The sequence below is a fragment of the Bidens hawaiensis genome, unplaced genomic scaffold (assembly GCF_021521415.1).
Source record: "Bidens hawaiensis isolate Kalapana, Puna unplaced genomic scaffold, B.hawaiensis_p1.1 tig00004003_1, whole genome shotgun sequence".
In the NCBI taxonomy this organism is placed as follows: Eukaryota; Viridiplantae; Streptophyta; class Magnoliopsida; order Asterales; family Asteraceae; genus Bidens; species Bidens hawaiensis.
In genome coordinates this window covers 1258231-1330319 of record NW_027491234.1, presented here as the reverse complement: position 1 = coordinate 1330319, position 72089 = coordinate 1258231, and the positions used below count along the sequence as shown (strand labels likewise).

The 72089-nt window shown below is 37.2% G+C and overlaps 2 protein-coding genes and 2 pseudogenes across 2 annotated transcripts; 2 read left to right on the top strand and 2 right to left on the bottom strand.

The window, feature by feature from the left end:
- The first annotated feature begins 28707 nt into the window (after positions 1 to 28707).
- On the top strand, positions 28708 to 30279 carry LOC143624937 (uncharacterized). The gene has a single exon (XM_077095428.1). The coding sequence runs from the start codon at positions 28708 to 28710 to the stop codon at positions 30277 to 30279; it is 1572 nt and encodes a 523-aa protein (XP_076951543.1).
- A 4534-nt stretch (positions 30280 to 34813) lies between these two features.
- Positions 34814 to 38603, bottom strand: LOC143624936 (flotillin-like protein 4; annotated as a pseudogene).
- A 1359-nt stretch (positions 38604 to 39962) lies between these two features.
- On the bottom strand, positions 39963 to 43084 carry LOC143624977 (flotillin-like protein 4; annotated as a pseudogene).
- A 5860-nt stretch (positions 43085 to 48944) lies between these two features.
- Positions 48945 to 54773, top strand: LOC143624935 (uncharacterized). The gene is made up of 6 exons (XM_077095427.1): positions 48945 to 49049; positions 49095 to 49178; positions 52248 to 52525; positions 52632 to 52729; positions 52826 to 53474; positions 54140 to 54773. The coding sequence occupies exons 1-6, from the start codon at positions 48945 to 48947 to the stop codon at positions 54771 to 54773; spliced, it is 1848 nt and encodes a 615-aa protein (XP_076951542.1).
- The last annotated feature ends 17316 nt before the right edge of the window (positions 54774 to 72089 follow it).

Below are 72089 nucleotides of genomic sequence, written 5' to 3'. Positions count from 1 at the left end.
CATTCTGAATGAAGGTAACCTAGTATATTATCCTAAATTTCAGGCTACTAATAATGAGGCTGAATATGAAGCCTTAATAGCTTGTTTGCAATTAGCTAAGGATAATGAAGGTCAGGTATCTTCAAGTTTATGTTGATTCTTTGTTACTAGCTAACCATTTTAATGGCTCTTATGCAGTGAATGCAGAAAACTTAGCAAAATATTTAGAAATAGTTAAGAAATTAGCTATGTGTTTCGAAACATTTGATATATTACAGGTACCAAGGGAAGAGAACACTGAAGCAGATGCCTTAGCAAATTTAGCATCAGCTCTCAAGATACCAGACGATATCAATATACCCAACGTTCATATCTTGACTCCAGCAACAAAGGAGAACCATGAAGTCATGGATGAAGACAATCCAATATCCTGGACCCGTCCCATAATACGGTATCTTCAGGATAACATGATCCTTGAAGGAGAAAATCCTAGAGCATTCCGAATGAAGGTAACCCAGTATATTATCCTAAATGATGTGTTGTATACAAAATCACTTGCAGGTCCATACTTGAGATGTTTGGAAAATCAAGAAGCACAAGAAGTTCTCAAGGATATACATGAAGGTGATTGTGGAAACCACACTAGGGGTAGAGCCTTAGTATCCAAGATATTGAGGATAGGTTACTTCTGGCCAACAATGAAAAAGGATACAATGAACTTCTCTAAAAAATGTGATTCTTGTCATAGACACAGCAACATCTTACATCAACCAGCTGAACCATTATATCCTATCATATCCCCGTGGCCGTTTATGAATTGGGGGATGGATATTGTGGGAAAGCTGCCCAAGGCTTTTGGCGGAAAAGTCTTTATGCTTGCCATGACAGATTACTTCTCCAAGTGGATCGAAGCAGAGGCATTTATCCAAGTTACAGAAAAGGATGTGATCTCATTCATCAAGCGTAATATCCTGACAAGATTTGGTATCCCGACAGAGATTGTTTGTGACAATGGATCACAGTTCATCGGTAGTAGAACAACCAGCTTTTGTGAAAGTTGGGGAATCAAGGACTTCGACTCCAGTATATCCTCAAGCTAATGGTTAAGCAGAATCTAGTAACAAGATCATCATCAACAATTTAAAGAAGAAATTGGGATCCAAGAAGGGAAAATGGGCTGAAGAACTACCATTTGTTCTTTGGGCTGATAGGACCACTTCAAAAAATGCAACAGGACAAACACCTTTCTCTTTGGTGTTTGGGGCCGAAGCTGTTATCCCTACAGAAATGGTGATCCCCACAGCAAGAGCCAGCATCCAAGATACTAAGTCCAACAACCAAAGCCTTACTGAAGACTTGGATACCATTGATGAACTTAGAGATCTCGCCAGGATCAAAATTGCAGCATACCAACTAAGAATAGCCAAGTCCTACAACAAGAATATCAGAATTCGAAGATTCCAAGTAGGAGATATGGTGTTAAGAAAAGAATTTCAGAATACCACTAACCCAGCAGATGGAAAGCTAGCTCCAAAGTGGGAAGGTCCTTACTTGATTGATTCAAAAGCAAGAAAAGGGGTCTACAGGTTAATCACTATGAAAGGTGATCCAATACCAAGAGCTTGAAATGCTATCCACCTTAAGGCATATTTTTGTTAGTCTCCTTAACTGGTATGTTCGTATCCTCAGGATAAACGTATGTCCCCTCATCTATTTTTACATATTTCTGTTATTATCTCTAAATCAAGTTTACTGACTTAAGCATCGGAGGGGTGTTTGCCAAGCAAACACCCACCCCTCAAGTAAGAGTTTAGTGTTTTGCAGTTATCCCAAGAATATGTTATCTTGACAACCGCTAGAGGCTGATCACCTCCCACACGAACATGATATCCCTGATATCTCTTAAGGTTTAAAGGTTTTCACTTTTCTAACGCCGCCTGGAGCGCACGATGATTCGGATATAGTTCGAGGCAGGCGGACCAGACCAGCTGATAATCCGTTTGTTGTTGGCTATGTACCGGATCCTCAAGATAAGTGGCAGACGTGTCACACATACGGTTTATAACAGTTTCATGTTATCTAAGGTTTATAACATTTTCATGTTATCTAAAGTCTCGGCATTTTCATGCCCTCACGTTTGGGACTTTCCCCAGTTTTATCTTAGGTTTAGACATTTTCATGACTCTCAAATAAAGGCCTTGTCGCTAGTAAAAAGGCTTTATCGCCAGTAATAAGGTTTTATCGCCCGAAATATCTAACTTTGTTTTGACAGATCGAAGATCGGCCAGATCGCTAAGTGTAAAAATATCACTAAGTTGTGCTTAACTTAGCAAATTCCAAAGGCATGATACGGAAAAGGGTTAACAGCTGGGGACATCATATGTAAGCTTATTAAGTTTATAAATGTTCTCTGCAAAGGTACTCTTTACACTTAGTCTTTTTTACATGTTTTGTCTTTCAAGACATAATCTTTTGGTTTAGTTTACACCTTGTCTTTTTACATATTTTTGTCTTTCAAAATGTAATCTTTTGGTTCAATTGTGACAATTCACATTTACACAAGATTTAAGGATACATTGTCCTTAAAGATGTTTTGTCATAATACGTAATAAAGATCCAAAACATATTTTTATAATCTTTAAAGTATTTTATTCGGAAGTAGGATGAATTCAAGAAATGTGTCTAGGATACACTATCCTCAAGATAATTAATATTTCATAGATATATCCTAACCAAAACATACTCAGACAAGTTATTCAAAATGACAAAAAGAACACAATGTTAAAATCAAAAGGTTATGGTGTTACTAACATTGAGTGCAGATGGATAAAAGGACAATGCAAGGGCTTCATCTTCAACAAGTGGAAGATCCTTCCACCCAAGCATTACTAGATGTTCAAGAAGTCAAGATAACATGGGTTTCATCTTGAAAAGTCATGATCCCTCCACCTATATATCCTATTATCCTAAAGCATCCTTGTTAAAAGACAGAAAAGTAAATTGTTCAACAAGCCATTACAAACCAACATCAAAACCAAAAACAAACAGACTTAAAAAACTGGGCTCAGACCTTGTCTTTTCCACCTTCATTTCCCAGTTGTGCTTCATCACCAATCGCATTCACCGCATCCTTGATCGCCACCTCCACAGCCTGCTCCGCTACCTTCTCCGCTCCGTTTGGGCCCGCTTCCTCCATGCTCTCTCCAGTCAACTCCACCAGCACCTTCTTCCAAGAAGTTACGTCCCAAAAGAGAGTCTCCAACCCAGCAGCCTTAGCCTCCTAAGCCTGGACTTGATGACAGAAAGCTTGAGTTTGTAACTCATGGTGATTGAAGATGAAGAGAAAAGAGAGAAAGAAATTTACCTAGATAATGATCGGGTGAAGAATTCGAGATTTAAAAAATCAACAGCTGTAAACTACCTTTTACAGCCGTTAATTTTGGGGACAATTGTTAGGGCTCGGATTTTCAGTATCCTAAGCAAAGGATATGTTCAGGATAACTTCAGGATACAGTATCCTCCCAAGCAATAGGTATCTTTAATATATCGTTATACTAACAGTTCAACCGCCTTTCTTTGGTGTTTACCAGGTCATACAACTTCACATGATCTCCTAAAGATTTGGACCACTAAGCAACTGTTATACATGGGACTTTTTGGTATCCTGAAATGCGGTATATTCAGGATAACTTCAGGATGCAGTATCCTCCAAACGACAAGAAACGGTCAACAATTAATAAAGCATTAAAGATTGTAGACGTTGGAGGGAGTTACAACTCGTTTATAACAATGATATGCAAGCCATAACCGCTCAAAGATCATAATTAGGACAATTAATGCTCTTTATTGTTAGTTATTATCTAGTGATCCTTCTTGTAACTATAAATAGGAGCTATTTAGATCATCTAGGACACACAACTTACACTCTAGCTATAGCATTACTCTGTAAACACGATCTAGAGAAGAAAGATCCAAACATTTGTAACCTTTTTTGATTATTAATAAACTGGTAGTGATAGTTTTCACCGCCCGGGGTTTTTTTCTTGTTATCCTCAGGATAACCCCTCGTAACGAATCCTTGTGTCATTGCATTTACGTTCATTTCTATCAAGCACCTAAATCTCACTTACTAATTTGGTTACGAAATTACACTTGTTGATTTTTACCCAAAACATATATATATATATATACATATATGTATATATATATATATAGGGGAGGGTTCAAATGAAAACCCTTTAGTTTTGTAAAAAGTATGAAAACCAATTTTAACCAATCACAAATTTTAGAATTTAGTTTTATTTATTTACTCTAAAAAAAGGCATTTTGGTCTATTAATTTCCAAATATCTTTAGTATTAATTTCAATTTGGCCAATTCTCATTTTAACTGCAACTATTACTAATTCCTTGATTTTTTTCACAATTATCGTCTGCCGCACTCATCACCTACCAAAAAGTGTTCGATCCTTCACAAAATTTAGAATTATGATTTATGTTTTTAATTATCATTCAATATTTGGGCAGGCTTCAAAAGTCAATAAATACCAATTATAAGTTTGCTTTGTATCTTTCCCACTATTCTTAATTCATCCTAACAATGTACATTGTATTTGTAGTTTTTTTTAATTTCAATTTCGTTTTGTTAACCTTTATATTCAAAAACTCTTTTCTTTGGCGAACTTGCACCGTGAAGAACAAAAATATGTTGAAGAAAAGCTAGAAGTCAAGGTAAAGTATTTCAAACTATATTTATGGAATTCAAATCTTAATTGCTACGAGTTCTGTGATATGGACGATAAAATTCAATTATAATTATTAAAAATTTTGTTCATTTTTGGTTGAGACGCTTGGCAAATGTTTTTGGGTATTTACAAGAACACAAAGAACATGAATAACTACGATGAACACGAAATCAAAGAATCAAAGACTGCATGACCATGAATAACGTGATGTACATATATGTAATTTTATTTAATTTTTGTTGTTATATATATGTAATATTTCTAATTTGTTTGTTTTACTTCTGTTTTTTTTTTTTGGTTTTTTATTTTATTTTTAAGCATGGTTCTTTCATATATACACATGCAAATTAACCATTTACATATGTGTGTAATAAAGTAATAAGATTAGTTTTACTTTATTTTTATCTTTATTATTTATCTTATTTTACAATATACACATATGCATCACATCAAAATACATATATGTATCTTAGTCTACTGCGAAGATTATTTGTCTTCGTTTCTTAGAGATTAATTTGATGTGTAATTTGTGTTGTAACAAGATTATGTATAATAATTTTGTTTTTTTTATGTTGTGAAAATATATATTTTACTATAATTTGAGTTGAAATTATTTCATTACGTGTACGTGTCTTACCATATAATTTGAGTTGAAGTTATTCCATTACATATATGTATTAATATCTTTCTTTCATCTTTTTTGTTTGTTTTGAGGTTACATATATGTATTTTAATATAAAGATAGGGATACATATATGTAGCTTGATGATATAACTATAATATTTTTATATTGTTAAAATATGTTTTTCATATGGATGATACAGTAAACAATTTGATTATATGGTATATACATACAACTGATTCGATGAGGAGCAGGTATTAAATGGATTATTAGAATTGTAGAGATATTTAAGGGTTTTGGTCAACTATTGGTCTCGGTTATTTATATACTTATAAAAGTGGGAAGATTGTGCTTCTAAATGTTGTTACTTCTGCTTATGTTGTTGTACATTGTTTGTTGAGTCTTTGTTGTGAGCCACGTGTATTTAACCCCTGCATGTGTCCTCCACTTATTTGGTTTTATATTCTAATTCTTTAGTTTTGTATTCAATTCCACTTATTTGGTTCTATATTCTAATTCTTTAGTTTTGTATTCAATTGCTTCAAATCTAGCCGGTGGAACATGTAACTTGCCTGGGTAAAGAGCCTGCACGGGATCGTTCTCAACACATCTGAAACAACCACGACACATTTTCTTGCCTCCGCCTGACGAGCCGTATCAGGTGAAAACATAAAGGTATCTTAAATTTTCTAAAAAATTCTTCGAAGTAACTTTATTATTGTTTGTTGTTGGACCTAATGCATGTTGTTGTGGACATTTCTTTTTGCCTGTGAACAATTTCTATAGTTGTTTGTAGTGGTTGTATGCTTTTGTTTTTGGTTTTTAGTTGCTGCATACCAAGTGTATGATAAAATGTCTGTTGTCATTTTGCATGTTCATTGCTTATTTGTTGCATGTCAGATGTTCGGTGAATTGTTTTTGTTATATAGGGATTGAATTGTTTTTGTTATATAGGGATAACAACGATTCGGGTTTGGGACGGATTTAGACAATCCCAAACTCATACCTGATTACCCAAAAATGTTTCCTATTGGGAATTAACAACAACATTCTGTATTATTTAATTCATAAACAGTTGATTCATTTTAATATAAATATACATTAGACATTATAGTTTAATAATCATGTGTTCAGATCAAAATTAAGTTGATAAGTAGCATATGTTTGGTAGTCATATTATGGGTTCATATGGCAGGGGCGTCAAACGAAATGACTTAAAAGTGTTTACATTAAATAAACTCATCCATATAGTCATTAACCTTTAAAAACATGATCCCAAACTCATACTCGATTACCCAAAAATGTCCCGTTCTCCCGGTTTACTATCGGGAATTGACAATAGCATTCTGTATTATATAATTCAGAAATGGTTGGTTCATTTTAATATGAATATACATTAGACATTATAGTTTAATAATCATGTGTTCAAATCAAAATTAAGTTGATAAGTAGCATATGTTTGGTACTCATATCATGGGTTCATATGGCAGGGGCGTCAAACGAAATGACTTAAAAGTGTTTACATTAAATAAACTCATCCATATAGTCATTAACCTTTCAAAACATGATCCCAAGCTCATACCATGCAGCTACTAACATACAAAGTACAGTAATATTATCTAACATATATATATATATATTTTACTTTACATACTCATTCATACAGAAATGGTACCCATACATATACGCGATATAAAAGGACAGAAGCCAGGAATCATCACTGTTCGCGTGCTAAAACATTGGATATCAAAAGGAAAATGTTCAAAGCTATGCTACCTATTTTTTGACCACAATGTAAGTAACAAACAACATCAATAACCTAACTGCTTAATTCATTAATTCATGTAATACACAGGTCGTATTCATATTTGTTATGCTGCTGCAGGGTGATGCAATAGACGCAGTCGCAGACTTAGGTATCAAGACACACTTTGAATCATTGATTAAGGTCCAATCATGCTACAAGATAACCAACTATGTCACAATCCGGTCTAGAAGGTCAATGTCAGTTACCTCACACAACGCTTCAATACAACTTGGGCTCAAGGCTGAATTCGAACTCATATCTGATGACACCATCCCGAAGTGCTACTACTGGATTTCGTAAACCATGAGGTACTACAACAACGTCTTGGATCATGGGAGACACTCACAGGTAACATATACGTCAGAAAAGTAAACTGAAAAAGAGCCAGCCCATAACTAACACTGTTAACAAAAAATTCCAGATTACATCGGACGCGTCATCACTAACAAACTGGCAGACATGAACATAAGGAACACTAGGGCAACTGTGAGAAAGATTAAAATACAAGACACTAGGTAAACATCAACACTCTCTCAAACCATTCATGTTACATTAATTATTTTAAAAAATATACACCACCATAAATTTAGCCATTATATTTTAAACTTTCATTACCTTTTTTTCTATGTTTTTTTAAGTTTATTATACATAAAAAAACTTTCTGGAAAAAAAAAATTCAAGTTCATAATTTATATAACTACAATATTGGGAGGACTGGTGCTTCATCTGATGGTACTTCACATTTCATATAACTTTCCACGTGCTTGCCTACATCTTATCCTCGAGTTATTTCTCCTCTCTCTCTCTCTCTCTCTCTCTCTGATGGAAACCTATTTGCACCACCATCATCAACTTACGTTAACCTCCGCCACCACCCGAAGCCACAACTATCATCTGTTATGAGCACCGTGGTGGTGACTGTTTATGGCGGACGGTGGCAATGTTGATTCTTTACTTCCTCGCTTGTCTTCAATTCATCCCGTCACTGTTACCATCTGTTAACATTTATATTTCACTGCATTTTGCTCTTTCTAATTCTAGATATGCGAAGTGTTGCTTTATTATGACTTAAAATACAATAAGTTTATAATCAAGAAACATATAGAGGAGTGAGCCTATCGAATTAAGAATTTGAATTGAAGATATTGTATATATGCATTTGCTTTAGCATAAATAATTCAAAAATGATGATACGAGGTCTAACTACACAAAAATAGTATCATATTGAGGATACTATTTAAACAGGGTGATCTTTACTTAGATACGTGTGTAATTTACAAAGCTAAGTCAAAATTCAGTTTAAAGTAAGTTACTTATTAACTCACAGTATTTCTAATTATTTGTTTGGTTTCTCAAGTATGGTTGTAACAGTTAGTTAAAACTTTTTTTTTACTTGGAAGTTGGGCATCGACTCCTTTCATAGCTCTTTCCGCCCGTTACGGAACAAATAGTAAAGTGAGGAAGGTCAAGCAAAATCATGCTTTAAATAATTGTAAGTTAATTGGTTAATTTAGTTAATTTTGTTAGCTCCCTTTTTGTGTATTTAGTCTTTTGTATTGGTTCGTTTTTGTATTTGGGCCGTTTGGCATCTTTTGTATTTATGTGGGCATTAGATGTTATTTTGTATGTGCAAAGCCCAAGGGAAATGGCCCAAGGGAAATGTAATCAAGCCCTTCACTACCAAGGTTGCTGGAAAGGTATTGAAGATAACTGAAGCAGATATAAGACGGGTATTGAAGATCACAGACGAACCGACTTATACTTATGAAAAGGGTGTCATGACGAAGTTGGAGGACTTTGTGACAAGATGAAGAAAGTGATGATGAAGAGGATGATGATGATGATAATAATGATGGTGGAGACGGTGGAGATGGTGGAGACGCTGGAGCTAGTGCAGCAGGAGGTAGAGGTGGAGGTAACACTCAATCACCACCACACACTCAGGAACATATTCAAGACCCTGCTGCACATGACTCCGCCAGCAAAGTCAAGGAACATGATTCGCGAATTAATGATATGTATAAAGAATTGTTTCCTAAAGATGTTCTTGCAGGTAGCGTTACAGGAATGATGGACGAGTTTATTGAAGCTGGGAAGAGCTTGGCAGACTTCTTTGCAGCAACGGAGGAGGCAGTAGACACCACTGATGACAATATCAATTACTCGCCGAATCCAGACACTCCACCAGCTCAAGCTTCAGAAGCTCCTTCCGCTGATCCCATATCTAATCCAGCCGCCGACTTGACACACCAACCACCAAAAAAGAAGAGAAAGACGCACATTGTGTCAAGTCGTGCGTGTGCCCACTTTCTCAACTACCCTTATCATGACGATTCGCTAATTGTTTATGCGAAGTATGATAAGAGGAACAGTGTTTGGGCCATCAGAAGATACAACGGAGACCTTATTTATCTCGACCACCACCAGCTGAAGACATTACCAGAGCTTGATCTCAACTACTTCAGAAAGGCTGTAGGTCGTGGTGAGTACGAGAGTACTTTAGAAGGTTGGGTCAAGACATATCTACATCATCAATCAAAGGTGAACTACAAGGATTTTGAAGTGAATAAGGGTCGCCAGTACAAGAACCCAAGAGAGATAGACCCAACTAACGGAGAGCCCCGAACTATGTGGAGATACAAGGCGCCAAAAGACTGTCACGAGATATATCATGGCGAGCCCTATCTTCCCAACACTCTCCGAGATTTCATTGGTTGGGAGTTTGATAATACAACCGGTGAGGCCGTCATTTACTGCCATGACATGCACGAGATAAGAGTGTTTGATGAGCATGAGCTAATGGGATTTCACATTGAAGATGTAACGAAGCTCTACAACTCACCGCTTGGGACTGTCGAGGATTTGGGTCGTCAGAATATAAATCGGATAGTTGAAGCCTTCAACAAGTTCGTCCGAAGACTTGTTGAACTTCCACTATCCGAGGACGAATGGTTGGTCTACGACACCGACGGGTTCCAATACTAAAGACTAGAGGGAGATTGTTAGGTCCCTTTTTGTGTATTTAGTCTTTTGTATTGGTTTGTTTTTGTATTTGGGCCGTTTGGCATCTTTTGTATTTATGTGGGTATTAGATGTTATTTTGTATGTGCAAAGCCCAAGGGAAATAACATGTAATCAAGCCCATTGGGCATTTGGAAATAAAGACATCTCTCATGCATGCTCCTCTATAAATAGGAGCATGCCATGAGAAGAACAACCTTTTGTCAAAAATTTTCTAACACACATATATCTTTCTCTCACTTTCTCTCTTTCGTCTCTCTCTCTCTCTAAAACCCGAACATAACCTCAAGATCCGAAACCTCTTAGGTTGCTTAGTGTGATTTCCGCCAGCACTAAGTTAGGTTGATCCAAGAATGTTGTTAGATCCACCCACCACGGGACCTACAAATTTAGTAAGGTTAGATTACTATATCATTGGAGGGTCCAAAATGACTATGAGTGCAATGATTATGTTCGTTAGGTGAACTGAGATGAAGAGATAAAGGTTGATATGTCGTATGTTTCTTTTCTTTGATTTTTCGTTATTAACTAATTGAACCTTAAGAATATCACAAAAGTCATAAGAATCATGCTAAGAGCATACACCTAATGTCAGCCTGACTTAAGTCATAATACGGCTGAAAATGAAGTGGTGTGACAGTTATTGGACAATCTGATCCCATGTTGAGATCTTTCCAATTAATTGACATAACTTTTTGAACTGGACTTTGATCTCTTGTTCACCTCAAACCCAAGCTTGAGCAAACGGAATGATTTCATTAACTTGTGATCTTAATTGTTGCAAAGTTTGAGTGTGATCTTTGTCTTAACTTCTAGGCAAATGATATTGACTTCACCAATGTTATCTGTGTTTGTTCTAAGTATTTTCGAGTATGATCTAGGAATTAGACTGTACTTCAAGCTTGCTTTTGAAGTGTTTTGTTATCTTTGATCTACGAGCACGAAGATAGACTGTTATGTTACTAAGTATCTTCGAGCATGATTGCATAAGTACAATTTCAGGTTTACGAGCACGAGTACTATATGATAGGAAACATAGTGTTTTGAGCAAGGTCTGTGCTAGGTGTCTTAGTGAGCATGTGGAGAAGATTGTGTTAGAATTTCGAGATAGGGAAAGATGATTCTATTGCTAAGAAATTTTCGAGCACACTTGGGTAGCAGATATCTGTGCTCGAGTGCGGGATTAGGAAAGATTTTAAGGCTTTCGAGCACACTGTACTTCGAGCACACAGGAATGTATCTCGAGCATAGGAAATTGACATGATATATTTCTAAGTATACTCGAGCAAGCATTCTACCATGTACTTGTGTACAGGGGGGCCCAGCCTTTATTTTGGTTGTATACTCGAGCAAGGGTGGTACATGTAAACTAGAAATTAAATGACAACTGTTGTGTGCTAGACGACAAACCAAGGTACTGTACCACCAAATCGTTAGGTATAAAAAGGAGACTTAGAAAGCTTTTCACACATCTTTCTCTAATTAACCCTAGACGAAAACCCTCTTGCTCGTGCTATCTTCCCCTTGCTCGTCGTTCTATTGCTTGTTAATTTCTCTTCGATTATAGCCATTATCTCTGTTTCGATTTCGGTAAGACATCGCACGTCGATAATCGTCGCACCGATTTTGAAATTAGGGTTTCCAATTGACCAAATTGACTAACTGTTTACTTGTTTTGCAGGTACGCATATTACTAAGGAACAGAACTGATGGCTTTCAAATTCGAAAAACGGCATAATATGTGTGCTCGATTGGAGATAGACGATGACAACCTTGAGTTGGATCCAATGATGAACTTTCTGAGAAACTCCAATCTGAGGGTGGCGTTAACTACCGACCCCACAATATACAGAAATCATATTTTAGATTTTTGGGGTCTGCCACATATGTCAATGACGTTAATGGGGAAAGAATTGAGGCGTCCATTCTAAATCATGACATTGAGATAACCGAAGCCTCAATCAGAGATGCACTGGACCTTCACGACAATTTTGAGGATCAGCCGTCCTACTCAGCCCCAAGGCTACTAAGAGTTTTTCAAGAGACTATGGGCTATCAGGGAGGCGTTAAGGAAGGACAGTTCCAAAAGGGAAGTTTTCCATTAATCTACAGAGTTTTGATTCATCACGTAATCCAGTCCTTATCTCCTCGGAGAGGGACTTGGACTTTGTTGAGCAGAGAGCTTGGGACTCTCACAGTCGCCATTCTTTACCAGCAACCTTTTAATATTTCAAGACTTATTTTTCAAGGGATGATCTCCAATGTAGAGAAGAATGTTACTCAACGTTTTCTGATGTATCCAAGGTTTCTTCAAATCTTAATAAACAGATCCTTACCAGAAATTCAAAGAACAGGGCAGATTTTGAAGTTGCAGGACTCAAACATATGCAAACGTATGAAGGATGCTCAGAGTAACTTCATTGAGAATGATGACTGGGATGTACTCCAATGGTTACTTGTTCCTGCACTGGGTCCCATTGATGTACCAAGGACCCCTGGTAACAGTGATGAGGAGGTTGATAATGGTGATGATAATGATAATGATGATGAGGATGGTGCCGATGGAGGAGATGCAATGGTTATTGACAGTGCTGTTGATGCATCGGTTGTAATTGGAGAGACTGTGTATGAACTTGAACAAGAAGTTCATGAGCCAACTGATAATGATGAGATTCATTCTTCACTTGTCACAACTGAGCCAACTAAACAAGACATACCTATACATCAACAATCTGAACCTGCTACTCTCCCAACTCAAGTCCCAGAACCATACATCGTTCCATCCCCTGAAACTGAAGATACTGAACCATTCTCTGAACCAGCTCCAAAACCTACTGCTGAAATCCCACCATCAAGTCCAAATCTTTATAATTTTGTGTGTGAAAATGCCAAACTGGAGTTTGAGAACATCATGCTGAGAGAGAAGAAAGTCATTTTTGCTGCAAAGAACTCGGCTCTGGAAGCTGCACTGCAGGAGGCGTTATTGAAAATTCAAACTCTTGAGGGGCAGTATGAGGTTGAGAAGACCTCAGATGCACCAAAACATGGGGAGAATATTAGTGTTGAAAAGGAAGTTGGACTTGAAGAGGAAGCTAGACCATCTGATGCTTTAAACATGCTAAACCAAGCATATGATGATGGAGAATCAGAAGGTGAGGGGGAGAAAACTGGAGAAGATGAATCTGAAAAAGAAAATTTGAAGAGGAAAGAAAAGGGAAAAGGGATTGCCCACACAGATGATGACTTACATCATTTACCCAAGCATGCAGTTCAGTTTGATGATCTATTGTTTAAGGTAGATTTTATTGATAAAGACATGGCTGAAGCTAAATCTGTGAAAACTGCAATCAATTTAATGAATGAAGAGTTGGAGGCCCTTGAAAGGGAAGAAAGAGTGGAAGAAGAGGAGGAAATCCCTCAAGAAGTAATAGAAGCTCTGATTGATATGAAAGAAAAGGATGAGGCAGAAGAGAGATTAAGAGAGGCTAATGATGCTATTCGAGCTACATTGTAGGCTCTAAAAGAAAGACAAAATGATGATACACAAGAGCCCACATCAGTCGAACAAGATGTAGTTGAGCCTGAAGTGGCTGAAGAGCCTGCAAAGAATGAACAAGAAAAAGATGCAGAGCCTTTGATCACTGAGCCTGAAGAGGATGAAGTAATTGAAGATGAACTGGGATTGGGACCAGTTATTCATGAAGAAGATGAAACCATTGAAGTCTCAGCAAGCATTATGGTTAAGTTGATTATAATGAAGGATCTTACACTGATTCTGAATAATCCAGAGAGACATCATCCAGAGATTGTGATGGCAGCAAGAAAGGCTCAACTAGAATTTATAAATTTGAGCAAAGGAGAATCAAGACCTAAAGAACATGTTGAACCAAGTGAACCCATCATTCAAGAGGTCACTGAAGAAACTAAAGAGACTCAAAGAAATGAAGACGTTATTGAAGAATCTGAGTCTGTGGATGAGGAGATAATTATTGAAGAACCAGAAACAGAAGTGGAGCAGCCCGATACATCCATTCCAACTCAATCAAGTTTAAAAAGAAAAGACACAACTGAGATTGAGACACCAAAATCCAAAAGACAAAAATTGGTGTATAAGATGAGGAGAGACAAACTAGAAGAAAGAAGAAGAGCTCGATCCAAACAAAATGATGAACCAATGATTGAGGCTCTTCATAATCTTGAAGAAGTGGTGGACTTGGATGGTGAGAGTGAAGATGAGGAAGAAGTGAAGGAAGCTGAAAAGATAAATGAAAATGTTGAATATTTGATCAGTTTGGGCTATGATCATCTGCATGTTCAAAGACTATCAAAAGAGGATGTGGCAAGAGAAGCTGAGGGGTGGAGAATTAGGAAAGGAAAAAGAGAAGTATTGATAAAGGCTAGTCATAAGCCTGCTTTCCTGAACTTACAGCCATTTGACAAGATTGATGGTTTGTACAAAAGGGCTCTCATGGAGAATCTGTCTGACTATGTGAGAAGGGTGTCTGAAAGGAAGAAAGAGAAAGAAAAAGAATTAAAAGAATCAGACAGTAGCAAGAAAAGAACTGAAAAGAACCAAAAGGATGAAGAAGCATATGAATCCTTAAAGTCAAAACATAAGGACATTAAATTCCTTCAGTTGTATGGCTACAGCTACAACTTCCTGATAAATCTCTCTCCTGAAGAGCTGAAAAGAAGAATTCAACAAATTAAAGACTCTCACAAAGATCAAGAAAGTCGAGAAAAGTTTGAAAGAGAGCAGGAGTTAAAACTGAGATTACAGAAGGAAAGGGAGGAAAAAGAAAAGAAAGATACAGAAGCAAAGAGATGGTTTGAGGACCCTCAGAGGGTAGAGATGTTAAAGAAGGTTGTGATGGAGAAAGGGATATCAGAAGAACAATTTTAGAACATGCCTCTTGCTGAACTAATGGAAATATATCACAGAGAGCAGAGGATGTATCTTGAAACACAGAGGAAATTGCAAGAAGACAGGAGGAGGGCAGAACAAGAAGTTCATGCAGAAATGATGAATGCCCTCCACAAAAAGGGAGTAAAAATGTCAAGACTGTTAATGCAAACTGAAGATACAATAAAAAGATGGTATGTTGAAGAGGCTCTTGATAAGATTAAGAAAGTTGAAATGGGGTGCTCAAGCAGAACCCAGAGGTCAGAGAGTGTGAGGCCTGTGCAGCCAAGAAACTTGAATTTGCCCACACATCTCTATTTTAACAGAAGATCAAAGACATTAAGGGTTGTGACTGAAGATGAAACAGAACATCTCACATCTTCAGAGATGATTTGAGAAACTTTTCAGAAGAACAACTGACCAAGATGGCTGGGCTGAATTTATATGACAATCAAGTAAGAAGTCAACCATCTGGTCAACTGAGGAATGATCTCTCAAAGTTTTTAAAGGATCAAGCAGAAAAGGGATTCCCATTTCTGCAGCAAAAGAAGAGAGAGATCAGGAGCCAAGCAGAAAAAGAGAAGAGGAGGAAGAGAATAAGTGAAGTTCACATATCCGAGCTTTCCCTCTCTAAATCAAAGAAACAAAGAACTCTAGCAAGCAGCTCTCATAAGAAAAGGAAGACCTTAAAAGAGTGCTTGGCTACGAGAGAAGTGATGAAGGAACCCAACTCAAGAGTGCAACAATTTAGAAGAATCGCATACATAATGTACAATCAAAATGATGATTCGACCACTTTGAGAAATGAGTCAGGGATACCTATTGCAGTCATAAGGGAGGATGGTGATCTATATTATATGCATCCACAAGATTTACAAGATTTGATTGATGCAAGATTCCCAAGTGATGCCTCTGACTCCTCTGAACTTGACATGCTGAAGCAAAGAGCTGCATATGTGAAGAAATTGAAAGAAAGGGCTGAAGCCAAGAACAGAGGAAGAAGATAACATAATGGAGCTAATGGATGATTGATTTTTAATTCTGTTTATCTTTGTATTTTGTTTGAGTTGTAAAAATTTAGTGTGTAATGCCTACGTGGCAAAACTCCAATTATGTAATGAAATGACACGTTCTTAAATGATTTATCTAGAAATCTGATACATGTGTAACTCTGTGCAGGTATGTTTTGGTGCATCTGAGCTTGTTCCAATCTAGGGGGAGATTGTTGGGTCAGATTTTTGATAAGGAAGATTGGAATCTTCTCAACCTCCTCAGAAAACGGCTAAGTATGGAATTCGAGCAAGCCCAGACGATCGAGCATGGTTTTTACTACTTCGAGCAAGGTTCTGAACCTTAAATGGTTGATTCTTCTGTGTTTAAGGCTTCGAGCAAGCTACACTTCAACGAGCAAGGGTATTCTTCTATCAAGCATGGATTGCCAATCGGGCAAACAGCTTGATCATACAAGTTCCAGCCAAGTGTTACGAGCACAGGATGATCGAGCACATGGGGACGAGCATGGATGCAATAAGAGGATGTCACGTGAATCAAAGCAAAGACTTCGAGCACAGTTCAGTTACCGAGCAAGATTTACATCCGAGCATGATAAAGATTGCTGAATAAGAAAAGCTGAAGACATCAAGAAGAATGAGCTTGCTCGATGGACTTATTCGAGCAAAGTTCAAGTCAAGAGGAATGAAGCTTACTCGAAGAGAATATGTATTCTCCGAAAGAGAATATATTCTAAGTAAAGTATGCTCGAGGACACTCTCCGAGCACACCTTGTATAGGAAGCTTGCTCGAGCAAGGTATATACATTGCTCGAGGTCTGAAACACTTGTATTAGATTTATCTTTCACTATGTAATGTCTAGGACGTATACATGGAATGTTAGGGTCTATATATAGACATCCTAGGGTACGACTAGGAGACGGTTTTGGCACGCATACTGACAATCTTTGCAGACGAATATCAAAGGTCGCCGTCACACAAAACCCTAGACATTCCATTCACTGTATCTTTGACGTATCATTTAATATAGTGAATCTTTGTCGTTGAAATAGTCTTTACCGATTATCATTTATTGTTTTGTGTTTGATAATTCTCCACAAGCTTTCATTCTCAATAATTGAATATCCTGATTCCGCCGGGATACTCAATCGGTCTTTGAGTAATTAAGTTGATGTGTTCTTGTCAAACCTTTGCTAAGGTTGCACCCGAAAGACGGTCCTGACAAATTGTTTTCATATTCTGACAATTATTGGCTTTTTTATGTTTAGCAATCATCATTATTTGGCTGAAAACTGATGCTATAATCGTTACTAATTTGTTGGGATTTGTTTACTATGTTGAGGTATCATAATGGAGCTGCTCATATTCTTAAAAAGATTATTTATGTTGTAGAAAATGTTCACAAGAAAAATGGAAACAAAATTTAAGGCGGTTGAACGCGCACAATTGCACAATTGATGAGAAGTCGAATTCACCCTTTTTAGGGGGTAGAAGATAAATCACCAAAGAGGAGTGGCAATATGTTGAAGAAAAATTGGGGTTTTACTAAAGAAAAGTTAGCAGTAGAGGTAATTGAAGATCTTTAGCAGGTACTTTGCATAAATTTTATCAAAAAATTGAAACTTTTGATTAACTTGGTGGGCATGTTCTAATTTATAAAGATTTGTTTGTGATCAGGGTTCTTTACTGAAGTTCAGTAAATGAAGGTGGAGATTTGGTACTTTTTAGTTTAAATTTTTATCTTTTTTGAGGGGATGGAGTTGCAGGGTTATGAGTAGGAAGTTGAACTGTAGTTTGAGTTTGAGTTTGAGTTTGACTTCAATATGTTGATCAACTGATCCAATTTGATGGAGAATTCAAGTATTTTTAACAATATTGTTCAAATATTCTTAGGGTAAACTGTATGAGTAGATAACATCAAACAAATAAACCATGTTTTGAGCTGCATTTGCATTTTTAGATTTTTGCGTGTTTTTTTTTTGCTTTGTCACGAACCACGAACAAAGTTCAAACCAATCCCCCCACCCCGCAACGCGGGGGCCACAATAACTAGTTAGTAATATATATTGCATACTTATCTATATAAGTTGCGTAATTATGTACCTGCATATTTATCAATATATATTGCATAGTTATTTATAAAAAAAAATGTTCAAAAACACATTTAACTCACTTGAATATCATGTGAAACAGCAACAAAAATGTTCTCATAACCCTTTGGTCAGAAAAGAAAGACTTGGTTGACCACACAACTACTTTTGGGGATATAATCGCAATCACATCAGCAAGAGTCACAGATTATGATGGTACGTACTAACACTAAAAAATAAACCTAACATTGATACATACCAAAAGTTAAATATCAATCATGTATCGAAACAGGTACGTCACAACTCGAGTCAACCCATATAACAGAAATTATCGTCAACCCAACAGGCGCCAACTTCCAGCAACATATTGACAGGTAATTAAAACAAAAACTCCTTTTTAAACAGAAAGCATTCAAAACTGACACATACTTGAAAAAAAACAGATTGTTACAACTTCCATTGGATCAGTAAGATAATGAAAACACAACACCAATAACAATCTATCGGCTACTGCAGACAATACCTCAACAAGGCCCGGTAAGAATTTACATAACAAAATGCAATAAAACTTAAAAAGGCCGAAGACGACCTGAATGGATTCCATATTTCAAACTGTAACATTAAGATATGACTTTCCTAAAGTTTGGATTTTTCAAGATAGAGTCCGTTAACTCTTGAATAGATCAGCCCCTTACCAAATAGAAAGTCAAACTCAAAAGTGACTGGCAGTTTACAGAATCGTAGGTTGGCAGTTTAATGAATCTTAGGTTCAAAAAACCTAGGTTGTTGTATTTGTTATAGGAAACAATTGATATGTTTTAGTTTTCGTATTTGTTATAGGGTTATACGATTGATACGTTTTATGTTTGTCATATCAAAGTTAATATTAAATCGGGTCGATGACAGCCTAGAAAAGTGGTCAACAATATTGTTGTTATTGTGGTTGTTACTAATCTTCTATGTATATATATACACACACACAACTGCGAACGAGCCATGAGTCAAACGAACCTTGGGTCGGTTTTATCTTATTTAGATAAGAGTTTTTTTCGAGTGAACTGCAAATTCTTTGGAGAACCCTACTGACTACCTCCACGATTGTAAAAATATTGCCTAGGTAATCGTTAGTCGGTACCCACATTAGCAGACCTAAAAGTTTATATGATAGCTATGTAGTTTATGAATAACTTGCAAGAGTGTTAGTAAGAATATGGTTTTGTACGTGTTAGTAGACATTTGGAAACTTATGAAAAGTATATGTCAGTATTAATATTTTCAATTATAGATAATCATATAACTAAATATACATGCAACATTTATGCAGTTTCAGAGAACTAAATATGCATGCAACGCAAGAATCTATGAAGTTGAGACTCACTGAAACTGGTATTTTGCACGGTGTTCTGAATGCAAAAACAAATTGCAGATACAACATAATGGGAAACCGTCATTCGCATGCAAAGACCACAAGATTCTCACTCCTGACTTCCAGTAAGTATCATATTGTAAAATGTCAGTTGTATCAATTTGTTTAGATATAAATGAAGTAGGGATGAGATTGGTACTGGTAGCGAACACCGTAAATTTTTGGTACCGGTACCAATACCAAAAAATTCAGTTCGTTACCGGTATTGCATGCAAAAAACGGGAAATAACGGTACCGGTAACAAATTCTCAAAACAAATGCCTTTGTCTTAGCCTTAGTATGATACAAGAAATGAAGATATTGATGTTTTGATGAGATTGATAATCTGACAACTTTGTTCTTAACAAAGACAAAGTCATACTATTGGTTTATCACAAGAGAGTTTACTCTAAAACAACTCTTAAATACTAAAAAAACTTTATACAAAAACCCATGAATCTAAACAAGTGAAAACATAATTAAATGTTTTAATACGTCTTATTATATACCAACATTATACTAATTCATAAACACAATAGGTACTGCCTCAATGCAAAGATCACTGATGACACAGACGCAACTGATGCTATTAGCTACAATGAAACAATGTTAGATTACCTCAAAACGGATTGCCAGGTGATGGTGGAAGAAATGGGACACTACGATCCAAAAACATTATCACAACCAATATCCACAATGATAGGAATGACCATGAACTTTACCCTCATAGTCAGGGGACACAAGTTGGTAACCATTAGTAAGATTTCAAAAATGGCAAACGCTGGGCAATCAACTTCATCGCCTACAACAAAGCTACCACCACCAACACCTGACTCCAAATACAAAAGACCATCACAACAAGCAACATGTAGCGACAAACAAATATAATCTTAGTTCAAGTTGTTGTATATGACTTTGGAAATGTCTTCTATCATCAACTAAATATTGATTACATGTCCGGGCGAAAAGAAGCAAAAAATGCATTGAAGAAATCATGGACACAATGTTGGAAACACAAGGCAAAATTTTTTTGGTTAAAATCACCCAATAGTTTATAATTATGTCAACCCACATAAGTTGGGGCTTTTATAAAGAACATGTAACTATAATTGGGTAATAGGACTGTTGTAGAAACTACATGCTAGGAATTATGACGTTTTTTGGTAAAATGCTTTTGCTAAAATATGCCATCTGCCTCTTTACTTTCTATGTCAAATGCTGTTCGGAAATGAAACATCTACTATCATAAATCAACATCGCCGCAAAGCGGCGAGTTACAAACCTAGTTAATTTAAAAAAAGGTGTTATATCTAGACTACCCCTTAATGATCTGAATAATACCCTTTTTGTTAACCATAATTACAAGACTGCCATTACTTAAAATTAACCATTGATTAGGTTTGATCAATGGCTAGAATTGAAAAAAATAGTTTTCAAGAAAACCATGGTTTTCATTTGAACCATCCCATATATATATATATAGGGGATGGATCATGCGAGAAGTGATATTATAGCGAGAAGTGCGAGAAATAAATCTCAGCCATTGATTACATACATCAATGGTTTCAAATGCATTATGGTATTTTTGTAATTATCTTTAAGGATTTCTTATGATATTATAAGCTAAAAGGGTAGGATGGTCTAAAACAATCAGATTGAAACAAGTAACGCTTGGAAACCCTTGTTTCATTCCCAAACCGTTCACCATTGCTTGTCGCGTGAAATCTGTCACTCGATGTGAATTGATACACAAAATTGGTGAGATTAACCACTTAGATTCTGTTTGGTAGTGTTAAGAGTCAATCGACCATCTCTAATACATCATCAAGTTCTTGTGAAGCGTAATTGGGGGTATTTCTATTTGATTTGGTGACCCTATCAAACGTAAAGCTTCAAGGATGTAGGCTAATTTGTGTTGTTTGTTTGAATCAAAGTATCATATAAGATAAGAAATGCCTATATTGTGAATTTTTTTAACTGTATTTCATCGTCGACTTGTGTAATTCCCATTTTTATTTTCATATATATATTTTATTCAATTGAGCTTTGTAGATGTAGTAATATAAGGTTTCTATACCAAGATAGTGGGTACATCGTTTTATTTACAAAGATTTAATACATCTAATTGTGTGTGTTGTGTTGTTAGTAAAATAAATAATTGAGTGGAGGTCTAATTACTTTATGCATCTGGTTGTTTTGTGTATTTGGTAATAACTAATGATTAAACAAAGTGTAAAAATAGGTTTATATTGTATAGTTAATAATAATTGAGGATTAGGTAGGGGTGTATGTTTGTAAAACCATATAATAATTAACGATAAAAACATGCTTACGTACATACATGCGTATGTACATAGATACATACGCACGTACGTACCTACGTCCCTACGCACGGGTGTACCTATGTGTGTACACGCCTGGGTGTATGTCCCTACGTGCGTACACGCCTGTGTGTACGTCCCTATGTACGTACATACTACCATACGTACCTACACACAAGCAGTCATGCGTGCATACATACCTACATGCGAACAGTTTGTTTATGTATGAATTATGATATATGCTATGGTGTGTGTTAGTTATGCTAAGTGTGTACTGATTAGTAATACTTGTGTATGATATTTGAAATAGAAGCTGATATTTAGACTGTGTAGGGATGAGTCCATGTTGTGCAGTGAGAAATTCATGGTGTTATAAATGATAAGATCACTTTAAATAATAAAAATTGTTTATGATCATGTTAATAAAAATAAAACAAGTTATCACATAAATTATTTGTGTGGGCATAAGTTGTTTATGCAGGATGTGATTTTGTAAATATTGCGTAGGTAGTAAAAATATGAAAATGTTTATCTGCTTCTTTTTTGTGAGGGTTATGGCATAAATTGTTGTTCGTTGCTGTAGGAGAGGATCATCAAGGCAGAAATAAGAAATTCTCAATTCAAGAACAAAGTTTAAAGCTAAGATTATGCTATTTGACATAAATACAATTATAAGAAAAGAGCCGACATTATATATGTTCTAAGTTTAGATTGGCGATTTGGTTTTAAGCTGCTTTTTTATAACCCATATGTTATGATGATTTTAACAATTTTTTTTTTCTTTTTGTAACTCTTTTAGTATGTCGAACTCATTAAAGCGTTTGGATTTTTTTTTTGAAGTGATAATGAAATGTGTTTAAAATCTGATTGTGAAATATTTGTTTGTGTGTATGATTGTGTATTTTAAGTAGCGTGCACCAAAATAATTTGCTAAGTTGATGTAATGTTCAAGAGTTATACTAGGTATTGACTTTTTTACACGAAACCAGATTGCAAGAATTTTATAGATTTGGACTATAGCTCAGGCTACATTTTATATTAGATTCAACCATGTTAAATTTTACGAAGATTCAAATATGTATATAACGTTAGGTTGCTTTTGCGTAGCAAAATATCCACGTGTATTGGAAAATAAATGATAAAAATTTTATAAAAAGGATATTGAAAAAATGTGTAACCCTCTCAGATGATTATTAGTTACCAAAAACATAAAAAAGACCTTTTTACCAATTTACCCTAGTGAGTAAAATAAATGAAAATCAAAAGATAAATTGTGATTGGTTGGATTTATTTCTCGTACTTCTCGCACTAAAAATACTTCTGAAATGAACCTAATCCTATATATATATATATATATATATATAATTATATATTATATTTTACAAGTTTCTAATGTGAGAGTATTTCACTGTTTCTTCTTCAGAATTAGGCTTCCTATGTTGTACTCTCAGTTGTGACTGATGTACATATCCAATTCCCTTTATTGTTCCACACGTGTAATTAGTTGAAGCCACGTGGTTTAGTTGTCTTTCTTTTGTATGCTTTTTAAAATTCATACATGCAAATCTTTCTCCTCTAGCTGTATTCTCTCACCAAACTATCGGAGCTCTGTGGATGAGGTTACTATCATGTATTAATCCTTCAGTTTATATTATGTTCTTTAGATTTCAGTTGTTCTTCACAGTTCATTCTTTCACTTGATCTCGTTTATTTACAAGTATATTTAGGGAATTTTAACATTCTAATTTTCTATATTATATGTTGATCTCCCTGTATTTATGTTCTGTTTTGTGTGGAAAATTGATGCTTAAGTTTATCGATGTCATATTAGTGCTTGCATTTTGATTCTTGCTTGGAATAAGTTTATGGATGCCATATTAGTGCTTGCATTTTGATTCTTACTCGGTGAAGTTTACTGCACGCCAGGTGTTTGATGAAATGCTTGGTTTCGGATTTTGTTTTTTTATTTTATTAAATTATTGACGTCATTTTGCTTTGAATCTTATAATTATTTTCTTTAAAGGACTAATCTTGATGTATACAATATAATGAGTTTGAGGTTTTTGGTATAAACCATAAACCAAACCGTTCACTACGATTTGGAATATTTTGCTTTGAATCTTATAATTATTTTGCTTTGAATCTTATAATTATTTTCTTTAAAGGACTAATCTTGATGTATACAATATAATGAGTTTGAGGTTTTTGGTATAAACCATAAACCAAACCGTTCACTACGATTTGGAATATTTTAAACCGACCGAGCTACAGCTGAAATACTAAACCGATCGTGAAACTAAACCAAGGACCGGTTTGCGCGGTTTCACGTTCTCAAACCAAACCATGAACACGTCTATCTATATGTGTGACGCTGTGAATTTAGTAAGATATAATGGAGGTTAATGATGTAAGTTTCTTTGCTGTTTATTGTTTTGGTCGGTTTTCGCTTCTTGATAGATTTTCATATTTTGGTTGAATTGGCGTTGGTTAATGCAATTGTACTAGGTTGTTTAATGCTAGCTGCTCAATCAAACTGCACCCTGTATTCTTTATTTATTTACTTATTTACTTTTTTAGATAAGTTTTTAAATGTTCACAGAATGTCAATTGAATTGAATTTTTTTTGTATATTCTTATATCTGCTTTCTTTTACAGTGATGGTGATGATGTCTTCAGTGGTGACCTGAACTTTGGCCGCTAGGCTGCTTAATTTTCGTTTGTTCCGTTTCAGGTAACGTGAAATTGATTTGTCGTCATTTTATTGTTATTTATTTCGATTTGAGACGTTCCCTATGAATTTGTCTTAATGCTTATTTGGAGTTTCGTGCCCAACCCATGTTTACGAATACGTTGAAACAAACTAAATCTAGATACATACCACTGTCAGCATGTTAATTCCCAGTTTTATGAAGAAATCACTTCATAAAATAGTAATCACTATATTTGTTGTATGTGGATTTACGATGTTACAAATTACAAATGTCAGGTTTTTTTTTTTTTGTTATTTGATAAAAGCCTTTGTGTTGTACGCCAACACTTATTTATTTTGTGATTTAATAGCACGTTGTTGCTATTTGGTTACAACCTGCAACTTTAAAAATGTCTATTTTCTTTTCTATTACTCTTTTGAGTCATCGTATCATTTACACACAATTAAGTTTATGTGTATTTATTGTATCATGTTATTTATTACTTATTGAGTATTTTGTCAAAACCCGATAGAAAATCTGAAACTTGATGGGTATCCCTGAAACCCGACGTTTAATTACCTGATAAAAACCCGATGGGTTTGGGATGAATTTTAATAATCAGGTAGGCTTCGGAATATCTAAACCCGACACAAACTTGACCCATTGTCATCCCTATTGGCTAGCTGAAAAACAAAACACTGTTTTCCATTTCTTTTATATTATAAATCTACAATTGCTTTAATATGGTTATAAAACTTGATACCTACAAGGAGGTATGTTTTATATATATATATATATATATATATATATATATATTTATTTATTTATTTATTTTGTTATGTTAGTCAACTTTTCTTTGAAGTTTTTGGATAATTTTGCAAATTTTAGTCACCGAATATCAATCGGATTGCACTACTGACTGAAAGTGTGTCTCTTTGTGTTAGAAGTTGAGAAAACATGTTATATTGTGCAACTTGCCTTGAATGATTTTTTTGCTTCCATCATAAATCATTGATTATGCTTATATTCTTTTATTGTCAATTTTGTTGTTCAAACTGTTAGGACTTCGTTTACAGGTACTTCTTTATGTGTACTTTTACTTTTTGTTAATCGTATTAGGGAAATGTTCTCATGAAAAAAACCATTATGTTTAGTTGTCGGTTGTCTTATTTTCATTTAGTTGACTTTTTTGTATAACTGTTATATTTGATTTTTACTATCAACTTTCGTGTATTACTCTGCTGTCCCTCGACATGTCACGTAGTAAGAGATCTCGAACTGACTCCTCACTGTTTACTAACTATCATCGTGGTCAGTCTTCTAGACAGGCTTCTCATCGATCTACACTACTTAGTAATGCACCCCTAAACGCATCTTGCTATATAAATAACGGTGACTGTGACAAAGTTTGTGAGTTTTGTGACGCTCTGTTTTGGTTTGATGAACGTTCTATTGCTTCTTCAAGCAGCCAACAATCAAGGTATACCCAATGTTGTAAGGGAGGTCGTGTTGCACTTCCTTATCCTAGGCGTCCTTATACCACAATCATTCATCTTTTCCAGCAGCCAGACTTTATGTCTAACATTCGTGCGTACAATTCTGTTTTCTCTATGACTTCTTTCGGTGCTAAAATTGATGACACTATAAATCGAGGTTCTGGTCCATGCGTTTTTAAGATTAGTGGTCAGATTCACCATTGGGTGGGTACTCTGTGCCCGGCACTAAATGAAAGACCACGATTCTTGCAAATGTATGTGTACGACACTGAGAATGAAATAGACAACCGTCTGTATCCCTTTACCTCGGGTGACCAATCACGCATTTCTCCTTGAACAGTTAGCATCCTTCTTAGCATCTTAGAGTTTACTAACGAGTTCGTGCGGCTTTTTCGTACAGCCAGGGATCTTTGTTTATCGGACAACGTCCCCGACTTTTCTGTTCGTCTCTATGGTTCACGTGACAAATTACGTTATGACATGCCATCCGCAGGCTGCATAGGTGCCATAGTCACCGACGCTGATCCAATGTGTACAAATTTCGACATTGTCATCAGACACAAAGAAGGTGGGCCACAACGTATAAACAAACTTCATTCGTTATATATGCCCTTGCAGTACCCGCTTCTTTTTCTTTATGGTGAACGTGGCTGGTCATCTGAACTTATGCTTCGAGTCAGAGATGGAACGCGAGACAGAAAGCTGACGATGAATATGTACTATAGCTATTTGTTGCATGATTGATATAACTTATACACCTTACTTTTGAGGGGGGGGGCAGGTTGTTGCAGCAGTTCATTGTTGATGCATACGTCTGTATTGAGGAGGGACAACTTGACTATATAAGACTAAACCAGAATGTTTTCCGCACAGAGTTCCTACAGGGCGTCGAAGACGCAGTTCAACACGGTGACACAGAAGGCCGTGATGTTGGTAAACGCACTGTCTTACCGTCATCCTTTGTAGGTGGTCCGCGATACATGTACGAACACTATCAAGATGCTTTGGCTATCTGTAGGGTACATGGTAAACCTTAATATTTCATTACAGTTACCTGCAACATTAAGTGGCCTGAGATTACAAGATATTTGTCACGGTTTCCTTCTTTAAAGTCACCAGACCGTCCGGATATAATTGCTAGGGTCTTTCAAATAAAGCTTCGGTTGTTTCTAAAATTTATCAAAGCGAACAAGACATTCGGTGAAATTGTTGCAGGTACTGTCTTGGCTGCTTATAGGTTACACTACTGTAATTCACAAGTATATCTCACGTTTACATAACTAAGTTTGTTACTTCAACGCATATTTATATACAGTTGAGTTTTAGAAAAGAGGCCTTCCACATTGTCACATCCTTCTATGGGTTAGCCCGACATGTAGAATCAAGGATACGTGTGAAATTGACAATTTTATCTCTGCTGAGATACCAAATCCTTCGGTTGAGCCTCATCTATACAAGATAGTCACTGAACTAATGATTCATGGACCATGTGGATTGCTTAATCCCAGTTCACCATGTATGGACTTGGGATCTTGCTCCAAGAGCTTTCCTAAGCACTTTGAACCTGAAACTTCCTTTGATGACAATGGTCACGTTCATTACAGAAGGAGACTGGATCGTTTCTCTGTCATGAAGGGCGATGTTAAGATAGATAACAGATACGTTGTGCCTTACAACCGTACTTTATCTTCACATTTTATGGCTCATATCAATGTCGAGTATTGTGGTTGGAGCATGCTAATCAAGTATCTTTTCAAGTACATTTCAAAGGGCGCTAACCGTATACGTTATAGCATCTCAAAAACACCAACTGAAACGGACAGAAGCCATAAACCTTAACCCTCCAACGTGAATGAAATTCAAAACTTTGTTAACGGTAGGTTCATCTGTCCACACGAAGCCGCATGGAGGATATTTAACTTTGACATTCACGTTAGAAATCCAGCTGTACAAGTACTAGCCGTCCACTTAGAGAACATGCAGAACGTCACTTTTAGAGAAACAAACCTGCTTGAGAATGTAGCAACTAACACTTTCAGCAAATGAACAACTTTAACAGAGTGGCTATCCAACAACGCTAGGGATGCCAGTGGTCGTCACCTACGATACATCGACTTTTTGTCAGAGTATAAATGGGAATCTAAAGTCTGGATGAGACGTGGATCGAACAAAAACCCCGCAATCGGAAGGCTGGTCTACATACATCCTAGCAGCGGAGAGGCCTTTTTCTTACGCATGTTGTTGGGCTATCAAAGAGGCTGTACATCCTTCATGTCCATACGAACAGTCAACGGAGAGGTTTGTGAAACCTTTCGAGCTGCGTGTGAAAAGTTAGGCTTGCTTGGTGACGATGTTGAATGGTCAACTGCCTTTGAGGAGGCTTCAGTTTGGGCCACCGCCAGCGAGCTACGGGCATTATTCACTCAAATGCTTTTGTTTTGTGAAGTAACAGACCCTTTGCGCATGTGGGAAAAACAATGGCGTAAGATGGTAGATGATGGTATGAGAAACCATGGTATTGCTAATGATGACGATCTCAAGCAATATGTTCTCTACGAACTAGAACTGTTACTCTAATCTGGCACACCTTCAAAGTCTCTATCAGATTACAGTCTGCCTATGCCAAGACCTGCTTTGCTTCAGCAACTGCAAAACAGACTTTTAATGGAAGAGAGGAACTATGATCGACACTTGCTATCAATTGAACATAATTCACATAGATCTAAGCTTAACCTTCAACAAAGCAGAATATATGAGGATGTCACTTCTGCAGTCGCCTCGCACCGTCAGATCTTGGTGTTTGTGTATGGTCATGGAGGAACCGGGAAGACATTCTTATGGACAACAATACTATCAACATTACGCTCAACTGGAAGCATTGTGCTAGCTGTTGTAGCCTCTGGAATTGCATCATTGCTACTTCCTTCGGGCCGAACGACTCATTCAAGATTCAAAATCCCGTTAGACGTAATCGATAACTCACTCTGTAACATTAAGAAAAACACACAACTAGCACATTTACTGACTGAAACTTCACTTATAATCTGGGATGAGGCTCCAATGAACGACCGTCGGTGCTTCAAGTCGCTAGACAGGTCACTTAGGGACCTATTCAATTGTAAGGATAAACCATTTGGAGGAAAATCGGTCTTACTAGGTGGAGACTTTAGACAGACACTTCCAATAATTTCTAAGGCGTCAAAGTCAACCATTCTTGCTTCGTCATTGCCAAGATCTTACCTGTGGCACAGTTTCAAGGTCTCCAAACTTACAGATAACATGCGCCTACATAGACCAAATATTAGTTGCACAGAACAAAATGTTATTTCTGTATTCTCTTCATGGTTAGTCTCTGTTGGTGATGGAGTTATTGGATCACGAGATGTGAATGATCCAGAAGATACAAAAAATATACGTATACCTGATGAATATCTTATACGTTATTCTGACACTACTTTAACCGAACTTATACACTTCATTTACAATGCCGATACTTTACAAAACCTCAACGCAACAACACTCTCAAAGAAAGCTATTATATGTCCTAAGAATGAAACAGTAAAAGAGATTAACTCTATCGTTATCAATATGACACCTGGAACAACAAGAACCTACACAAGCATTGACTCGGTTGTTCCTCACCCAGGTGACAATAGCGATATTGAGCTGCTCTACCCTGTAGAGTACCTAAACCTTCTAAACTTCAATGGCCTTCCCCCACACACTCTTGAACTAAAAGTAAATTCACCTATCATGTTACTAAGAAACCTCAATCCAGCTGATGGTCTCTGTAATAGCACACGACTTATAATTACACAACTACTGCCCGGGATCGTAGAGGCACAAATAATGATGGGCAAATTCATAGGTCGCCGAGTTTACATTACCAAAATAAGCCTAACACATAAGGATGAACAGCTACCTTTTGAACTCAAAAGGCAACAGTTTCCATTTCGTCTATGCTATGCAATGACAATTAACAAGAGCCAAGGTCAATCTTTAGATAAGATAGGGATCTACTTGTCACAACCTGTATTCGGTCACGGCCAATTATATGTAGCTCTATCAAGAGCAACTACACCCCACTCACTCAAAATTTTGATCGTACCACACAATGACGAAGACCCAGCTCTAACCAAAAACATAGTCTACTCAGACTTTCTACAAGAAATAGATAATACAATAAACTAGCAACATACAATTTATTTTCACTACTATTGTGCATATGTTTAATACAATACTTAACTATCATACATAGCATAGTCTAACGACACACATACGTATACATTGTACACACTTTTTATTTTGATATTGTATATACCTTGCTTACACTAACAGCTACAGTAACTCCACAACAGTCAACAGAATGGAATATAACTTGATACACATCCGTGACATCAAAAGCGTCTAAAACCGCAACCGCTACTGGTAAGAGTTATAAAAAAGTGGATACCAAAATTCCAGAAGGAACTCTGCTACCTTTTTGTAGACAGCAATGTGAGTATTCTGTCCTACTATATGCTAATTGTATTGCATCCGTTTGAAATGACCTAACTATGAATCTGTTCACATCCTTTTCTTTTAATGTTCAACGCAGGGCGACGGTATCGAAGTTATGGCCAACTTAAATCAACAAGAACACTTTGATGAAATAATCAAAGTTAAGGCATGTTATATGGTAACGGAGTACGTTTGTGTTGATGCAAGAAAGACCAATAAGGTAGTGGACCATGAGGCTTCGTTACGAATTGGAAGCAGGGCAACATTCACACGTATAACTGATGCTAGCATACCCACCTACTACTTCAGACTAGCCACACATGATTCGCTGAGAATGCATAGAGAGTACCCGAGACCTCTTGCAGGTAAACACTAACACTCAAAACTTTGAGTTTTATACTATGATAGGTTACCTTTTCACTCTCTAACTTACCGTGCCCTAAAGATCCTACTTATATAAATTATAGAGACTATTAGATTGTCAAATACCTTTTCCCTCTAAGTTACTGTGTCTTTACAATTGTAATCGGTTATATTTTTTAGTCTCCGAATAAGGTCATAAGAAAAAGTAATAGCTTTGTAAAACTTGCAGTTTTTAGCAAAAATATCAGACAAGCCATCTTTCCATGCCTGCTGTCGCATACACCTCGTAAACTAATGTCTAATTTCTTAACTTGCAGACTACATTGGACGGTTAGAAAAGAAGTTTTCCCAGCACACAAACAAGGTGGATAAACTAAAGAAGTTCCTCATACAAGACGAATAGTAAGAACAAATGCACCTAACTCAGAACAATATTCATCATCAATGTAATTTCAATTAGATACTCAATTCTCACAGGACTAACGAGGTTGAAATCACTTTTTGGAAAGACATGGAACACCTTGCGAGTGATAACATAGTTGAAGGTGACATAATCCTAATAACCTCCACTTCAGCCACCTTCTACAGAGGTAAACAAATCACTTTTACATATAGTAATACATATTTAATTAACTGAAGTGAAAAAAAAACAGTCGCACAGCTGGAAACAACAAGAGCAACAACCATCCATGTTAACCCACCATATCCTGAACTGATAAAGATTATCGACAGGTAAAAAAACTTACTAAATAGCTATTGGAACAAAAACCGTCACTAACTTAACTGAACCTCTATCCAGGCTCAAAGCCCTTCCACCGCTCGAAAGCAACGCCACAATCCACCAAATACTGACAGGAAACAACGTAATGACACATACACTTCCTTCATATACATAAAAGTTCGAATTACAGCAATTTAACTAATACAAATGCAAGCATAACAGTCCAATTACAAGTGCACTGCTCGCATAAAGGATATCGAAGCCCACCGAACATGGTACACTGCCCAATGCTCCAAATGTTCAAGCAAGCTACACCCACAAAGAGATTCTGTTGAATTCGTCTGCTTACACCATAATGATATTGAAGCAAAGTTCGGGTAAGAATACAAAACAAAACAAAACAAATATATATTTTTATAACTTCATGTCAATAACAGCTACATATATGATACAGGTATTGTGTGAATGCGACCCTCATAGACGACACCGCAACAACTCAAGCCGTTTTCTACAGTGATGCAATGGCTAAAATGCTAAACATTAGCTGCAAAAAGTTGGTCATCGAAGGTGGAAACACTGATCCACAGGTTTTACCACAAGAAATGGCTGCACACATTGGTCAACTGAAGCTTTTCGAAATAGTCGTACAGTCTAACAAAACAGTTGTCACCAATGCCACAAACATGGGCAGCAGTCAACAGGTCAAAGCACTCACATCGATCCTTCCCGTGACCCCTGATCCTAAGAAACTAACACTAAAAAGGCAACACTCAACTACAACAGGTAACATCCATAACTACACTTTAAATATCAAATTCAATTACCTATAATTCAACTTAGTAACATATCAATTTCAAATAGGGACTACAGACGATGACAAGGGAGGCAAACGACCAAAGACTTCCCACTAAAAAGGAAATGGTCTCTCTAACTGACAAGATGGTCTCCATTTGTGGCTTTTTGTAAATCAATGACTGGGACTTTAACTTGGTGTAGCTAAATGATGCTACCAGCCACCAAACAAAAACAAACTTTTTGTAAATGGCAAAAGATGGTGGATCTTAGGACTAAAACAATATGTAACTAATCTACCCTTTTGTAGAAACCCAAATGACCTCTACAAAACTACTAGAAAGTAGTTCATTATCTAAATGCTCAAATTATGTTTCCATCTCTTTAGGCTGATCACACTTAACACTAATGTATGATGGCGAAACACAATGTTAAACCACATCCGCCGCAACGCGACGGATCTAAACACTAGTTTCATTTAAAACTGATGACTTAAAAAATTAATCGCTTATTTAAATATTTCATAACTTCAAACAATTATTTTTCTTCTAAACAATAGTTTAATATAAACCGAAATATTTTTATTTTATATTTCATAACGACATATATCTTATGTTTTTACACCAACTTCTTATGCCGGGCAATTACACTTTTCCCCTTCAACCTTTTTTCTAAAAGTTGATATTTAGATATGAAATTTTGAAGGGTGTTTCATGATTAACTTCACCAACAGCAGAAACAAGATCATGTATGTAAAAGAACCAAAAAAAAATTACCGCAATACAAAAATAAATAAATAACCCGAAAATCATACCTTGTAATCTAGATAAATAAGAATTGCCAATATGAAAACCTTCATCATTCAATAAAAAGGTCATAACACTAACCTTAATGTTTGAAAAAAATATAAAAGTTACTGTGTTAATAGGACGACATATATACAACAAAGACATTTGACCTTTTTTTAATTGCATCCACTCGTTATGTCATATCTAAGGTCAATTATAACCCTAAGTTATCAATTCACAAGTAACTAATTTGGTTTTAATTGCCAACTCTAACAAGTGATAATATAAGAAAGGAAAAGGAACACTCACTCTACATGTTCACTGAACTTCATTGTCCATAATGTTCAAATCAGCACCTTGTTTTAATCACAATACTACAAAATTGGTTGTAAACTATTTCTGTGACTCAAACAGTTGACCTTGGTTCACCAAGATGCCCCAAAATGGATGGGTAAAGAAAAAAAACAACCAATAATAAGTTTCAGAACAGAAACAACTCTTTAAATGGAGATTTAAGCGTCAGAATGAATTTAAACAATGCATTTCTATAACTAAATCAATTCGTAGAAACAATTTTAAATTGTTATGGTGAAGTATTAAATATGAAAGTTCTTTTTTATATACAAACTTTTTCTTTGAGATTTTCAAATTTTGCTAATTTATGTTACTTGAGTCATTTGAAGTTTTGAACCCACACCAATTGTCTGACCAAGCCTGTTTTAAAGCCATTTGTTCATTAAGTTACCACCGTGTAATTGTTAGCTGTATAATTAAGACGTCGTTGTCACGCATCTTCTGTGATCATAGATAATTAGATATAGCAATATGTATTTTTGAGAGTTATACCTTTTAAAAAGTTTTAACTACTTATAGCAAATGTTAAATTTCCGAGTAGTTTCCAGCTGTAATCTATTATTATGATTTTACATGTAAATGTCCATTTTCTTTCTTTTATCCCTTTTTAAGAGTTTCACTATATATAGCAAATGTAAATTTCGTAGAAGTAAATGCCTAAAAACTTTAATTTAAGTGTTATAAACGAAAGATATGATGTAACTAGCTTTTATTTGTAACTATCCTTATTGTACAACTATGTAAAAAAGTAGCCATGAAATACTTAATACTATGCGGTACATACAACTTGAAACTTGAAACCAGTCATATAAACGACCGATTACCTTTTATTTATTTTTGAAATGTATAGTTGGTGATTCAAACTAACCTTTTAATAAACTTATCAAACTGCTGGTTTGCCTATCCAACAGACCTAACTCGGTCGGCTTGGTTTATAATATTCTAAAACTGCAATTAGTGTTTAAATCTTCATCAAAACTGGTAGGATAAATTAATTAGCTTAGGAAACAAGTAAATTTGCATAACATAATAAAACAGTTTCAAGCAAATATTTAGCCTTTACAACTTCAACAGTGTCCAGTCACCATATAAAGCATTCAACAAAACACCAACTAATTCAGTTCAAATAATTAAAATGCTCCAACTAATAGCTCTAAAAGTTAAATAAAACTAAGAACTTCAATTCATGACTCCATATGCAACTAGGTTATCTTAAGGTTTCAGTAACCTTCCCCATCCAAGCAGGCGGCAAAATTCCGGTCTGTTCATGAACCGTGCTAAGCAAAGGCGGTAACATCTTGTACACTCCATCCACTTCCTTCATAGCACCACCACCACCAGGACAACGACCATCACCACTGTCCCCAACACCACTTGCACTTGCACCCGCACCAGTCCAAATACTTATCTTGGGCTGCAATCCTTTAACCGCCTCCCCGTTAATCTTAGCAATGTCTTTATACATTCCACTGTTGATCATTAAATAGTCCCTTAGGGTTCCATAGTTACCTTCCAGTGCACCCAAAAGAGTCCTTAAGTAGGACCCCTGGGCCTGCGCAAGGGCAACCAGACCTTCAGCCTCTTTCTGTTTTGCATACAGTTCACCATCTGCCACTTGTTGACGAGAGTAGAACATGGCCTCCGCCATAGCCTTTTGAGCCTCGGCTTCTTTTTCTTTCGCATATAGATTTGCTTCTGTGGATTTTTGTTTCCTGTAAAGCTCCCAATTCGCCTCTTGCACCTTTCATTATATCCAGTTTAATGCTTATTAATTAAACACGTGTACTCAAGAAATTAATAGAGGTTTAAATATTAAGTTGTTACCTTAGTTTCATATTCAACACTAGCTTTGCTTAAGAATTCAGCCTTGAGTTTCTCCGTCTGAGTCAACGCGTTCATGATCTCAACCTCCTTTTGCAACTCCGCCTCCCTGAGCGCCACCGCCTTTGTGGCCTCCACCTCGGCCACCTGCGAATCCTTGCACTTTGCCTTCTTCATCGCCAGCTCAGCGTTTGCTTTTGCCACCTCAGCCTCCCTTTCATTCTCAAACACCTTTACCTCAGTCCTCACCTTTATCTCTTCCTTCTTCCCCTGCCCTTGCCTCTGCGTCGATACGATCTTTGTTTCCGCTTCAATTTTAGCAGCATTTTGTAGTGTTTGTCCTTGTCGAAGCTTCTCTCCGATTTCACCCTATATCACACAATCACAAAATTTAAATGCACCTATCAAAATATAAAATTAAACGATTATATCAAATATCAAATTACCTTCATCTTGGCTTAAGAGACATCGATTTTCGCCTGATTTGCGGCTTCCATTTGTGTCTTCTGTCCTAAATACGAGAAATACTCGTGTCCAGGAACATCCACCAACTGTTTAACGTTCGCATTATAGATCCACAACCCAAACTGGTTGAGTTCCAGCTGAACTTTCTCGAACACCTCCTGCTTAAACGCTTTGGTTCCTCTCCTCCATAGTCATCGAGGCAGTGAGTACACGTGTCTCGCCCTCGATGATCCCCTTCACGAGCTCATTCATGTGGTTGGACTCTTTGTCGTGAGAGGAGATGAGTTTGGTGTATTTGTGGAGGCTTTCTTGGTCGTCGACGCGTGGACCGATGGTGAACACGGCTGGGAGGATGAAGGGGAGTTTCTCGGCGCTCATGGCCATGACTTCGAACATGTAATTCACCGGAGAGATGTCGAAAACCAAGTAGGATTGACCGAGAAACACCCATGCTTTCTTTGCGATCTAGATGTCATCGATCCCGAAGCCGTTGATGACTAAGTACTCGGACGCATTTGCTACCCAAGTGCGTCCGAGTACTTAGTCATCACCGGCTTCGGGATCTATGACATCAAGATCGCAAAGAAAGCATGGGTGTTTCTCGGTCAATCCTACTCGGTTTTCGACATCTCTCCGGTGAATTACACGTTCGAAGTCATAATGGCCAGAAATGACAATGGAGAAAAACAAGGGAGATGGTTTGTAGTCTTTACTTTGGGTTGAAGGTTTAAAGTTTAAAGAAGGTATAGAGTGAAAAGATTTTACTTTTTGAGACCCATGTGGTTGGCAGAGTACACATTTGGATGTAGAGTTTGAAAGTAACAAGTTTGTGGTTTTAAATTTGTAATATGTTTGGCCTTTAACACTAATTTCCGTCAGCTCTTCTATTAAGTTTGGATAGAATGAGTAAAATACTCTTCTTTTATGTAACTAAATTGATTTTAATAATATTGACTATTTGTAAATAACTCAAAATAATATAAATACAAAAATGCCTCACCACCCCGTTCGCTTCACTATTTGTCGTGGTTCATGGCTCTTAGCCGCAAACACAAAATTAACGCATCCCAATTCTTCATCTCCAACTAATTCAATCATCAACCATGAGCAAAATTAAACAAAATTCCATTTGAAAAATCAAATACCAGCAGAATTAAATCACCTAAAAAAGTTATTTCTCCACGCTGATGAATCAATCTCCAATGAATGAAGACAAGCACTAGATATGCTTTTCTTTTGCATTTATGGCTTGTATATGGCCATAACAACTAATCGCTTATAAATATAAAACTATTAACAACTAATCGTGTTAAAAATTTAATATTTGAATTGTACTCTATATAAACGAATTTAAGGGGGGTGTCCAAATACTAGTTCTTAGACAAAAATTATGATTAAAAAAATATTAAAGGGTTACTATTGTTAAATGGTTACCTTGGGGACTAAGCTATATTTTTTGATGACTAAATATGGCATTGTTGCAAACTCAATTAAAAACCTAGATATCCTAGATGAAAGCGTCCGACTCTTTAGGAATCACATAGCATGTGTGTAAGAAGAAATGATTCCACAGATTTATGCTACAAAATATATTCTTTTGGGGCTGTGATTTCATACAGCACTTTTAGAAATCACATTTTTTTTGGGTATATTGTAGTTTATACAAAGGTAAACAACCATTTACAATACATTGTTTCTTTTGTCTTTTTCACACATGATGTGTGAAAACCAAATTCATTTTATTTTTTGAAAGACGCTTTAAATACAAGCCTCTCGTAAGAAGCTAGAGATCAATAAATGAATACAAACATTAATCAGTCCACTTTAAATTATTTATCAATGATTTTATGTTATATCCACTTTCAAATTTGGATTTTTTTTTTTGAAAGCCAGCCAAATCTATTTTAATGCAGAATTTTAGCAATCCAAATACCAAAAATCACAAAATAAACCAAAATGCATTAGATTTAAAATTTTACAATACAAGCTCATTAAAATACAATTTTCTATCAAATGGATCCTATTACAAATTGTACTAAAATCTATTATGTATATAAATCGAAACGACAAATACTCTACTCTGCAAATACCTAAGTATGTAACAAGTTGTAATATTAATTTACACCAACCACAATCATCACAGCAAAAACAACTTGGATTTGAACGCTCAAAGCTAGTCACAAAATCGAGAACTAGAATGAACTTCCAAATTCAATACTTATTACATAAGACTGCTTATTGGTTTGAGTAGCGCGAATTTAGGTTCGGGTTAGCATTTTCTCGGGTCGGGTGGCATGAATTCGGGTTCGGGTTCCGCAGATACAACTACTCTCGGGTTAGCAGTTTCTCAGGTCCGGTTTCGGGTATCGGGTAAAACTTACAGCCCTATATTCCAATCTTCTTAATCAAACCCAAAACCAATTTCACCCAATTTTAATCACACAATCCATTCACAGGTTCAACAATTTAACAAACAAAAACACTAAATTTACCAAATCAGCCTCGCCGTCCTACGTTCTGCGAGTCACAGGGGCCGGTAGTAGGTCCAGCCAAATCACCATCATCATCTTCAATACACCCAGTATTACTCAGCAATTGAAGAGCTCTTTGGCACTGATCAACAAAAGGGTTTTCCTCTTCACACGCACCTGATCCCGTTCCGTATTCACCCTCTCAACGCCGCTGATGGTTTTCGCCTCAACGGCCTCCATGAACAGAAACCCTAGATTAATAATTACACATCTGGGTATACACAAGTTGTGAAATTGATGAACTGGGTATGAAATTGATTGAATTTGTGGTTGATTTGGGTGGTTAAAGGATTGGAATTGGAGTTACCTTAGTGGAATTAGATGGATTACGTGTGAATCTTGATGAATTTGGGGGTTGTGTTGTGTTGTGTTGTGGTGCTGGCGTGAGCCGCCTACGTACCATTTCAAAATCGCTCCAAAGTTGCTGCTTGGAAGATGATAAAAGAAAACTGACAGAATTGGTTAGGGTTATGGAGTGAATAAGAAACCACAGCTATAGACGTGGTTTTTTAAAAACCGTTGCTAATCTCAACTTTTAGACGCGGTTATAGACCTTTAGAAGCAATTTTTTGGCACCTGATTTATGAGCTTAATGAAAAAGACATTTTTAGACGCGGTTTTTAGATAGCACCGTGTCAAAAGAAGAAACCCAACTGCGTCAAAAGTTCATTTTTCTACTAGTGATTATAGACGATAACGTTTATTTTTGTGAGTTATACATTTAATAGCTCTAACTACTTATAGCAAATGCTAAATTTCTGCGTATTTTCCCTTGCTAATTATGATACAAATGAAATGCATATTTTGTGATCTTTTACTTTTAATAGCTTTTCCTATATATAGCAAATGTAAATTTCCTAGCAGTTTCTTGTATTTGTAATCAATAAATTGTAAAACAACATACTTTTGTTTCTGTTTCTCAATAGTAAAAATGTAACAAACATATTAGAGGATAGGATACATAATGTTTTCTATTAAATCTTGATATAACAAAATACATTAACTAAACTTTATGCTGCACTAGTTAATATGCCTACAAAATTTAATGTTAGTGTTATAAATGAAGTTAATAACTAGGTTTTATTTGTAACTAAATAACGATAAAAAAGGAGCTATAAAATACTTGCTACTTTAACGGTACATACAACTTGAAACATGAAACGTATCATGTAAACAACGGATTACCTTTTATCAGTTTTTAAAATATACAAACTAAACATTAAAAAAAACTTATCAAACTGCCAACCTTGTATGTCCATCCGATAGACCTAACTTGGTTGGCTTGGTTTATAATTTTCTAAAACCATAATTAGTGATTTGGGTTACAATCTTCATAAAAACTGGTAAGGAAAATTAGCCAAGCAAACAACTAAATTTTGAATAACTTAATAAAACAGTTTCAACCAAATATATAGCCTTCACCAGTCACCACATAAAACATTCAACAAAACACCAAGTTCAAATAACAAAAAATTTAAAATACTAGTAAATATAAACTAGGAACTTCAATTCATGACTCCATATGCAACTATGTTACCATTAGTTTTCAGTGATCTTCCCCATCCAAGCAGCCAGCAACATACCCGTTTGTTCATGAACGGTATTAAACAAAGGTGGTAACATCTTGTACACCCCAGCAACCTCCTTCATAGCACCTCCCGAACAACAACCATCACCACTGGTTCCATCACCGCCTGCACCGGTCCAAATACTAATCTTTGGCTGCAACCCTTTAACCGCCTCCCCGTTAATCTTAGCAATGTCTTGATACATTCCACCATTGATCATCAAATAATCTCTCAAAGCTCCATAGTTACCTCCCAATGCACCCAAAAGTGTCTTTAAGTAGGTCCCTTGAGCCTGTGCAAGGGCAACTAGACCTTCAGCCTCTTTCTGTTTTGAATACAGTTCACCATCTGCTACTTGTTTCCTAGAGTAGAATGTGGCCTCAGCAATAGCTTTCTGAGCCTCCGCTTCTTTTTCTTTCTCGTAAAGAATTGCTTCTGCGGATTTTTGTTTCCTGTATACCTCCCAATTGGCCTCTTGCACCTTTAATTACATCCAATTTAATGATTATTAATTAATCATGTGTATTCAAAAAATTAATACAAGTTTGAATAATACTTGTTACCTTGGTTTCATACTCAACACTAGCTTTACTCAAGAACTCAGCCTTGAGTTTCTCGGTCTGAGTCAACGCGTTCATGATCTCAACCTCCTTCTGCAGCTCCGACTCCCGAGCGCCACCGCCTTGGTCGCCTCCACCTCTGCCACTTGTGAATCCTTGGCCCACTTGGCCTTCTTCATTGCCAACCCAGCATTTGCTTCTGCCACCTCAGCCTCCCTTTCATTCTCAAATACCTTCACTTCCGTCCTAACCTTTATCTCTTCCTTCTTCCCCTGCCCTTGCCTCTGCGTCGATATGATCCTAGTTTCTGCATCAATTTTAGCTGCATTCTGCAAAGTTTGTCCTTCTCGAAACTTCGCTCCAGTTTCACCCTATATCATAAAATAACAAAACTTTAGTTTAAATTTTAGAATACACTATATGTTTTTACATCAAAGTTTGTCCTAGGCGGCTTCAAGGCTTTGATGTGTGGGTTCCATTTAATCATATAAACTAATAAATTGTCACACCTTATTTGTCCTAGTAAGTATTAGGGCATGGGTTTAAATGGATAGCAATATCGACAATTGCGGTTTTTGTGTTATCTTTTAATAATAAAAATAAATTGAGTATTTAGTAAAAACAGTTTTCGGTTCTGATTTCATTGTTAATCTTTTTCAGGACGAAAAAGGACAAGTGTGGGAATGTGATGTGTGGATGAAATAATGTGTGTTAAGTAAGTTATATCGTGTGTTTTATGTGTTTATATGTGTTAGGTTCCTTTTCGTTTATATTAGTCCTTTGTATTGATGTTTATGTAATGGGCCATTTTGTTTACTTCAGGCCTAAGAGAAATAATTTTGTAAAGCCCATAGAGCCATTGATGTGACTTACTTCTCATGCATGCTTCCCTATAAATAGGAAGCATGCCATGAGAAGTAAAGAAGTTGAAAGTGCATGTAATTGTAGTTGTTAATATTCAAAGAAAACCTTTTTTGCAAACTATCTTTCGGCTCTCTCTCTCATTCTCTCAAACAAATTGAAAATAACATCTCAAGATCCGAGACCACTTAGGTGGCTTAGTGTGATTTCCGCTAGCACTAAGCTCGGTTGATCCAACTCTATTGTTAGATCCACCCACCTTGGGACCTACAATATGCCTTGGACACGATTACTTTGAGTGGTTTTACGTTTACAGGTGAGCGGAGCTTAAAGGAGCTAAATTGGAGCATATGAGATGGAGTGTAAATGAAGATTTTATTGCATGGAATGATAGGGTAAAAAGTCTTAATCGGGTTGTTCGGGTTAACCCGACAAACCTGTATTATAATTAGGGTCGGGTTATGGGTTTATTAATTTAAAAAAAAAAGGTTTCTGGTTAGCATGAACGAGTTTATGTTAACCAGCACAAATGTCCAAACTTTCTGTAATAAGAAAAGTTATGACTCTTAGATCAGCAAATGTAGTTTTTAAAAGATTGGGTTTTGCAATTCAAAAGAGGGTTGCGACGCAACTTGTTGCCCGCTTTCCATACAATCAAAAACTTACAATTATCATTAGTTGTTAAATGCAGGAAAAAAAAATTTATAATTATTTTAACATGTCCGGCAAAAAGTTTCCAATTGTTTCTATACAGCTCGTAGACATTACATTTACAGACAACTATAACTTATATCATTTAAGTAATTGCAATTTGCTGAGGACCACGAAAGAAAACCACACGGTACTTTTTATTTGAAAAAGGAAAAATGGTATTTCCTCCTGTTAAATATTATTGAAGTTTACCTAGTAAATATTATGGATATATAAGAACGTGGGATATCCTTAGTAAGCAGTAATTATGGAATACAAACATTAGCAAGTAGTAATTATGGAATACAAACATTAAGAAAAAAAGCAACTAACCCGACCCGATTAACCCATAACCCGAACAGGTTACTCCTTCTTGGATTGCAAAACGTATATATAATATCAAATTATAACGTTATATTATTACCTTCATCTGGGCTTCAGAGACATCTATTTTCGCCTGATTCTGAGCTTCCATTTGTGTCTTCTTTCCTAAATACGAGAAATACTCATGTCCAGGAACATCCACCAACTGTTTAACGTTTGCATTATAAATCCACAACCCGAAATGATTAAGTTCCAGCTGAACTTTCCCGAACACCTCCTGCTTAAACTCTTTGGTTCCTTTAAAGATCTCTTCCATGGTCATGGAAGCCGCAAGGACACGCGTCTCGCCCTCGATGATCCCCTGGACGAGCTCATTCATGTGTTTTGAATGCTTATCATGAGAGGAGATGAGTTTAGCATATTTGTGGAGGCTGTCATCGTTGTCTGCGCGCGGACCAATGGTGAATACGGCTGGGAGGATGAACGGGAGTTTCTCGGCGCTCATCGCCTGGACTTTGAAGCTGTAATTTGCCGGAGAGATGTCGAACCTCGAGTAGGATTGCCCGGGAAGCACCCATGCTTTCTTGGCGATCTTGATGTCATTGATTTTGTATCCGGTGATGACCAAATACTCAGAGGCTTTTGCTACCCGATACATGATGACTAAAAGCAAGCTAAGCAGATGAAGGAATAAGGAATATGGAATTTGTACTTTGGATTGAAGGTTTAAAGTTGATAGGCAACAATAAGTATATATGTATACGGTATGAGGTTAAGGGTGTGGAGAGAATTTTGAAATTTGAATTAGAAGATTGACATGAGAGCTAATTATAGATATGTTATTATCTTTTACGTGTTTCTTTCATCCATGGTTAAGTAAACGAGTTCAAATAGGATTCTTTAAAACATTTAATTGAATTATATGTTCCGTTTATATGCATAATAGCATATTAAATTGTTACAAAAAATGTTTAAAGCAATTAATTAATTTTCACACGATTATCTTAGAGGGTTACAACTTACAAGTATCTGTGTATTCTTGGTGGATTTCTTGAAAATAAGGTTTCTAAAGTAGTTCTTACTTGTTAGCTTGAGATGATAATATTTAGTGATTAAAAGTTGTTTGCTTTGTTGAAATCCAATCGTTATGAATAATCATAAAGTTAAGGTATTGAGTTCTTGGTAGATTTCAAGAAATTAAAGTTTTTTTAATTGCATGGGTCAAGCTTGTTGAATTAATCTAATTGTTTTGAAAAATCATTAAGTGCTGGGGTTTTGAGTTCTTGTTTGCTTAGATTGTTTATTATGGTGGAGGGCTTTAAAGCTCAAACTATAATGCATATCGGTGGCTCGAAGCCCCGAGGGGCTTTTTAACGCTCTTATTTATTTATTTATTTATTTAACAAACACAATAGAATATAAACTAAATAATAATATAACAATACTAAAATTAAACTTTAAATAAATAAAAAAACAATAAAAACATAACAACTTAAATTAACCAAAATATAACTAATATTCGTAATCGTTCTCTACGTCATCATCCTCATCCTCGCCTTCGTCCTCGTTTGTATATTTGGTCATTATCTTTGCTTTTTTTGCACTTCAAAAAAGCCCACGTGACGGAATTTAGATGCGAAAAATCATTTGTGAGGAACTTGAAATCCTTGTCTCGCTGCTGCCCCAATTGATTTTTTTTCCTTTCATCATGCATCGCTTTGTATTCCTCGCATGCGTCAATTTTCTTTCTTCATGCATTCTTGCAATTTCATCTTTGAGTCTTTTTTAGCCATGGCAATCTCGGATAATTTAGGCTCCAAGTTGTCAAAACGCAAGCTCACTTTGGAACTCATCGAGGATGTTGTTCTAGACGAAGATCCTCCACCTCTCATCACCGCCTTGGCTTTATCTCTTCCTACCGGACATGGTAACTCATCTGGTTCATCAAAAACAAAATCGGGATCAAATTCATTTAAGTTAAATTGACAACGAGCATCCGGCGTGGCTTGAGATGCCGATTGATCGGCCAACGTAGACGTTGTCTTTGACCGTTTGGACAGTCACGATGAAAATGATGGGACCGGCGCCCACTTTAGTGAGCTCGTGCATTGTCTCCAAGCTTCTAACATATTGAAATCTCCTTTATATTAGACCATGTATTGCTTTAAGGCAAACTCCATCACGTTGGCATCGCTCATGCCGATTTTTCTCCCATTTGTTTGCAGAGTAGGTGTAAACATTGGAGAAGTTGGTTATTTATATTACGCATTGCCTTCCATTTGCTGTAGGCGAAATCGTCCTTAAGCTATAAACCTCGACCCATTGTAATAAAAACTTAGCACGTATTTCATCCCGATACTCAAGGGTATATATTTATCGTCACCTTCGATAAAATTAAAAACCTAGTAATAGTCAACAAAAAAATAGAACATGAAATATATATAAATATTTTTTTTAATAATTTTCCTTGAATTGAGTCTTCGGATGAGTCAATCTATGCACGTGCCAACGCCATCTCCTCATTCGTTTCCCACTTTATTCTTTCGCCCTTTTCCCTAGTTGTTTGACCATCCTGTTTCTTTTTATGACTTAGTTTACCTTCTGATGTGGTACGAGCTACTTGCGGTTCGGATACTTGGGTTTGGGGTATTTGGGTTTCGGGTGTTTGGGTTTCGGGTGTTTGTTTTTCGGGTGCTTGGATTTCGGGTACTTGTGAAGACATATATGACATTGGCGGTCGAAATAACATATCAGTAATCGGTTGCATGGGTGGTGGGCCTGGTGGCATTACAGGTCGATGACCTTGTTGGTTGGCAAAGAAAGGGTTAGTAGGGTCATTATTGTTTCCAAGCAAACTAGTCCACCATATTTGAGCCGGATCCACGGGTTTGGGTTTGGTTTTAGCTCGAGCTCGGGTTTGGGTTTGAGCTTGGGTTTATGGTTGTAGAAAGTTGAGAGAGTGGTTGAATTTTAAAGAGAATTGAAGTGTAGAAATAATAATTTTTAATTAAAGACCTTTTGGATTACATCGAAACAGAAGGCAAGCGGGCAACAAGCTGCGCCGCTACTCCTTTTTGAATCACAAAACCCAATCTTTTAAAAACTATATTTGCTGATCTTGGAGTCATAACATTACTATGCATGACCCGCTGAACACGGGTAAGTAGCTCCACAGCTTCAGGCGCGAGGAAACCAAAAGTGTCAAAAGCAAAAGGAATAAATACATGTTGGTTGTCAAGACACGCCTTTTCATGTTTTGCCACCTTACCTGAAGCAGCTTTTAATGCGGCTTGACCGACCGCGAAACCAGTACTCCCTAAGCCCACCAAAGGAGAAACCCCTGTTAAATCCACACACACGTGTTTCCCTCCTATCCATCCAAACACCAAAATGTCAGCCAGTGGAAGAGATGATCTTCCCTCCGACGGGTCAGTCAGGAAATTCACAGGTGCTTCTTTCTTAACAGAAATTCCAGCTCGCCTGAATATATCAAAGAGCACATCCCTAACCAGATCGTGTCGGTACTTGAACCCCGGGAGCTCTTTACAGTGCACCGCGTGCTCCCCATATGAGTCTAAACACGCTTTACGACAAATAGGACATATCTCATCAACCGGAAATAGAGGAATCATAAGGCGATACTTAGGGATACTACGATACTCCACTGGAGACATATGCTGGCCTAACCCATCTATAGGGATAGCAAGAAGAAAATCTTGAGCATGTGGTGCTTGTAGACACTCAAAAATGGCTTTTTGTCTGCTTGTCATGTTAAAGTGTGACTCCATGTCGTGAACAATTTTACTAGAAAGAGTGCTCGCCAATGCATGCTGGGCTTTAGATGGGGTGGTCTCTTTGTTAGAGAAACTGCTAAAATCGAAGCTTGGAATCATATCATGAAGACAAGCCAGAGCACAAGAATAATCAGAATCCATCCCACATATACCACTGTCTCGCAAAATGTGATCCTGAAGCACCCACGATTGGGCTCTCGAGGCCACAAACGCATAAGAGGAAGCCTCTACTACCGAATACAACCCCAAACCCCATTCTTAATGGGTAAGGAAGCAAGTCGCCATTGGAGGTCTCCAAAGAAAGGACCTCCACAAACTACAATGTCCTCGATCGCCTCACGCAATCCCTTGTCAAAAAACACCGCTGCCTCCATCATGTGTACAGGTTGGCATGTTCTCAAACCGAAGAAAAGTTTAGCAATACCCATATATGATCGAAGCAAAAGTAACTCACTCTGCGGGTCACCAAGTTTTGGGAGAAGACGCATCAAATCAACAGCATTAGTAGCTCTCTTCTTTGCCAAACCCTTAATAAACCCGGTGTCTTTACTAACAGCTCCCCCAAGAAGCTTCACCCCTAATAATGGTCTCCCGATTTCAGTAGAGAATAAACCATCACGAGACTTCGTACCATCACAAGAAGCCCAAAATAGCTCAGTTTTCTTAATATTCAGTTCAAGACCCAAAGTTGGACCCGTCACCTTAATGATATCCAGCACTTTAGCCACCTCCATTGAATCTCTAATGACTGTCCTATCATCAAGATACCAGGCATGAAGAAGAAGCTTGCAATTGTCTCGAATCTGATGCACAAGGGGGTGTAAAACCAGGGAAAAAAGGAGTGGTCCCAATGGGTCTCCTTGTTGAACCCCTGTGGTGGACCAAATATTATCATCCCCAATATATAGTCTTGATGGCTACCCATATAAAAATTCCACCCATAAGGAAATAGAAGGGCATCTGATCCTTACCTCATGAAGTAAAGCTGATCTATCCACCATATTAAATGCATTAGAAAAATCAACTATAAGCATTGCAAGAGACCCATCTGTGTGGCGCTCACTCAATACCCTGTTGGCGCTATGTAATATGGCCTCCGCACCACCCGACGCACCAACCCCAAACTGGAAATCATTAAGGTATTTGGTCATTTCTTTGCCAACCCCTTTCATAGCCACCTTAGAAACCAAACGCCTCCATATAGTACCCACTGCAATAGGTCGAATCCCGTTGTCGGGTTTTAAAAGCGGTGTAAGAGGAGCAGACGCGACAAACTCTGCCAAAGTAGACGGACATCTCCCTCCTAACCATAAATTAACCACTGCAGTGATAGAATGAAATGGAGTTGAGAATTTATTTGAATAAAATGATGGTGAGAAATTGTTTATTTAAATAGGTTAATTTTTTTTTTAATTTCAAATGGTAATATTACCGTTGGATTTGAGGCCCCACCAAAACTAAACCAATAACGCCGGACTTTCGAAGACCCCCCCCCCCCCACCGCCCCTCGGTGGTGTTCCCTTCCAATACCGCCCCAACAAAGCCTGCACTACCGCCCATAACGTAAAGCCTTAGAGCTCAAATGGTGATTTAAATTTATTCGTGTTTATAGCATTCCTTAGACCATAATCATCACACTAAATGTGTATAACATATTAAAGATGTTTAATTTGTTTTTCTAACCAAGAGAAGGGGTCACGGCCACTGAGTCTACATTATACTAATTATGAACATAACAAGCAAATATAGGTAACACACATATTAAAAAACTTTTAATTACACATTTAAAGGATTTGAACTAAAGAGGCGACCTTTGTCGCCACTAATACACCTAGAAACCTTCGCTAATACTAATACACCTAGAAATCTATGCTAATATGTCGCTGGTAGATTTAGAAATGGTGTGAAAAGGCTAAATTTTATAAATATTGTTAAAAACATATTATTTACCAATTCAATATTTTGTTATTTATTTTTGGTTTGTTTTGTTTTTGAGGTAAAATTGTGGTACTTGGGCTTGAGGAAAGCTGTTCAGGCTTAAGGACTTTAGTGGGTAGCTAGTTGGGCTTAAATGATGCTGTTAGATTGGAAACTGGCACGTGGCCCATGAAGCTACATCAATTTTATATAAACGATGGAGAGAGAGACGGACGTTCTTCTTTAGTCTTCTTATCATCACCATCTCTCAAAAAATAATCTTTAGGGGTTCTTGTTTGATCAGTTTTTGTATTGTTGATTGACATGGTATCAGAGCACTGAGGCTCTGATCTATCGCTTTTCCGCTTGGATCTTTTTCTGGTTTTTTTTTGGGTTTTCATATCTGAACCCTAACGGTGTTCTTGGTCGATTATTGGTCGATATTTACTCTGTCAATCTGGTTTGTTGTTGAAGACGGTGGTTCCTTAGCAAGCAGTGTGTAACCCTGTGTGAACGCTACAGCTATTGAAGAAGGAGCATCCTGTGTTTACCAGTTTTTTATTCTGCTAATTAGTAACCCTAAGAGAAGGTTACGGTTATCATATTATTGGAGCGCTTGTTTGGTGAGATCTTTCTTAATTTTCTGTGCAATTATTGCATTAGGCATGTTAGGTTGATGCCAGATGATTCATGCCTGGTTTTTTTTGTAATTGTGCATTAGGCATTCTAAGAGTATTTGTGCATCATTTGTGTGATAATCATTCCAGTCTGTGTTATTTGTTTTTTTGTTTGATTAAATCTGTTAAAATGAGTGATGATAGTAGTTCTGATGTTAATACTGAAACCCTGATTGCTAAACTAGATATTAGCAATCCGCTATACTTACATGCTAGTAATTCCAATACTCTGACTGTGATTAATTTCAAACTTAAAGGTACTGAAAATTATTCTATGTAGGCTAATGCTATGAAACTTGCACTTCAAGTTAAAAATACAATAGGATTTGTTACTGGTACGTGTGAGAGACCTACTGATGATGAGGTTCTTAAGGGTCAGTAGGATAGGTGTAATTTTATTGTTTTGACTTGGATTTTAAATTCTATTTGTGAAGATTTGTATGTAGGTGTGACAATCGTCAATTTCAAGTTAACTCCGTTAACTCAACTCCGTCAATTCAAACCTAAAGATTTCTGAATCTATAATGCACACCTCATTACATTTAAACTAGGGTTTAAATGACGCTTGACACTTACTACATGTGTAGTCTTTCGGGAATTGCACCGAAACGCAAACGAGTTGACGCAAACAATTGGTGAATAAACGAAAAACGTCAAAACAATAATTATGTGATAATTATGTGTTAACATATGTGTTACTTGATTATATTATGTGTGATGCTAGACAAGAAACAAGAACTAGTTAATTAAGCTAGAAAAGTAACAATTAAAAGTTGAGGGACTAAAGTGTAACATCTTGTTATTATTAATATTAACCTAGAACCCTAATCTCTTTCTCTCCTCTCCCTCACAATTGACGGCAGCCTACTCCCTCCCCTCTCCTCACAATCGGCTCACACACACACACATATCTCTTGATTTTTGATCTTGTTTTTCACAATTGAAGCATCCTACATCCGATTCTAGTCATCTTCTACCTTCCTCTTGCTTATTTTTGTGCCTTTGAAGGTATAATTATAAACCCTAGAATCTGGAAATTATATATATGATGTTCATATGACTTGTTTTGATTAGATGATGATTGAAAGATGTATTGATTGTTGAATTGATAACTAGTATTGATGTTATTGCATGTTAATCATTTGTTTCTTTGATTTTAGTTCAAGCAAAACCCTAATCATGTATGTGATGTGTAATTGATGTGCATGGATAGTGATTATGGTGTCTAGAATGTCATATGAATGAATTATGGTCCATAGATAGTTAATATGTTGAGTTTGGATGCAAACAGTTTCTGGACAGATTGTGTTATTGATGTTCAATTAACTGTAACGGGGTGTGAATGTGAAAATTGGTCGAGATAATTGATACTACAGTAAACTAGGTTGAGTCTAGTTTCTAAAGAATATAAATTTGCAATTTTTGAACGTGTAAAAGTTAACTTTTATGATTTTACAAAAACGTTGTGCAAAGCTGACTTGTGAGACCTGCTGTTAGGTTAAACTAGGTTGAGTCTAGTTTCTAAAGAATATAAATTTGCAATTTTTGAACGTGTAAAAGTTAACTTTTATGATTTTACAAAAACATTGTGCAAAGCTGAGTTGTGAGACCTGCTGTTAGGTTGTTTTGTAAATATTATATCTCATGAACTACGAGACCAATTGGGTTGGTTCCACTTCTGGAAGTTGACTTGTTGAGTTAGAAACCTAACCCAAGTGGTCTTGCATTTGTTGGATTTTTCATTTAACGGGAATTTCAAATAACATTCTGTTGCGCATGAATTTGAATGTTATGAGTTTGCTGTAATGTTTTGATCATTGTGAGAAACCTATGTGGAATAAAATTAAAACAAAATATGTTCTGGAAACCTAATACATGCATGCTTTTGTGATGATTTTTGGTAAATTAATTGAGATGCTATGATCGGTGGAATAGTACAATCTTTCAAGTAGAATTTCTGTCTCGGTGAAACTAGCTGCTGAATTTTGTGAAAATGCATGAAACATGATAATTGCTAGTTAATTGTTATGTTTTAACCAAATTGCCCCTGCGGGGAATACTTGCTATATAATTGTGGTGTTTTGACCAAATTGCCCCTGCGGGGAATAGTTGCTAGTGATGTACATTATTAATACATGACACGTAAATAATTGTTCACACATGTATCGTATCACAAATGTACTTGTTAAGTCACACACGATTCACAAACAAACACGAAACGTATCTTGTGCTTAGGAATTATGTGCCGGGTCTAGAGACTCGATATTAGTTCCGATACTTAGAAAATCTCCTTGTTGTTTTAGAACGCTAGAGAGAGTTTTCTGTGACGCGCATCACTTTGGTGATTTATTTTGGGAATTCTTCGCAAATAGTGAGTTTCACGTTCCCCTTTTACTCTTTTAAACGTTTTTTACTTGGGGGAGATAACATACTCCAAACACTTTAGATTTTGTTATTGGTTATATATCGCTTGTAAGGCTAAGTGGCAAACAAACCAACTAAAGTCCTTCATAACATCGAACCGTTTAGTATTTGTATAATAGCGAGTCACTGTTGAGTAGTACTACTGGGTTTGACAAACCCCACCCAACGCTAAACTCGACTGGAGGTCGAGCGGGTGTAATTTTGGCTAACACATACCATGGTCTGGATGACCTGGTGGCAAGGCACTTGATAAACAGTCAGCTTCGGTGTCGAACACTTAGTAATACTTGTTGTATAGGCTAGCTACCTATCGATATATAATTGATTTAACACTATCTGGTAAACGCTAAACGCTAAACACAAAACGCTGAACGCAAACCGCTGAACGCAAAACGCTGAACGCAGAACGCTGAACGCAAAACGCTAAACGCTTTATTTTATATAAACTTGTGAACTCACCAACCTCGTGTTGACACTTTTAGTATTTTATTCTCAGGTAGCCGAGGCGGGTGCGCGGTATAGGATCATGCATGGTTTTTGAACATTCTGATATGCAAACATGTTTTTAACTATTATTACTTGGGTTTTTAAGTCGTCCTGCGTGACGCAACTGTCTTTTGGTTTTTACGCTTCCGCACTTAATTTCATTTAAACGTTTTTATGGTTTGATTAAAACTAATGATTCCGATCCTGTTAGTTCACACCCTCTAACGGTAAAACTCCGTTAGTGGATTTTGAGGGTGTGACAGTAGGGCAAGTATATTCACAACTTGTCTCTAAGGTTTGGACAGAACTAAGGGAGACTTACAAAAAAATTGATAGTTTAGTAATTTTTAATGGTTTTCAAAAAATTAATTCATTAAAACAAAATGGAGACTCTGTCTCTGAGTATTATCATAAACTGAATACTTTATGGAAACAATTAGATGCTATGGTACAGTTGCCCTCATATTCTTGTCAAGCCTCAAAAGGTTTCAATGATTTTAATACATTGATCAAGTTGATGCAGTTTTTAATGGGTGTAGATGATTTTTATCAGCCTGTTAGGACGAACTTGTTGACACGTGAACCACTGCCTTCTATTAAAACTGCTTTTTCAATAGTTTCTTGGGAAGAATCACATAGGAATTCAAAAGCTAGTTCTAAAACTCAAAGTTCAAATGTTGGTTTTGTGTCTAAGGCAACTCAGTTTATTGATAATAAGAAAAAGTTTTATCAACCTTTCTGTGGGCCTAATCCAAATCTTAAATGCACACGTTGTAATAAGATAGGCCATACTGTGGAAAAGTGTTTTGATATTGTGGGTTATCCTCGGGATCCTAGACCTAGGGGTAATCCAAAATTTGCTAATTCTAATAGTTTCTAATCCTAAATAAACTACTTCATCTTCTAGCTCAACTGCACGTTCTCTCACCCCTTATCAAGTGTCTAAGTTGTTAGGTTTGTTGAATGATAAAACTGGAGAAGGACAACTAAGTGCAAATGTTGGAGGTAACTCCATATGTTTTTCTTCCACTTTAATGAAAAATAATGTGTTTTGTTTTAATAGCAACTATAATCCATCCGTAAAAAATGGATGGGTCATAGATTCTGGTGCTAATCAACACATGGTTATGAGTGATAAGGACATTTTTAATTCTATTGATGAGTTTGATTTCAATATAAGTGTCAAACATCAAAATGGTTCTAATGCTGCTGTAACTAAAATTGGCAGTCTAAAACTAGATGACAAAGTCATCCTCACTGATGTGTTTGTTGTTCCATATTATTATGTGAATCTTTTGTCTGTTTACAAACTTGCTAGTGATAACAAACTATCTATGACATTTAATGAGAATAATTGTTATATCCAGGACTCACTCTCAAAAAGAACCCTGGTGACTGGTAGACAAGTAAATGGGTTATATCTATGTGGTGTTAGTTCTAATCTCGTTAAGGTGTGTTTCACTAGCTTTGATCAAGTAAATTTGTGGCATTCTAGATTACGTCATCCTGCTAGTCGGGTGCTATCTGTTTTAAAAGATGATTTGAATGTTAAAGTGATAAATGATTCATTACCTTGTGATGTATGTCGCAAGGCCAAACAACATCGTGAACCATTTCCACTAAGTGACCATGTGTCACTAAAGATTGGAGAGTTGGTTCACCTTGATGTATGGGGTCCTTATACAGTTAAAAGCAGAGAAGGTTTTAGATATTTTTTAACGATTGTCGATGATTCTCTATGGCTCTTTGGGTATACTTGTTGAAAGATAAAACTGAGGTTTTCAATAATCTGGAAACTTTTGTACACATGATAAAAAATCAGTTTAATACTACTGTTAAAATTTTTCGTAGTGATAATGGACTGAATTTACAAATCACCAAGTACAAGAATTTTTTAGACAAAATGGTATTCAACATCAAACTTCTTGTACTCATACACCCCAACAAAATGGAATAGCTGAAAGAAAACATCGACACTTGTTAAATATAGCTAGGGCTCTTCTTTTTGAAGGGGGAGTTCCCCTAAGTTTTTGGCCTGAGTTTATTTTAACTGCTACTTATTTGATAAACAAGACTCCCTCGTCGGTTTTAAATGGTAGGTCTCCATATGAACGGTTATTAGGTTTTAGACCCTCCTTAAAACATTTGAAAACGTTTGGTTGTTTTTGTTATTATACTATACTAAACAACAACAATAAATTTACTAGTCGTGCAAATAAAAGCGTTTTCTTGGGTTATTCTTTTAATAAAAAGGGTTATAAGTTGTGGTACATCGAACTTAAACAAGTGATTTTTTCTAGGGATGTCAAGTTTTATGAAACAAGATTTCCTTTTAAAGATAGTGGTACTTTACAAAATTTTGAGCCTGTTTTTGATAAATCGTTAAACAACTTGAATTTTTTTTTATTTCTATAGTGACAATGATAACCAAAATGTTTTTGATAAAAGTCCCAATGATGAAGGAGGAAGTGTTTCTAATGACAGTCTAGCTGATCAGCCACCTAGTAGTTCTTCAAGTACTAATAGGAGGGCTGACGATAAGAAACCTATTAACACAGAAGAATCTACTAGTGAGGTAGGTCCTACTTGTTCAAATGGTGAAACAAATCCGTCTAAGGGCACTACTCAAAATGACCCTTCTCCACCTATAACTGTGAGGAGATCTACTAGGAGTTCTAGTTTACCAATAAAGTTAGATGATTTTATTGTTGAGGGAAAAGTTAAATATGGTTTAGAGAAAGTTTTAAATTACTCTAATCTGTCAAAAGAAAATTTTTGTCTTGTATCTATTTTGAATAAAAGTTTTGAGCCTAAACATTATAGAGATGCTATTAATGATAACAGCTGGATTGTTGCTATGAATGAAGAAATGTCTGCTCTACATAGAAATAACACTTGTGAATTAGTTGATTTACCTAGTGATAGGAAACCTATAGGCTGTAAGTGGGTGTATAAAATTAAATATAAATCAAGTGGTGAGATAGAGAGATATAAAGCTAGGCTAGTTGCTAAAGGTTTTATCCAAAGGGAAGCGGTGGACTTTGATTAAACTTTTTCTCCTGTGGTTAAAATGACTACTGTAAGGTGTGTTTTGTGTCTAGCTGTTCAAAATGATTGGTCCTTATTTCAACTAGATATAAATAATGCTTTTCTTTATGGTGATTGAGGAAGTGTATATGTCCTTACCTGAAGGATATTTTTCTAAAAATAAAACCAAGGTTTTGTGCAAAGTTGTAATGACTATTCTTTGTTTGTGAAGAATGATAAGGTTGTTTTTATTGTTCTGTTAGTTTATGTGGATGACATAGTTTCACCAGTCAAAACTATGTCATCCACATAAACTAACAGAACAATAAAAACATCATTATCATTCTTCACAAACAAAGAATAGTCATTACAACTTTGCACAAAAACTTGGTTTCATTTTTAGAAAAATGTCCTTCAGGTAAGGACGTATACACTTCCTCATGTAGATCACCATAAAAAAAAGCATTATTTATATCTAATTGAAATAAGGACCAATCATTTTGAATAGCTAGACACAAAACACACCTTAAAGTAGTCATTTTAAAACAGGAGAAAAAGTTTCATCAAAGTCCACCCCTTCCTTTTGGTTAAAACCTTTAGCAACTAGCCTAGCTTTATATCTCTCTATCTCACTAGTTGATTTATATTTTATTTTATACACCCACTTACAGCATATAGGTTTCCTATCACTAGGTAAATCAACTAATTCCCAAGTGTATTTCTATGTAGAGCAGGCATTTCTTCATTCATAGCAACAATCCAGTTGTTATCATTAATAGCATCTCTATAATGCTTTTCTTTATGGTGATTTACATGAGGAAGTGTATATCTCCTTACCTGAAGGATATTTTTCTAAAAAGGAAACCAAGGTTTTGTGCAAAGTTGTAATGACTATTCTTTGTTTGTGAAGAATGATGAGGATGTTTTTATTGTTATGTTAGTTTATGTGGATGACATAGTTTTGACTGGTAATAACACAGTTGAAATTGAAAATGTTAAAAATTTGTTGAGATCTAAGTTTCTTATTAAAGATCTTGGATTATTAAAATATTTCTTGGAAATTGAAGTCTTAAAAACTAATGAGGGATATGGTCTTTCACAAAGAAAACATTCTTTAGAGTTGTTAAAAGAATTTGGATTAACTGGTTTGTAAACCAGTTAATGTTCCAATTGAACAACACTATATAATGTTGGTTGTAGTTAAATGACCTGGTTGGTAAAGTTGTTGAAAGTTAAATGTTATTGTGGCAATACCTATTAAGTTATATTGTGATAATACTGCTGCAATATCTGTTTCTGCAAATCCAGTATTTCATGACAGAACAAAACATTTCGAAGTTGATTTTTTTATTTACGAGAAAGAGTTGTTGCAGGGTCGGTTAAAGTGATGCAGACAAAGTCTAGTAATCAGTTAGCTGACATTTTCACGAAAGGTTTGTTTCCATCTCAACTTTCATTTATTTGTGAGAAGCTGGGTTTATAAGATTGCTTTAAATATTGAATTGAGGGGGGATGTTAAAAACATATTATTTACCAATTCAATATTTTGTTATTTATTTTTGGTTTATTTTGTTTTTGAGGTAAAATGTTGGTACTTGGGCTTGAGGAAAGCTGTTCGGGCTTAAGGACTTTAATGGGTAGCTAGTTGGGCTTAAATGATGGTGTTAGATTGGAAACTGGCCCGTGGCCCATGAAGTTGCATCAATTTGATATAAACGATGGAGAGAGAGAGACTAACATTCTTCTTTAGTCTTCCTATCATCACCATCTCTCAAAAATAATCTTCAGGGGTTCTTGTTTGATCAGTTTTTGTATTGTTGATTGATCTTCTTTGTATACTTCATCATATTGATGATCTGCTGGTGTATTTCTTGATAGTTTGTTGTTGGTATTCTTTCTTGTCTGCGGTTTGATTAGAATCAAAGGAGTTATGTAATCTGGTTATTTGACGAGTAATAAAATCGAGATTATCAGTTTCTGACAAATATTAATATAAGATGTATATGAAAGTTTAATTAAAATTGATCCTTGGTTTTTCCATGTGATTGGGCTTCGACGCATATATTTGGAGATATGAATACTAAAGGAAAGAGGCTGTTTTTAGTGAATAGTATGCTTCTCTCTTTTGTTTGGGGTTGAGCAGAATTCGGGTCAGGTTGAAATAACCTGAGGACCGGACCGTAATATTACCAAAAATGAACCAGTATTTTATATAATGGCATTATTATGTATTTGGAAAAAAAATTACCTTTAAACTCCAAAGAAGGTATAGGTAAAAGAAGAAAACACAAGGGCTATAAAAGATGAAGATTTGAAATGTCCACAGGAAACTTTGAATATTGAATTGCAGAATAAATTAGAGAGTAATTGGTCTTATATTTTTGCCCTGTCAAAGAGAATAATTCCAAAGGACACCCGAAGTGCGTATCACGAGCTTGCCTTCGGTTCTTAATTCTAGGATTTCCGGGTTTTCTGTCCGAGTTGGGTATATATTACTCGGTGGGTCACTGGTTTCCTCAAATGCTCGGTCCTACTTTTGTTTGACCAGGTGCTCAAAAGTTAACATATGACAACACTTCAATGATATACGATCCTAAAAAGTCACACAACGGATGATAGTTGAGTTGCAAAGTTTCGCGAAAAATTGTTGGTTGACATATATACCACTATTAAAAAAAGTCAACGAAATAAATGTTCTTGAATGAATTTAAGAACTATCTTATACAAAACTTACCATAGTCGAACTAATCAAGTCGCTCACACAAATAACCAGTTTCCACTGTTGTTTAGTCAAATGGTAAGTTATGTGTTTGCCTACTGATTTGTTATAATTGCTTTGTAGTTGATTGACTTACTAAGTTTTATTTTTCTTTAAAATTAATTTGTTTTCATAAATGATTTTTTTTGTCTGAAAATATTTGTTATATATTTTTGCAACTAATATGTTAGTTATCACTTATTCTTATTTGTGAATTCAATTAAAAACCAAAAGTAGTAGCTTAATTTACACAAGATAATTGATTTATTAGTTATAAGGCCATCACTAATTCAATGCATATAACATATAATTTAATAAGATGGATGATGACATGAAAGAGAGACAAGTGAGAGAATTGGTTTTGAGAGTGTAGAGAGAGAAAATGCTTTTGCGTGTAAAGAGAGAAAAGAAAGAAAAAGATGATGGATATGAAGAAAAAGATGATGGATATGATGTGTAAAAAAAATCCTTCTACAAGTTTTCCTTTAGCATTGGGTTTGGTCTAATAAGCTTGAACGTATGCACACCTATGTTAGGTCCCGTTTTGTTTATGTTTATGTCTCTTGTATTGGAATGTATGTACTAGGCTCAATGTGCTGTTTTGTTTATGGAAATCCTTCTCATCTTGCAAGACATTGCAAGAACTGGTACCGACAACAAAGAGATTTAAACAGTAAGTTTGGTCAGACATTTCCCAAGGTTGCTCCTAAACCTAAGAAAATGACTAACCAAACTCACTCATTTTCCAGTGAGATTGATTTAGAAGTAAAAAGAGTTAAGAAAACAAAGAAACCATTTTGGCTAACTCAGAGGAAGAGGAAAAGGTTGGCAAAAGGTTCTGAAGCTGAAAAGCCTAGGAACCCACCAAAGGATTTACCAAAGAAAATTCAGAAGACTTTGTGGTTAAACCCAAACCAAATCGAAGGCAATCCAGAAAACCCTTTTAAAACCGAGGAAATATCAATTCTAGTTCCTCGAGGGATTGTTCTTCAGATTTTGATTCATCAAAAGATTATATTTTCAAGAATCATAAAATTAAACTTGGTGATTTTCTGTTTAATTTTCCCAAGACAATCAAGTCTCGGGACCCCATTGCTAACTAGTTGTTCATGTGTGTAGGGTCAGTCAAGAAGGCCTGTCAACAGTATTTGGTACTTAGACAGTGGCTGCACCCGACACATGACTGGAGATGAGTCATTGTTGTTCGATGTTAAACCATTTGACGGCGGGCACGTCTCTTTTGCCGGTGATGTGGAGGAGAAATAACAAAATAGGGCAAGGTATCGAATGGTACCCTGGCATTTAATGAAGTCAATCATGTGGAACAGCTCAACCACAACCTCCTCAGCGTGTCTCAAATCTGTGATAAGCATTATTCCACCCTTTTCACCAAGAATGAGTGTTTTATCTTGAAACCTGGATTTAAGGTCTCGGAAGAATGGATTTTGATGCGTACTCCAAGGCATAATGATGCATATATTCTGGACATGAGAAGCAATTATTCAATGCGTACTGCTTCGTGTTTATTGTCCAATGCCTCGGAGAACGACTCATCTTTATGGAATCGACGCTTGGGTCATGTTAACTTTAAGAACTTGAATAAGTTGGTTAAAGGTGACTATGTGAGGGGTTTGCCTGTCAAATCTTTCCATTGTACTAAAAAATGTATTTCTTGTTCAATATGCAAACAACACAAACTCCCTCACAGGCCCAAGGTTGTTAATTCTATAGATTCCATTCTCCAACTATTACACATGGATCTGTTTGGTCCTATCCAACCACTGGCAATAGGTCGAAAAGCCTATTGTCTGGTTATTACTGATGATTTTTCTTGTTTAAGTTAGACTTTTCTTCTAGGTCACAAGGATGAGACTGCTCAATTCCTCATCAGGTTCATTGTTTTGGTTGAGAATCAAGCTGACAAGCGAGTCAAGTGTATCAGAAGCAACAACGGCACATAATTTTGCAACAAGGTTATAAATGAGTTTTGTCACAACAAGTGGATCCTTCGTCAGTTCAGTGCCCCTTACACTCCTGAACAAAATGGGGTTGCTGAAAGACGAAAGTGTACACTGGTAGAAGCTGCAAGAACAATGCTGTCATACTCAAAACTCCCTTTATTTTTTAGGGGTGAAGCCATCAACGCCGCTTGCTTTACCCAAAACCGTGTGTTCCTGAACAAGAGATTGAACAAGACTCCTTCCGAGGTCTTCTATAGAACAAAGACAAGGGTCAATTTCTTTAGAACGTTTGGATGTCCTTGCACTGGGCTCCTAACAAATGCCGTCTCAACTTCCAAGTTTGCTGAGAAGGCTGATGAGTGCTATTTTGTAGGCTATGAGCTGACAAAAGTGCTTATCAGGTGTATAACAAGAAAGCAAGAGTAATCTTGGAATCGTTTAACATTGACTGGCAAGAATTGAATCCTACAAATGCACATACTAGTCCAAACTAGATGTTTGACTATGAAGGATTGTTCAAGCAATTTTGGGAATGTATGTAACTCCCATTGTTTCCCCTATTCCTCCTGTTGTTTCTGTATCTGTCCATACTGGTGATGATCAGTCAATCTTGATGCATGCCGTGTTAAGAGGTCTGGAAGATATTCAAGTAGCTGCCCCTGCACCCGTACTAAATGCTCCACCAGTGGTTAATCAACCAGCCGCGGTCAATGAAGTGCCGCCACTCGCAGACACTACTGATATGCCCACAGTCGAAGACACTTCCGATTTAGATACCGATTCATATGTGTAAGTTGACAACGTGGCGAATGACCTGACTGATCATACAGCGAATCCTCTGGCTGAACCTAGTGTGGTAGAGTCCATTCCCACACCTCACTCTCAAGAAGAAATTCAAGGTTCTGCCGAGGAGACAAATGCAGAAAATGTTCAGAATGAGACCACTCAGAATGAAGCTTCTGACAACACCAAATCCACACAAGTTCCAGTCATTGTTGTGCCTTTTTATAAGAATCTACGGGATGGATCCATTGATCAAGAACATATGGTTGATCAATAAGACGATACTAGTATTCCTCAACTAAATGTTCCTTTTAATGTGTCTACCGTCCTTCATCCCATAGAGAGTTTATCCATTGAGCTTGAGGCAACTCCAGTCGAGCATGTCAAACTGATTCCTCAATTGCCAATTCACAGAAGAAATCCGACTGAGAACATTATTGGAGATCCATCGGTCGGCATTCAAACACGTAGCACCTCTGGTAACATTAACAGATGTCTCTTTACATGTTTTATTTCACAGGTTGAACCCAAAGACTACAGAGTTGCATTGAAAGAAAATTCTTAGGTTAAAGCCATGCAAAAGGAACTGTTGCGGTTCAAGAAGCTAAATGTTTGGAGGCTGGTCAAGAAACCAGAAAATAAGAGATCGATTGGAACAAAGTGGGTGTTCCGGAACAAGAAAGATGACAAGGGGGTTATCACAAGAAACAAAGTCCGGCTTGTTGTGCAAGGTTTCTCGCAGCATGAGGGTCGTGATTACGATGAAGTTTATGCACCTGTAGCCAGATTGGAAGCAATATGTATCTTTTTTGGACTACGCTTCGTACATGAACTTCAAAGTTTATCAAATGGATGTGAAAACAGCCTTTTTGTACGTAAAGGTGAAAGAAGAAATTTACGTCAAGCAACCTCCAGGTTTTGAAGATCCTAATCATCTTGACCATGTTTATCGTCTTGACAAAACACTTTATGGTCCTCACCACGCACCTCGTGCCTGGTATGCCACTCTGGCTGACCATTTGGTGAAGAATGGGTAAAAAAGAGGTATTGTTGATCAAACACTCTTTGTCAAGAAAGTTCGGGGTGATCTGATTCTCGTCCAAGTATATGTTGACGACATCATCTTTGGGTCTACAAATGATAGTTTGTGCAAGGAGTTCTGTGAGGTCATGCAAAAGTGATTTGAGATGAGTTATTTGGGAGAAATGACTTTCTTCCTAGGTTTACAAGTTGGACAGGTTGATTTCTTGGCAGTGCAAATAGCAAGTCACCGTGTCCACCTCAGCTGCTGAAGCCGAGTACATAGCTGCATCCAGTTGTTGTTCCTAAGTCATTTAGATCCAGCATCAGCTATTCGATTACGGTTTGAATTTTTGTGATACCACGATCAAATGTGATAATGAGGCTTCCTTTGCGATTGTTAAAAACCCGGTCCAGCCCTATAAGACAAAACACATAGACATCCGAATACACTTTATTCATGACTGTTTGATCGTAAGTTTGTCAATATAAAAAGGGTCCATACTGATTTTAACTTTGCAGATCTCTTTACAAAAGCCTTCAGTCGTGCCCGATTTTTATTTCTCATTGAATCTTTGAGCATGATTTCTTTTGAGTAAATAATTATCTTTATTTTAAAATTGTAAACATTTTTAGAATGTGTCACAATTTTAGAGGGAGAAAAGTGAGTTAACTTTAACTCACCAAAAAGATTTTCAAATTTACTTTAAGAAAAACAAAATCAAGTCATTTGACTTATCAAAAAGATTTTATTATTATAGTTTTTATATATAATATTAATTTCATCTTTACACTTATTTAAGAAAATCCAAAAAGAATTATCCCGCTTAGAGGGAGTCGGGTATCTAAAATTTTCAAATTGAGAATTTGATCCGATCTTTTGGAAAATGATAGTACGTTGGTATGCAATGATCCTAGCGCATGAAAAGAGTAGATCAAAAGTATACAAGATCACTCATAGATGTGTAGATAGGCTTGACAAACCAGTAAGTGTCAGGTGATATAAACCTGAATCCTTGCCAGCGCTAGTGGCTGTACGTTTATGAAGCAGTTGTTTGGTTCCGTTAAAGTCATATTCATGAAGGCAGAAATGTAATTACACATGTCATACCCAAGCTCCTCTTTACCTGATCACATTTGTCTTATGAAAATAAGTGTCATTTTTTATTTTATTAAGTCAAGAAAAGAAAAGAAAAGAAAAACAAAAAAAGTTAGAAAAGAAAAGGGAAAATTCAAGAAAAAGAGTCAAGAAAAGTCAGTCCTAAGAATTTTAACTTCTGCTTTATTTCTTCATTTATTTTGATTCAAGCCTTGGACTTTCTACGTTTGTAGTCATACAAGATCTGATTGTTAAGGCCGTGAATCTTCTGCTTTGTTTTATTTTCTTTCTTTTGTTCAAGCCTTGGACTTTCTCTGCACGATAATATGGTATTATCCAACCTGATTATTAAGGCCCTGAACTTCTGCCAAACCCAGAAAACTACGGATTTAAGTTGGAGACTTAGGAGACTCCCATTCATTCACGGCTTCCACCTTTGCAGGGTCAACCAGAATACCACTCGGGTTAATAACATGGCCCAAGAATTGGACCTCACGTAACCAGAAGGAACACTTAGAAAATTTCGCATACAATTTGTTCTTCCGCAGAGCCTCCAACACTTCCCTGAGATGACCGGCGTGATCGGATTCACTTTTAGAGTACACAAGAATGTCGTCGATGAACACAATAACCGAACGATCGAGCATCGGTCTACACACCCGGTTCATAAGATCCATGAACGCAGCCGGTGCGTTGGTCAAACCGAAAGACATCACCAGAAATTCGTAATGTCCATGACGAGTGCGGAAGGCAGTCTTAGGAATATCTTCCTCACGAATCTTCAGCTGATGATACCCAGACCTAAGGTCGATCTTCGAGAACCAACTAGCCCCTTGGAGCTGATCAAATAAGTCGTCGATCCTCGGGAGGGGGTACCAATTTTTAACAGTGAGCTTATTTAACTCATGGTAATCAATGCACATTCGCATGCTACCATCCTTCTTCTTTACGAACAAAACCGGGGCACCCCAAGGCGAGATGCTCGGTCGAATAAAGCCCTTATCGAGCAAGTCTTCCAACTGAGCCATAAGTTCATTCATTTCATTCGGCGCTTGGCGGTAGGGAGCTCGGGCAATGAGTTTGGCGCCCGGTACAAGGTCTATCTGGAACTCGACCTCGCGATCTGGCGGCACATCTGACAAATCATCTGGAAATACATCCGGGAAATCCCGAACAATAGGAACATCACCGACGGTAGCCACCTCGGTATTCACATTCATAGCATACGCCAGATATGCCCCACACCCCCGCTCCATCAACTTTCCCGCCTTAAGCATGGATATAATATGTGGCGTCGCAACATTCCGATCACCGAAGACCGTAATTCGAGTCCCATCTGGGGCCCTTAGACGAACTAGTTTCTGACCACAAATGATCTGAGCATCAACATTCACGAGCTAATCCATCCCGAGCACCACATCGAAACAACCAAGCGACATCAAATACAATCGCACCGGAAATCTATAACCAGACAACTCGATGGAACAACCCTGAATAGCCCTAGACACGAACACGGATTTTCCTACGGCGACCTCAACCTCAAACCCATCGACTATGCGCTCGGGTGATTTATTCAACAAGGAACAGAAAGCGGTAGACACAAAACTCCTACTGGCGCCCGAATCAAATAAAACTGAAGCCTGTAACTCATCAAGTAGGAAAGTACCTGGGACGATATTATACTACTGCTTAGCTACACGGTCAACACATACGACTTCAAAGGAACAAGAAATTATAATGGTGGAATGAAAGCTAAATAAGGAAAAAGTACCTGAAACGACATCTGCATCCTTTTTCGCTTCCTTCCTGGAGATGTTGAAGGCCCTTGCCCTGGCCTTCGGCTTCTCTTCCATCTTCCCTCTTGAGGAAGTCCCCTGACCGGACCCCCCACCTTACTGGTAGGACAGTTTGATGACAAGTGACCAGAACCCCTACAGCGGAAACAAGTCAGAGTCGGGCACTCGTAATGGGGGTGCCCAACCTTATCGCAACGAAAACAGGTGTCGGACCCACTCTTACACTCCCCCTTGTGTAGTTTGCCACACTTCTTGCAATTACCGAGTGCCGCATCCCTTCTAAACTCAGAAGTTTCAGTCTTCACCCTTTTGCCAGACGAACTAAATGGTTTCCCCCATGCCGCTTACCATACGAATTAGTGTTCCAAGTCTTCCTAGCCTCGTTCTGCGGTAACTTCTCCATCTGATCATACAATGTACCTGCCAAGGTAACCACCGAGTGAAAGGAGTTCATGTTGGTGGTCACCACACCCTTACGAATATCCACCGGGAGCCCCTTCACGTACTTCTTAATCCTCTTGGTTTCGGGAGTAACCAAATCGGAACATAAACGAGCCATCTTGTTAAACTTGGTGGTATACTCCCGATGCGACATAGTACCAGCCTCCAAGGTCAAGCATTCCTATTCTATCTTGTCCAATTCATGCGGAGGACAAAACTGATCGAGAACCAATTTCTTCAACTCATCCCACGTCATCCTCCTAATCGAACGATCACCCAGAGCTTGCGCCAAGTTATCCCACCAACATAATGCCTCGGAACGAAACGAGGCGGTAGCATAGGTGACCATGTCATCCCCCTTGCACTTACTAACCCTCAGAACGGCCTCCATCTCTCTCACCCACTGATGTGCTGCCAATGCATCTTTAGTACCATCGAAAGAAGGGGGTCGCACTTCTTAAAGTCACCATACGAGCAACCCCGGGTCGATACACTAACTGTCCGTACCTCATCTTCATCCCCACTCGGCACATACACTTCCTCTTCCTCCTCGACCTGTACCTCCGTACTCTTCCTTCTCCTATCCGAACCCTGACCAACCAGTGACTCCTCCATGGCCCTAACGGCCTCAGCAACGATCTCAGGAATGGCGCTATGGAGCACCTGGTAAACCTCATCCGCGATAGCCGCGCACAAAGCAGAATCTAAGGCGGGGTTATCCCCTCCTCGTGAATCGGGGTGTCCTGCTGTGAATTAGGAATCTCATTCTCGGCTTTGGCACGTGGCTTACGACCACGCACACTAGAACCATCTCTCTTAGCTGCTAGAGTATTAACCATGACTTATCCCTACAAAGACAGAATTTTAACACGGTCAAGTACAAGTGGTAATTATAACATGTAAGGTAAGGGTAAACTGCTAATGACGTTGATCAGTGTAATTAGTCGTTTACTTTACCCGCCCATCCTAACCACCCCCTGCCCCTAACCTCGTTAACCTTCCATCTAACACTTAAATAGTTAATCACATACCGGGAACTGTTAAACTTAAAGGAATGACTAAATAATTAAAAGTTACCTCTTAGCGTGCAGCTACTCGCGGTGGGCATACTGGTCTCTTTTCTTACAGTTCGAGTCCAAGCATTCGGGGATGCTCGGATCCCTAGAACCATGGCTCTGATACCAACTTGTAAGGCCCCAAACCCCGGGAACCCCACAGTTGGTAATCATACAAAACACTTGTGAAAATAATTAAACTTAAAAACAATTCTTTGCATTAAAATAGCATTACGGAGTATAAATCGGCGGAAAACGTAAATAGATGAATGAGTTCCCAAGATCAAAATTAAGTATAACTTTTAAAAGTCTTTTGAAATAAAATGTTCATAAGTAATTCTTCATTCCAGTATGCCCTTCACCGTCCAAGTAGCTCCGTGCACGTCCAAGCGATAAGGCATCCTCTTCCTAACCTGAAACTCACACTAAAATGCACACAAAGTCAGCTTAAGCTGAGTGAGTTCAAGTTTTAAATAAGTAACAACAGTTTTAATAATCATTCCAACGGTTTTAAAACAGCAAACGGAAGTACATCGGTTAGGTCACCACATTCAATAAATAGTCCTTCTTACGTATGAGCATTCTCTATGCGTGCATTGTTATATATATCAATATATATATATATATATATATATATATATATATATATATATATAACATTCAATAATAATATTCAGGGCCGAGAAAACGTACAACCCAAACACGTAACATTCAGCGCATGCAAACACAAAGTAGGCATACACAACATTCAGTAGTCGAGACGACTACAAACATTCAGGGTCGAGCAAACGTACAACCCAAACACGTAACATCCGGCGCATGCAAACACAAGGTAGGCATACGCAACATTCAGTAGTCGAGACGACTACAACATTCGCCAAATCTTGGCCATTCTAAATATATACAAATATATATATATACCTACACATTCTATAACATTCTAAGGCCTACCAATACTAGCAAGCCTATGTAAAACCATTCAAAACATTTCATCAAGTAAGAAAAACACTTAGGTGTGCATGTTAGCCCAAAAGTAAAAGAGTAAAAATGGCATCATGAACTCACCTGAAATCAATCGAACACCTGCAACGAGCTAGGAAATCCCTAAGTGCACAATCACAAGCAAGGGCCTATAAATTATACACAACACGTTACTAAACTAGACCGTAAGAACACTCTTGCCTAATGGGCCGTTCAAGCCCAACATTTTGGCCTAAGGCCCAACAACTTGGCCCAAGGCCCAACACTTGGCCCAAGGCCCAATAACTTGGCCCAAGGCCCAACACTTGGCCCAAGGCCCAAAACTTGGCCTAAGACCCAACAACTTGGCCCAAGGCCCAACACTTGGCCCATGGCCTAACACTTGGCCCAAGGCCCAACAACTTGGCCCAAGGGTGATCAAATCGGGTCGAATGCGCGTGTAATAAACCTTAAAACCATGGGTTAAATGAATCAACCCCAAATGGACCAAATTCCATTTTAAATCTTTTCATTTATCAAGATTATGTCACCCGAGTAGATAGGGTTGACGGTTCCTTTTTACAACTCTTACTTTAACATTTAAACAAAGTTTCGCGCACCGCCGACTCGATTGACGAAGCACTAACCACAACAGCCCCGAGCATCAAAAAAATAATTTTTCCACAGCCCTTAAACCCCCCTAGGGCTGTACAAACTGTTTCGGTCGGTCACCCAATCGATTAACGTATCAAACTCAACAATTTGCAATTCTACACCCGATAAACCCTAGTTTTCGAACTAAAATTGATTGACCGACCTAAATACCTCCAATGACCACGAAATTTTAATATGATGTAAATGCAATACATGGGGATCTTTCTACAACGGAAACTATAATTTTTGTCCACGGGAAGTGAGGTCAATTACACCTTGGCCGAAAATCTGTCCAACGAAAAGTTTCGACAAAATTGAGCATCAAAACGATTTGGGATGAGCAAAAAGAGTGTTGGGGATTGTAGTACATACCTTGAACAACTACTAGGAGCTTGGAATCGATCAAAAAGCCGAAGCAATGAAAGGAGGGAGGGGCTGGAAGTGGCCGATCGGCAGCTGTACCATAGGTTTAGGGTTTTTTTTTGTTTAATGTTATATCATAAAACATTTTCTTTCTAGCCCCCGGAAAATAATCATAATGCAACTTGGAAGAAATGTTAAGCGATTAGACGTACCGGGATGACGTAAAGGTTTCCGAGAAACGTCGGATAAATCCCGAGAATTATACATACTCTACAATCTTTAATTCTTGAAATCGGAATTAACGGGCGTTACAGGCGAACACTTGGAAAGCAAAAGGAACAAAAATGGGCTAAGTGTATATTTTTTGCAAAAGGGAATATTTCGCAAAGGGATAATATTCACTTCGCATGATTCATGCGAAACGAATGGGAATTCTAATTTGCTTCACACAACCATGCGATGCGAATTGTATTTCTTATTCGCTTCGCACAACCATGCGATGCGAATCATATCTCTTGTTCGCTTCGCATGGTTTATGCGAAGCGAATAAGAAATTTTATTCACTTCGCTCCAACATGCGATGCGAATTCTATCTCTAGTTCGCTTAGCATGCTTCATGTGAAGCGAATGGGAAATCTTATTCGCTTCGCACAACCAAGCGATGCAAATAAGGGTCCATGCGAAATTCTCTCCATGCAAATTCTCCATACTTGGAAAAAATTTCAAAATGTTGAGACTGCTTGCTACTGGACTGTTTTGGACTATGTAAACTGTTTGACCAAAGGACCATTACGGACATGATAAAAATAATAATTTATGGACTTATTAACTAATATAAGTTATAATTTGACTTGTTAACTTATTAAAACAAATTGTATATAACTAATCAAGAATAAGTATATATATACTTCTTTAAGACACTTTGTACATACTTAAATGTTTGCATATAAGTTATCTTTTATTCAGTTAAGTTATCAATGATGATTCTCATGATCTTAATGTTTGATTTCAGTTGCATAATCTATTTTGTTCCCTCGAGGAGCTGGAAAACAGGAAAGAAAGGGTGTTCACGTCCATGATCAAGGGGCTGAGGCAGTCACCCCTGGAGTATGCTATTTCTACTAACCCTGCCATCTACACAAAGTGGGTTACAGAATTCTGGGCAAATGCCAAACCAGTAGATGATTCTCTATCAATTGTAACAAAGGTGGATAGAAAGACTTTGAAGATTAAGGAAGGAGATATAAGACGAGCCTTGAAGATTAAGGATGAATCACATTACTTGTTTGAGAAAGGGGATAGGGCCAAGCTCAGTGGGTTTGTGACTGATATGGGTTATGACACGGAATGGAAGAGTTTGGAGAAGAAGCATCTTCCACCTTACTAGATGTTCTTGTTCCATGTCGTTATTCATAGCCTATCGGATTTACGTGGTGGCTTTGGTAGTATGAGAGCGGATTGGGTACGGGTCATGTACGCATTAACATACCGGGAAGAGTTCAATTATTCCCGGATGTTATTCTTGTGCATGCTGGCAAATGCAACTACAGAGGAAACTTGGCTTATGTATCCATGGTTCGTACAACTACTTATTGATGATATGCTTCCCAATGTACCCAGGCCACCACACAAAGCTGCAAAGGAGAAGAAGGGTTATAAAACACTGCCTGAGCCTTACCATGTGAATAGGATCAGAAAACGGTGTTTAGTCTTATGTTGAGCATGAAAGGAAAGGGTCATACTTATCAAGGTGAGAGGCCGGGAACTAAGTTTGGTCTGTTTGAGGAGACGGAAGATGTTAGGGAAGAGTCTGAGGAAGAGAGTGGGGAGATAGCAAGTTCTGAGGCTGAATAGGATGACTTGTCTAATGAAGCCCCTGAGGATCGAACAAAGGCTAAGCACGATTTAAAGAGGAAGGCTGCTGACAAGCCTTCTGTGGGTGGTCTTTCTGGTCAAGCATAGGAGGAAGAAGAGGAATGCCAGCCCTTGAAGTGTTTGAAGAAGCTTGGAGACTCCAAGAAGCCCTCCAAGCTCATCGTCAAGCTTTCTAGTAAAGGTAAATCTCCTCTAAACCTGACCCACACATAGCCTCACCCAAATCCCTAGAAAAGAGCCTAGAAGACCTTAACGTAAGCAAAATCCAGATTCCCATATACAGAGCCCAGTCCAAACCAAAGCCCAAAGTCAAGTCTAAGTCCAAAAGAGCCAAAACCATACTACATGACTCGCCAGATGAATCACCTGAACCCTCACCCACACTACAAGACCAACCCATTTCCATCTTCTTAGGACAACTACCACCATCCCCAGCTCTCAATACTGTGCATCGGTAGCGAGTTGAACCAGTGTTTTGCTTTGTCTTTTAGGGAAAACTGGAACAACCGCAACCGAACTTCATCCTGATCATATGTACCATCACCGATAGACCCGCAAATAGCTAAAAAATCTGACAAGTGTGAATACGGGTCTTTCGATCCCAGTCCATGAAAATGTGGAACTATGTTGATGTAGGACGGATGGGATTTAAATATCGGCTTTCCCGGCTCATAAACCTCTAGGACAATGGGTGAGGCACCATATGAAATAGCCGATCTGAACCAACTGTTAACACCTTGAACCGGAGGCCCATAATTCCTTCGTCTGGCCCTCGGTTCCTCAAAACCACCCAGGTTAACCTTAATCGGCTGTCTTCGTTCCTCCCGATATCTTCCAACTCCACCTCTATCTTGATCTCTCCTCCAACTGTTACCTCTCACCCTAACCGGTTCATCAGCCTCCTCAATCTCCTCAACAAGCAAACCCGCATCATTATTTCCAAGCTCAAACCTGTCATTCCTTCTAATCCTCCAATCATTCCCATTACTGCCATCATTCCTCGATTCATGTTCCTCCTCATCTCCCTCTTCTTAGTCTTCAGTATGAACACTAACATGGTCAAGATCTCGAATAATCGACTGTCGGTGACGAGGGGTGTTGTTCGGGGCTGATGGTCCGGGTTTGTCAAGGTTTCGGTTTTGGTTTCTGGATTGTCGGGCTGAATTTTGGGGTTGCTGATTTGTGTTTATTGGTGGCAACTGGTCATTATTGGGTGGATTTTGGTTATTCGGTGGGTTGAGTTCCGGTTGGAAAACATTTATCTCGGGTGGTGGGTTTTGGTTTTGATTTTGGTTCTGGTTCTGACCTTCCATGTCTGGCTGTCTGATCTGAGCTCGGTTCTGCCGAGCTAAACGTTCAATCTCTGGCTCGTAATCAATGGAGAACCTCTTCCTGAATAGCGGGTGTGCATAAACCTGTTACCTGTACAAATAACACACCCCGCGTAAAATGGGAAAATAAAGTAAACTAAGCTAAAAATAAAAATAATAACTAAATTAAACAAAGAAATCAATTAACACAAAAACACTAAGCGCACTAACTCCCCGGCAACGGCGCCATTTTGGTGCTAGACTGTCGCTATCTAGTCAAAAACAATATAAATCAGTGTCCTAATCACCTTAAACTAGTCAGGGTAAGTAGGGTGTCGAACCACGAGGAGTATGTGGTCAGTGTAAAATGAAATCGATTCCTAACATTATGAAGTAAACTCTTAATAAAGTGTTGATCACACTAGCAATTGATTTGGTTTTAATATCAAACAAATAATGTAAGCAAGATTTAATCAAGTAAACAAAGACAAATCACACCCGAGAATCCAAGTAAGCAAACTAACAGCAAAATCATGCACATAACAGATAAACTATCTCGTGTCAACTACAGAATGATTAACCGGTTCAACCTTAGGCATTCACGCTCACTAACACATGGCACTGGTTATCAAATGGTCCCTGCCAGTGTTACTCACCTAAGGGTAAATGTATGCTTTCTCACAATTAACAAGTCAAAACAATCCTATAAGCAATTATTATAGCAACTGACACACTAATCATTCTGATCGAAATAAACCTAAACTGACGTTGTGCACAATACTACTAGACATCAATTCTCAAAGATTAACATCAAGATAATTACAATCAATCATTCTAGTACATCAGAAAATAACTGAAAGATTACAAACTATATATCTCGGATATGACTCGAAGGGTCCAGCCGCGTCTCGGCATCTCTCGGTCTTCGATTATGATGATATAGATCATATATATGGACTCTAGATGAATGGAAATGATGATCGGCTGCTATTCTCCTTGGAAACTGCTCTGGAAACTCGATAATGGCGTCTAGGGTCGTCAAAACGAAATATAAATTCAAAACCCTAACTTTCACGATTTTGGGGACCATCGCGTAGCGCGATGGTCTCCTCCCCTGGTCCATCGCGCTACCCGATGGACCAAAAGTCAATGCAGTGTAAAATGAGGGGCATCGCGTAGCGCGATGCCCTACCTTCCACACCCATTGCGCTACGCGATGAGTGGCTTCACTCAGCAACTCTAAATAATTGCCTCGGTTTGCGT

Bases quoted from the DNA above. Each gene is read 5' to 3' on its own strand.
- LOC143624937 (XM_077095428.1), top strand. From the start codon at position 28,708: ATGCCAAGACCTGCTTTGCTTCAGCAACTGCAAAACAGACTTTTAATG.
- LOC143624935 (XM_077095427.1), top strand. From the start codon at position 48,945: ATGAGTGATGATAGTAGTTCTGATGTTAATACTGAAACCCTGATTGCT. The intron at 49,050-49,094 runs GTGATTAATTTC...TATTCTATGTAG, and splicing joins GTAATTCCAATACTCTGACT to GCTAATGCTATGAAACTTGC. The intron at 53,475-54,139 runs GTATACTTGTTG...TTATTTCTATAG, and splicing joins GATTCTCTATGGCTCTTTGG to TGACAATGATAACCAAAATG.